This window comes from Nuphar pumila, chromosome 3 (genome assembly GCF_984573655.1).
Source record: "Nuphar pumila chromosome 3, dmNupPumi1.hap1.1, whole genome shotgun sequence".
Classification (NCBI taxonomy): Eukaryota; Viridiplantae; Streptophyta; class Magnoliopsida; order Nymphaeales; family Nymphaeaceae; genus Nuphar; species Nuphar pumila.
Genome location: NC_143251.1, coordinates 21,089,230 through 21,161,318, shown reverse-complemented (window position 1 = coordinate 21,161,318; position 72,089 = coordinate 21,089,230). Strand labels below are relative to the sequence as shown.

Sequence of the window (72,089 nt, the reverse complement as noted above, 5' to 3'; positions counted from 1 at the left end):
CCTGCCTGCAATAGAGAGAGGCAGCGTACCTGAGGGGGGGGAGCAAGGCCTCCATGCGCTGGCAAGAGGGAGAAGAAGATGAGAGGATCGAGGTTCGAGCATAGTCAAGTGAGAGGGGAGGGGGTTTCTTGTTTCAAAAAAAAAGAAACTCCCTTTGGGGATTTTAAGTAGACAACGGGGGGGGGGGGGGGATCTGTGACCCGAATCGGGGTTGGATCCAACCCGGATCCAAAATATATATTTTTTTAAAAACCATGAGTATTATATTCTACTCCTCTTAAAATAATTTTGTCCTCAAAATTTCCTTCGAAGATTATCTGCAAATATTATAGTCTAAGTTAATCAGGGTTAACGTGGATGCATAACCCATGTGTATAAATCCAAACATATAAGCTCTTAAAATTATGGAGACAACTCATAATGAGTTCCTAAGAAAAGTTTTGTGCTAATCATTCGGTTGAACAACATTTATACATGATTTCATTGATTAACTTTTGCCTGGAAAAAGTCACAAATTTATTGAATCACAAAAAGTCTTAACCTACAACTATTAGATTGCCTGTTCGTTATTCTTTAGTTGTTCGGTCATGGTGGCATAGACATGGCCAAACACTTCTCTTTGTGGTTGTTGTTATTATTGCTGCTGACCTTTAATTGAGGTTCGTCTCTACCAATCTATCACTTTCTTTCGACATTCTCGAACGTAATATCCCATCTTCCCGTAGTATAAATAGCCTCTAGTATCTCGAGCGCACTATTGTCCAGGATGAAAATAATTGCACTTTGGGCATGATTGATTTGGTTGTTGTTGTGGCTCAATTCTTCTATTTTGATTTTGCTTCTTGAATAGGGGTCTCTGCATTTTTTCATCAGCAAGTTGTCGTTTGTTGCCTCCATCATTTTCAGCAGACTTTTTATGTTATTCACTCTTAACTGGCTCTCAATCATCATTTAAAAGGGTGGTTGCCGCAACTACTGTAGAGAAAGTTGAGGGCATACTGGTCAGAACCCGATGACAGAGTCCTTCCTTTAGTCCTCGAATAAATTTTTTGGCCCTCTCACAATCATTTTCGAACAGGCTGGGGCAATATCGTTCCAAATTTTGAAACCTTGTGATGTATTCCACCAGACTTGAGTTGCCTTAGCATAACTCCAAAAATTCTATCTTCTTCTTGTTTTGCGCATGTGGGAAAAATAATTTGCCAGAAAGGCAAAAGCTTTTCACAGAATAACTTTCGCTCTTGGGAAATGAATACCACAGGTTGCGTCCCACTATTTTTGCGCATTATCTTTAAACCGGTAAGTACAAAAAATTATTTTCTTTTCCTTGGGTACCTACAGTACCTGAAAAGCTCACTCTGTCTCCTCAACCCAGTTTTCGGTCAGCTTTGGATTGGCCTTGCCAACGAAGGTTGGGGGATCCAGTTTCAAATTTTTTTTATAAGTAATTATGCCTTGATGATGGTTCGCCTGTAGTTGTAGCCTGATTCCTCTAAAAATGAACTTTACTTTGAATTGCGTTGGCAAGGGTGTTGAGGGAGTCTACGACGAATCTTCGTTGTTCAGATCATTCATTAGGCGATTCACCATTTGTACTTTGTGTCATCCTTTATTCGTACCAAAGGACATGTAAGTCAAGATTTAAAATAATTGTGGTAAACAAGTACGATAATATTTCTTCACGAAGCATTTTACAAAAAAACTAGCATTGCTGATTGATTTTACAAAAGGTTAAAACATGTCGGATAAGAGTTCAACGACTCTACAAAAAGTATCAAAATCCTAGCATTCTCTACTTTCCTCCCTCAAGAATGATTCAGGCACTTCTTAACAGTTAACACTGCTCCTTGCAATACTCATGCGCCTAACTTTGGGGGTTTGGGGGGGGGTTACCTGACCCCTGCTGTCTTTTCAGAAACAGGAGGTGCCTGCCCTTCATTTCGTCTAAGGGATAGGATAGGAGGGAGAGGCATCAAGCCCTCCCTCCGGCTGCCACTTCTCGAAAAAATGGTATCTGCCAGAGGCTGCTGCCGGTCTCGCCTGAGAGGAGGACAGGAGGGAGAGGCATCAAGCCCTCCCTCCGGTTGCCCCTTCCCGGAAAAACGGCAGCAGCCAGAGGCTGGTGCTAGTCTCGGCACCCTCTTTCCTGGTTGGGTTGCCGATGAGAGAAGAACACATGGCAGAGGGTGGGTTGCAGCTTCAACCGCCCCACCTGATCGGCAGGAGGATAAAAAGAGCAGAGGCGGGGTGCTCGGCAGTGTGGGCTGGACTGTGCTGGCCTAATTTTCCCAACTATTTAGTTAATGGGCTGAGCCCAAGCCTAGGTTGTTAAGCATGAAGGCCCGGCATTTCTGATTTAGCTCAAGACCCTGACCAGCCTGGAGATGGTTGGATGGATCCATTCTCGATAAGGATGGGGGAATCTAGTGGGGTCTTTTCTAAGTGAGTTTCTGCCTACAATTTGAGTTTTGCAAGTTAGTTTCCAGGGTCCTGTTCCTCTATCCGAGAACATGGACCGGCGTCAGGATGGAAGATATCTCGATATGTTCCAAAATATCATGAAAAGAATGCGAATACTTTGTAAAAGTTTAATAATTAACGATTTTTTGAATATTATCTGTGAAATAAGTGTCACAATTTCATTTGTGTTTTATCTGCAACGAAAGGATCTCTTTTCGTGCTTTAAAATTTTATTCTACTTTCTTGCATTTTTCAATTATTTTTCCAAGAATAAAAATGTGTGCAAAACGAAAATTTAGTGAGAGAGAGAGTTTTGTGGAGTTTTTTTGGGTGAAGGGCGTGAGTGGGAAGCGATACAAAGCGGTTAGTTTGGGGAACCGAACCGCAAAAAATGGGAGGACGGTGACGAGGATCACCGCTATCATCCTTTGCCGTTTTGTCCCCCCTTGGCTTTTGAGCGGTTCTTGGTTGTGTTGCACGGTTTCCCATTCTTATCGCAAAAAACTCTAAAACCGAAACGGTTTCCAGAAACCCCTCGTCGGTTTTTGCGTTCTTCCACTTTTTTTTTATAGGCAAGATGGGGATAGGCAGACCCACCGACAGTTAAACAACCATACCATTGGGATTTGAACTTGCAACGTCTCAACACAAAGTGACGTGCACTCACGTCTCCTACCAGACTTGCACTCTTCTTCCACTTTTGTTAAAGAAAAGGTACGCTTCTTCGCCCATACACACCTTCAACTTCAATTCCACGATCTCGAGAGTTGCGTGTGTGTTGGTTAGCCCCCTCCCCTGTTTGGATAACGTTGGCGATTTGAATCATCTATCAACGGTATCTTTCATATCTTTTATTTTTATTTTTTTTGAGAATATATCTATAAACATAAATTGACAAAGGGCATCGATTTTTTTTTTTCAGAAAAGATTACTCATTTAGAAATAACCAAGCCATGCACGTTAGGAATGGATGTTACCAGTTTCTTCATAGGGTAGAATTAAGAAGCAAGTTCTCTTATTGGTCTAGAATCCTATGGTTGATCTGGCAAAGAAACTCCGGTGTTTTGCAGTAAGAGACTGGGTATGGGTGGGAACGAATATTTTGTTTTTGTTTTTTTAAGAAAATCACCTCAATCAATCAGTAGAGAATTTCCAAGTCCCATCTTTACGGGACCTTTTTTTTCCATTAGTAAAAGAAAAGAAAAATTATGAGCCTGGTTGCGCTTTTTCCACAGTGCAAATTTCTCACTGCGAAATCATGAGAAACTGAAATTGTTAGAGAGATTTTTTACTATATTAATTATTAAACAGTGGTACGACCCTGGCATTGGACAACACTTGATGATGAAACACGATTGTGACAAGTGTTCTACTATGCAATTTGATGGTTAATCCTTCCGAGAAAGGCGAGAAAGGTTGTGACAGTTTTCTTCAACTTGACCGTCGTGTTCAGCTTGTTTGACAGGAGCTAGGGATGGCAGTGGGGTGGGGACGGGGCGGGGGACAAGGTCTCCACCCCCGCCCCGCCTCAAGATTTTATCCTCCACCCCCGCCTCCCCGGCGGGGATGGATTTTATCCTCCACCCCCGCCTTCATCCCCGTTTCATGTCCTCCATCCCCGGTTCAAACGGGGATGAGGCGGGGCGGGGATATTGCGGGGAAAAGTGGTTGGGGGCGGGGGACAAGGTCTCCACCCCCACCCTGCCTCAAGATTTTATCCTCCACCCCCACCCCCGCCTTCATCCCCGTTTCATCTCTTCCATCCCCGGTTCAAACGGGAATGAGGCGGGGCGGGGATATTGCGGGGAAAAGTGGTTGGGGGCGGGGATGAGGCAGGGATCATGGCGGGGACGGGGCAGGGATCATGGCAGGGACAGGGCAGGGCGGGGAAAAGTGCACGTCCATACCCGCCTCCACCCCCAGATGGTGATGGATTTTAACCTTCGTCCCCGCCTCCATCCCCGTTTCATACCCTTCATCCCTGGTCCAAACGGGGCGAGGCGGGGCCCGTGCCATCCCTAACAGGAGCTGTTAGTGCACTTCACCTTGTGTTGGGACATTGCAAGTTCAAATCCCAATGATATGATGTATAACTGATGGGTGTCTGCCTAACCCCAACCCCAGCTTACCTAAAAAAAAGTATTTTTCAACTTGATAAATTCTCAGTCTTTTTTTGAAAGGAAGTTGGGGTTAGTCAGACCCCACCAGTTATACATCATATCATTGGGACAGTTATTATTCAAAGTATCATTGGGTTTTGAACCTGCAATGTCCCACCACTAGGAGACGAGCACTGACAGCTCCTACCAACCACACTTAGCCCCCGGTGGTCCTTCACGGGTCTACAGTCAATAACAATGAGTATGCTTAGTCAATAATCCCTAAAAAACACATGAAAAAGATATCAAACCAACTTTCATTGAAAAGAGAGAGTAAAACCAACCATGGTAAAGGAGTTTTTAATGAGGCATCCGTTTTTCAGTGTACCCAATAAACACTTGGACTTAGACCGATTGAAGCTTCTTCTCCTTGTAGGCATTACTACTCTATTAGTTATGAAATTCTAGTCAGTATTGTGACCTGCAATTTGTCTTGTACTCTGGGGAGGAACTCAAACCTAACAGTCTAGACTTTTCAATAAGACATGCCAGAGACCACTTTACACGTTTGAAATTACATGGCACTTGACTCATGGATGGCATTGTACTAATAAACTCAATCAACAAAATAAAACCGTAGACACCCATTTGAGCTAAATAAATCTTTCAATTCTAGGAAGAAAAGAAGTTTGGTTCAGATACCCCAACTCCAAGCAGCTCTCTTGGTCTGTCACGTCTCTAAGCTGGGTTGGGATTCTTTATAAAGCCTGTCAAAACAATCAGTTTGAGTGTGCACTGGACGAGTTGGATCCTGGTCAAGCATCGATTTCGAATCCGATATATACTGTTCTAGTAACTTTCCTTAAAAATAAATGAAGAATATATATATATATATATATATATATATATATATATATATATATATATATATATATATATATATTAACCTTTCAATGGCTTTTAAGGCAATTCTTAATTTACAAGGTACCCAACAGATCTTTTTTTTCTTTTACTTTTATTAGGTACTTATTTAATAATATGAATACATGACATTTTTAAAATTATGAACTTAATTGTCATTTGACATGAAATATATTGCCCAAATCCGGCTTGCTTTTAAGATTTTTGGGTGAGTCAAAAACCAACCATTGACAACATCAATCATATTTTTCGTTGGAAAAATATAATCTAAAGGTTGATTCTTATTAAATCGATCATTGAATTTCTATAAGGTCAGATTTGATAAAAACAACTTACATCATAAAATTTAAGAGTGGTGTGAAGATGGTGATGAGAGAGGGAATGAATGAAACTCAACTTCAACGAGTGGGGTTTAATTATTTAAAGCTATGTTTGGGAGCCTGCCATTGGAGGAGTCCAGGTGTAACCGGAGACAATTATATGACGTGGTACAAAATATGAGCAATTGGCTCACATTTGAGAGGAGATGGAGGGAGGCTAGTTTTTCGGCAGACTCTACTCCTCCAAAATACCCATTTGAATTCCTCTTAAAAAGAGGAGGTATGATTTACAACTCCTTGAATCACAAGGATGTCGATGGGTTCTTAAATTTCTTATGGTTAGAAAATTTTACTCCATTTATCTTAGTAAATCTTATATTTTTATGTTATATATATATATATATATATATATATATATATATATATATATATATATATATATATATATATATATATATATATATATATATGGAGAGAGAGAGAGAGATGGGCCAAGCCGGCCGCAGTCCAACCCGTTTCGATCAAGTTTAGACCTAATTTATAGGCTCTAGCAGAATACAATGGTACTGGTGCTCAAACATGCTAAAAAATCGGGAGTAGTTGCAAGCCTCAATACTTAGAGTCCATAACTCCATCCAAATTTATTTTCCTTTCTACTTTCCGACTCTTTGCAACTTTCTCCAACACGGCCTAAAGCAAATTGACACAGGAAACATGTGAACGACACGATTTTACTGCTTACGCTCTCCCTTACGTGAACGCCGTACAAAGCCTTCATTCGTGACGAAGCTCTTGTGTTGTTTCCACGTGGGCGTCGATTCAGCCACCACCTGGCTCCTTGCATGCAATGTTTGGCTTCCCCGAACGCCGTACAAAGCCTTCATTCGTGACGAAGCTCTTGTCTTATTCCCACTTGGGCGTCGCTCCTTGCATTCCTTATATTTGGCTTCCCCTTCCCTTTCCCACAAGAGCTCACCTTCTAGGATGGTGTCCCTTTGAATTATGTGTTCCTCTTTTTGTATTAGTTCTTCATTTTCAGATGCTTACCACTTGAATCCTTCTCTCTTTTGGCTTAGGGGAAACGCTTCAGCATCCATCATGACAATACCACTGAATCTGCTTCCTCGTTCTGGAAAATAAGGTTGCTCGTTTTCCATTTTGTTATGACGATGCTCGTTTCCATTTTATTTTATTTTATGACGATGCCCGTTTTCCATTTTATTTTATGACGATGCTCGTTTTCCTTTTTATGGATCTTGGGGATTGCATGTGGTGATTCTTTTGATTGCAATCATTATTTTGATTTTTTTCCTTGTAATGTAGTAACAGTGGGGCATCATGTTGAGGATGGGTTCGAGATCTTGGGTGTTTGTTCAACATCTATTTCAAGCTTCTTTAAAAAAAACATCGATTTCAAGCGTTTTTTTTTTCAAATTAGCACTTACCATTTTCCTTTGATTTTGGGAAACTTTCTATGGGGTTTCAATTTAACTGTTCGGTTATAAGTTTCTGATGTTTGTTGTTTTGTTTACCGAATAGTTTTTCTGCAATATGGTGAATTATAACTTTTTTCTCCAATGATTTTCATCTTGTAATGGTTTTCTTTTTTAAAATTTAGTTGTTGGTTTTGCTTTAGCAATTGTTTCCAGGAAAATTTGGGGTCAGAACACCTGTTCCTTTCTTTACCAAAAAACTCTAATATGCCATGAACTTTGTGGGAATTTGAACAGGAACTCCTGTTTGTCTGTAAAATGGAGTATGTTCATCCCTCATCTCTACTCCTTGCTTGTCACACACACACTATTTGATCTATTTGGACCAACGAGTTTTTCTTCTGACGTTGCTTATCATGAAAACATGATTAAGTTCAAGAACATATCACCTTTTCATACACCATAACATTCACTTTCATGATAATACAGACGTGCTTCTCAGTTGTTACTCTTTTTTCTCAATAACCCATTGTTTCTTTGTCACTAATATTTGTGATCCTGATATTGGCGCAGTGATTGGAGGAGAGAGAAAGAGAACAGAGCAGAGAGAGAGAGAGATCATGGAAGGGAGTGAGTGTTCAAGCTCGTATCATTTTCCGGCGAGAAAATCCGGCGTGCCGGAACCCCCAACGCTGCCAAGAAGCCACAAGCTTCTTGTTCGGGCCAGGAGTAGTACTGGAAGTCGATGCGAGAGAGTGCCGGGGTACACATGCGTGCCCACGGCAACGAAGGGCGCGTGGGACAGGCTCTTCACCGAAGGGCACCGAGCCGATGTGCGCATCAGAACCGAATCTGGGGGAACCATCCCTGCCCACTCATGCATCCTGGTCAGACCTCTCTCTCTCTCTATTTAGTTAGAGATACATATTAGTGATTAGTGTCATACAAACCTTGACCCAGTGGTGAGCTTCAAAACAAGCCCACATAATTCTCCACCGCCACCTGTAAATTATAAAGATCTCTCTCCAAATGGTCCTTCTCGAATGCAAGCATTATGACGGAAGTTTTTTGGCAAGAAAGGGCAGCCATTTTTCCATGAGAAATTCAACGTTTTTATACTTATTATGTTTTTATCGGCAAAGTATCTGCAGGAATAACCTTTTTTTTAATGATATCAGTAGGAATAACTAAATCTACAAATTAGGCAAAGTATGTGACAAGAAGAAAAAGTGCTTAACAGATTTAAAAAACCTCTTTTATTATGATATGGTGAATAAAAACATAAATATCATGTTAATTTCTTGGTATTTATTTCAACATTTTAAACAACTGATAAAATACAGTGATATTTATCACAGTAAGTGCAACTGGACAAGTACACCTCTGAGTTGTACAAGTGGGTTGTGTCAGTGAATCATTACTAGTTAGAATTTATCCTCATTCATATACAGATGATCATCATCTGTCTCTCCTTTTCCTTTTCTTTTTTAATTTTTCCTTGATATAGTTATCCTTAACCATCACCATCTTGTGGTGCAGTGGTGTCCTTAGATAATAGTGGTGTACGGTTAACCAGAGTGGGTCCCCTGAGTAATGGTATAAGTGGGTCCAGCTCCTTGTAGGGTTTATTTTGCTGTTAAATAGAACTTAATCCTTCAAGGGCAGTGTTTCTGTGAGTGACAGAGATTACAACTTAATGTAACACTGCATTTTATTTTCAGGGCTCAGAAATGTGTACCAACACCACCAGTTTTTTAGGCAACACAAAGCTGTTGGTGCACAAGTTCTCCAGTATATTTAGTGGCCCCATATTATTTGGTCACATATCTTTGCTAGACAAGGCAAATTTGTTTGGTGTAGGAGATCCTAGTGATCTTAGTGGGTCCACTATATGGATGCAAAAGAAAGCAAAGGTCATGTTGATGTTCATGAGAGGCTCTTACATCTGTCTAGAGCATGAATCTCAGAAGAAAAGAGAGAATTTTGCCTATAGAATGCAAGGACAGCAGATCCAGTAATCCGGGCTCAGTACTTTTTAGAGTACTCGACCATTCAAAAGACAAAACTCGAACCCTTGCTCGTTCATGCATGCTCCGTTTTTGTTAGTGGCATCTTTTAAAAAAATAGCTAAGAAGACTAACAAATTTTTAGTTTTTTACTAATTACTTTTTATTTGACGTTTTTTTTTCCGCAAAAAATGCTTGTTAATCCAGTGATTTTTAGAAGAAAACTGCTATTACGTTCTTGTCTGCAACATTGATTTTTGTGAAATATGTCAATAAAAATTATGAGGAGCAGTGAGTGATAGAAGGACAAGTGTCACATTTTTGGTGGCTCAGTACCTTGTTTAACTGTGAAATTGTATTGATAGACCTATCACTTTCATCGTCGGGACATTACAAGGTTACACTCAACTTTTTGTTTCTTGGAGGGTAGTTGCAACTACATTTCAGGGGAAATGGAGTTTTAGTTAGCAATGGCAACTAGAGGTTTTGTTGATCACTGGAGACTTCCTAAGTTGGTGGCTCTTATGAGTTGTTTGACTGGAAGTTCAAGGAATCTAAGAAGGAGCAATCTTCATTTGATCTTTTACCTTCTAATTCATTATAATAATCATATCTTTGTGTTAATCCTGCATCTTGATTAGCACAAAGGTGAAAAAAAAATCCATAAAAATCGAGTCTCTCTCAAAGGTACTGTAGAGGAGATCTTGTTTGGATGTGTACGTATCCACAATATTATGAATAATGAGACATCTTTTGGCCGAGCCCATGTGAGCAACTCGGAAGGAATTGGATACGTGAACATGACTAAGTTTACGGATTCTTATGTTTCAATAAAAGGGGTGATATTTTTTAGCATCCTTGAATCATGACAAAGTTGATCACATCAATGTGTTGTTACTGTAGTGAACTGGCACACACTGAGGATGTCTAGCTTGGTAATTTGGTAAAGATTAAGACTAATAGAAATGGTGGTTTTCCTTCACTTTCTCAGGGTTGCTGTAGGGGAAAGAGAGATGAATAGGTTGCATTGTTTAAAGGACCCTGTTAAATGCACTGGGCCAACAAGAGAATTTCCACAACCATGATATGATTTCAGAACTTGAGTTTGTGAACTTGGTCATATTTCAAGCAACACCAAACTCACGGGGCTTCATGTAATGCGAAAAGGTTACACCTCAAGCAATGTGCAACATACTCTACACAGAGGAGAAGAGAGAAACTGGTGGATTATTGAAAATCTTCTGTTGAGAGAGGAAACAATGTGAGCTAATGGATTAGAAAAACTTTTGTTGAGCGTGTGCTAGGGGAAGAAAACATGTTTGCACGCTTTAAATCTTGCAAAATATCTTAAGTTAGTCATTAATGATGTATGATGGTGATTGAAGGTATAGGAAGCATTCTACAAGATATGTACTGATCACAAAACTATTAAAGAAGAGCGTGACAGCAGTACCTGAGCAGTTTTTCTCCACACATTTAGGTATGGTTGAAACGTTCCCCTAGGACATGGTGACCTCGACCCATAGATGTGTAGGGTCACTTTCCAACTTGCTTTTGGTTTTTCTTGCACAAGTATGGACCACCTCTTCACAGCCTGGTTGTTAATGTCCAGTAGCGAGACACCACTGCCTTGATAATGCTATGATAACTTTGAACTGGTTTGAGTAGTTGAACTGTAGCATACCTCATATTTTTCACTGTAGCAGTACAATTTACAAACTAAAAAAAGTTCTCTTTGGCTGCTGAAAAAGATAACCTTATTTTCTAGATTTTCAAAATTCTTACTTCTGCCACAAATGCCGACTCTAGTGTGTTTTGGTTTTTTCGGGTGACCCCACTAGTAGCAGGAATTTGGAAACTCTAGGACAATCTACCTACCAGGTTACCACATGTTAGTTCATGAACTTGGATGCATTTGGCATGATGCCAAACATGCTGCATTATGTTCATTGAATGTTAGGTCCTAGCCAAAGCTGGGGTCCCATATCTAGTCAGGTTTGGGACAGGTCCAGACTTTTCTAAGGCTGAACAGGGTCAAGTTTGATGATGTGGACCCCAGTGGCATTACTCCTGTCCTGTGCAATTTCACAATCTCGTTCTTGGAAAATCTCTGCAAGGGAAAGTCTTGAATATTTTTTTTTTCTCAAGAAATCTCAAGAAATCTCAAGAAAATATCAGTATATATAATCATAAGAATATAAGTAATATAAAAATACTAAAAATATATTTTTATAAGAAGGACATGATATTCTTAGAAAAGGGGTTATTTTGAAAATATTGCAAAATTTTGGTACTATATCAGCCTTTGAAAATATCAAAATGGTGTTTTTTCTAAATACTGTCGATATCTGTGACACAGGTCCTACACAAGGTCCTTCAGACCCTACAGAGGCATTGGCTCTGGATTATTGGATCCAGGTCCATATTTGATCAGATCCAACAAACTAGGCCTATATATAGCGAGTATAGTGAGAGAGTATCTGTGTGCATTGAGTTGTTTTAGCTAGATATTGATCAAACTTATCCAATTGTTGATGGTCTTTACCAAGCACGCATCTCTCTTTTCATTATGTCTTTTTCACTGTTTTTTTTTCTTTCATATAACAGGGTGTAGCTTCTCCAGTGATGAACAATATACTGAAACAGTCAAAGGGTCGACATCGCAGGAGATCCATATCAATCTGTGGTGTTCCCCATCAAGCTGTACAAGTTTTCATCCGCTTCCTCTATTCTTCCTGGTATAAAATGTTCAATCACTGTCATATGCATGTCCAAGGTTATTGGCCGTTTGACCTAAAATCTATGGTCTAGATTAGGTTGGACCCTTACAATTTAAAGTTAACGCCTGAGGATCAGTAATTTCTTGTAGGGGCTGCACTGGATCTAGCCCTTGGTTCATGTTGATGCTTATGTGTGTGAACTGGTCCATCTTGACTAGGACTTGTTGAAAGCCTTTACTTCCCATAGTCAAGTATTCTGAAAGCCCTAACTAAGCATGTTTATGAGGGAATCAATTTCCACTCTTTGGCATAAAAGCTTTTGGATCCCTTTCGCATTTTCTTAACAAGCAGGTTTACTGGTTTAGGTCTGTCAATGAGTTGGACCTAAATGGATCCAGATCCATTCATTCACAGAGCCCTTTACTTGTCCATATCCATACCTGATTGGCTGATACATCATGTGGCTCCTCTCTTATGGTTAAACCACATTGGTTTGTTCTATATAAGGTTTGTCCAATCCAAGTCTAAGTTGGGTAGCCCTTTTTGAGGTTCAAATCCTTATACAATGAGGACTCAATGGGCAACCTTATTTGCTCTAGCATGGACAACAACCTTTCAAGTGTTATATGGCCTGTAGGCAAAACCAGTTTTAGTTTTACGCGGTGCATAGAATTCGTCAATCTGAGCCTGAGATGGGTCTGATTAAGTTTATCTCACAGGGTCCAGCACATCACAAGTAGGGGCTGGACCGAGGTTGAGTCCAGATTATGTCTGGTGCTTCATGGAAAGTAAAGTGGATGTTAAAAATGGTCAAGTTCATGAACTTTGTAGTATTTGTTACAAGTTCAAGAACTTGGCAATGAGATTGTTGTGATCTTAAATGCCGATTGTATCTTTTTTTCTTTTTCCAAAATTGATACAAATATGACTTTGATTTGCAGCCATGAGGAGGAAGAAATGAACAAATGTGCACTGCATTTGTTGGTGCTGTCCCATGTGTTTGCAGTTCCAGCACTGAAGCAGCTTTGTATTTGGCATCTAGAGTCCGGCACTCTAACGAACGATAATGTGGTTGATATCTACCAGTTATCTCGACTCTGCGACGCACCAAGACTAACTCTCCTTTGCCATCGTCTCATCTTAAAGAGTTTCAGAATCGTTTCTGCGACTGAAGGTTGGAAAGTGATGAAGCAAAGCAATCCAAAACTTGAGCAGGAGCTCTTGGAGTCGTTGGTTGAAGCAGACACTGTAAGTTTCTGTTCAGTATATCCACATATAGGTGCAGAGAAAGTCATGTTTGGATGTCATTTGAAACTTGACCACGTGTTATGAACTAATTGACATTACAATTACGTGAAACATGACTGAGTCTATTCAAAGGTCATGATTTGCATGGTGACCAATGGTGATTCTCAAGTTCATGAACTTGGTCATATTTCTTCGGATGCCATGTGTAGCCTAAAATCAATCCCTTGGCACAAGTTATTCTAATTGAGTGGTAACTCATAATGTTATATGAATCCTTAGCACTCTAAGGCCACGTTTGTTAGTGGGAAAAAATGGAAACATTCTGTATGAAATGTGAGAAAGTAAAATCTTCCCATGCTATTCCAAATGGGTAATATTTTTGTAAGGCTTTCCTGTTTGTGTGAAAATGCTCTCCGCTTAAAGTGCTGGAGAATTGTTGCTGAGATGTTCCTCAACCATATGATTTGTGCTTTTTATATGAAAAGTTTTCATACAAAGATTGAATTTTAGTAGGAAAATTTTTGCCAGTTTGAAAGTGCCCTAAACAACTTGAACCCTGTCCAACTTTTATATAGATAAAACTATGGACACCACATTCAAGAGATGCCAATTCATGAGCACATAAGAACACCACTTCCTGATTGGGTATGACTGTGTCCTCTTCAGCTAGAACCTGATCCATTTCCCAGTACATATGTTTGACACATTAGTCATATTCCAAGGACATAAGGTGGTCAATATGGTCTGGGCATCGCATTGATTTTCATCTTGGATATGTTGGGTAATGTCATCAAGCTCTATAGAACCTTATGTTTTGGTTTATCTTTTTTCAGAGGAAGAAAGAAAGGATGAAGAAAATAGAGGAGAAGAAGATATATTTGCAGTTGTATGAAGCAATGGAGGCCGTGATTCACATTTGCAGAGATGGGTGCCGTACTATCGGGCCACATGACAAGGTTCTCAATGGAAGCAAATCCCCCTGCAATTTCCCAGCATGCAAGGGGCTTGAATCACTTATTCGGCATTTTGCTGGCTGTAAATCCAGAATCCCTGGTGGGTGTGTTCACTGCAAGAGGATGTGGCAGCTCTTGGAACTTCACTCACGTATGTGCTCCGAGCCCGACTTATGCAAGGTTCCTCTATGCAGGTGCGTAAGCATGCTCTCACATGCCATTCATACAAAGCATGCATCCATGTGTGTGTGTGTGTGTGTGTGTGTGCACGTGCATGCACGTGCACATGCATGCACACAGAGAACTAGGACTTGGATGTGAACTGGTACTTTCTGAGCTTAAATCTAAAGGCCTTGAGTAGCTTAGAAGGGACTTTGCGATGCTGGTATCACATAAGGAGTAGGCATGATATCAATTTATCATGATATATAAACCACAGTAATGCTTGATTAGTATGATTTCACTGTTTCCATGTTAGAAACTTCGTCATCTCAAATTGGTCCTATCAGAAAAAATCAAGTTAATGAAGCTGGACATGTCCCATGTGATTCAAAAAATAAATACCATCACTTTATTTTCATTTGCTAGGCAGGTCAGTTCTACTGATTAACAGAGAGCCAGGATTAGTTAATTTGATTCAGAACATTTGAGGCAGTAATGGCTTCAACTATCTTAGGTTAACAAAGTCGGTGCACAAAAACTGAACCCTGCCCCTGATACCACCTTGCAGAACATAGTTAACCCAAGTTAGAGTCCTATTATGTTATCTCATCATCTGATGTTATAGGATATAAATGAAGAAAAAAAATTGCCAAAGCCAGATTCGACTAGCTATGAATTTGAACCTGTGAAGGAATGGCACAGTTCTGATATGGATCCATATCCAAATCCAGCTGGGCAGCATGTCAAAGTTCCTTCTCTGACCCATTGTTTCAAGTGGTGTGATCTAGGTCTGATATAGTTGGATTGGGATGTCATTTTTTTGGGTTCAAACCCCATCAAAAACCTTAGCCTAATGGTCTTTAGCTTGTAAAGTACTTGCTATTATTCAGACGGATTCAAGATATTCAACATTTTCAGTTGGGTCATTGGTTGAGGGTCCCTGCACAAGCCAAAACAGGTTTAAGCCCATGGAATATCTGAACCTTATTGAATTCACTTGTCTGTGTAGGCAGGCATTTTAAGGAAAAAATGCAGCAACAAAACAAAAAGGATGAGATAAAATGGAATCTCTTGGTGACCAAAGTGTTGGGTGCAAAGAATACCACGTTGGTCAACACCTTTTCGCCGTCTGCTGTCGCTGTGTACACGTAGAAGATGCTCAAGGGCGCACCCGGAATCCAGACTGGGCCAAAAAGGCATTACAATGCTATCGAAGGAAAGATTTGGACCCCAAAGAGGTCAAAAGCTCATCTTATCACTGGATCTGAAACTCAGTAGTGCCTGCATATCAATATGATCCAATGTTTGTGCTTGTCTGTAAATAATTAATACAAATAGGAATGTGTAAATAAAGCGTCTATAGTAGTTTGATAAAGTTGTATCTTCCTTTAGGATTTGGTGCAAGAGTTGGGAGAACAGAAGGGGGTCTTGTCACGAAGGGTGGATGACAGAAGGTTTGTTGATACTAGTTGGTGTTGTAAATAATAATATAGCGATGTTGATGCTTTGCTTTCTCTTCTCTTTTGGTTTGCTATTGCTCCATTTTCTGAATCTTTGATGCTTCCCATGGGCTTGTTACGTTTATTATGTGTGTTGGGTCTGGTTAGGAACAAATCCATCTGTAGATTCTGTAATTTGTACATCTTGCTGCCCATGAAAGTTCTAATTTTCTACTGGTTTGGGTCACTTGGTGAAATGCTGAATTTCTTGAAGTACGAAGAAGCTGATTTATATTAAAAAAGGACAGCAAAAACTGCATTTGGATCATGCTTACCATGATTTATTTAGTATTTTGATATTTTAAAGCTGACGCCTTAAGGGCCCATTTGTTTCCTTTCCATGGAAGGGAAGGCCCTTTCATGGAGACACAGGTTTCTAAAAACTCTTGCCAGCTTATCTTGCTCGTGAAAGTTCTTTCATGTGGAGAGTGGTGTGAAAGGATTTTCACACGGAAAGAGGTGGGAAACGTAAGGGTCACATGCTAGGATGACACTTTGCCATCTGTCTGCTGTGTGATTTTCTGATGGGAAATACCTACCAGCGCTTCCCTCTTCCATGAAAACCGCCTGAAACGAACTGGCTCTAAGGATTAGCAAAGAAAAGAGTCTAAGCTTACTCCCACCCCTAGAACGGTGGATCGATCAAGGAAAGTTGAACATGACAATGTGGCCAAGGAAGAAGCAAATAGACAATCTAAAGAAGTATGGCTGCACCAAAGGCAGGTTGGGCTGGCCTGGCCCGGTTAGTTGACAGGCTTGATCAGGCTCAAGCATGTTGACTAATCGGGCTGGGCTGAGCCTTGTCAAGCCTGTTGAAAAATCGAGCAGGGCCTAAGCCTGGTTCGGGCTTTGATATAATGCCCACAGCTCACCCGTTAGGCCCATGGGCCTAATTTGGACCCGGGCTGCAAGTTGTCTTATATTCCATAGTTGCATTGGTACTTTTTATAACCTTGGCATATCATGTATCAAGCATACAATTACCAGATATCGATACAAAGCTCAGATTGAAAACCAAACAAAAGTATCAAATGGTTAAGAAACTCGTCTCAATTGCTTGAGAAGCACATAGCAGCTTAAGTAAAAACTTGTTTCTATTACATTATAATTGAATATCAAGGTCGTTTCTATCGACATTTTTGCATACAAACAATTTATTTTATAATGATACTATTTTTATTGACTTTAAATATTATAATTTACAATAGTGATTGATTATATACGTATGTTTAACTATTTTATTTTGTAGGTACCTTTATAAAAATATATACTTTGCATCAATCTTTGAGAAACTGGAAACTATTTTTGTAAAAACCATATCAATGCTTATTAAAAACTTGTATCAAAATTTTTTCAAATCGTATCAATATGGAGAGCATTTTCTGCCTTGAATGGGAAGAAAACTCTATTAATGTGGTTACAACTTACATTATAGGTGAGAGGAGGTCTTATCACCTGCTCCACTCCAGATCCATTTGACGATGGGCTACAAATTCGCTTTGCAACCTAGCAACTTTGTGATGGAGCATGAGTAGCTTTTTCTATACGAAGATCTAGTGAGCTCTTATTGTTGATAGGTTCTTATCTTGCTCAAGATTGTCTATTTCCAAGTATTGGTTGCCCTGAAGCCGGTTAATAATGAGGTAAAAGCTCTCATAGTAAACACCAACAAGAGATGATGGGCTAAGAGAGAGGCAAGTTAGAAAAAATTGATGAGCTTCCAAGCTCCATTCACTTGTTTTTTACTGTAAAATTGAATTTTAATGACTTTATGGTCAGTTCTGTAAACCTCTCGTGGCTTCTTACAGATATCTATATGTTAATAGAATCACTAGAATATGAGAACTAGAAGGGCATTTCCAACACTATTTTCTTTTGCAAATCCAACAATGTGGATGTGCTTGGCATGGTGAATTTGTTAGTTATCAACCATTGGATCGTGCATTTTCAATAAAAAAATATGATTATTGAATGTTTGAATATTTATGAAGATTATGAGTCATTGATTTTAAAACCTTAAAAAAATCTCATTTATGCATCAAAATCGGATGATTCAAGAGCGGGTTCTTATAAAATCAAGCATGTAGATCACATCCTTACGGTTAGATTGAAGAGAAAATAACAGAAAATCCATGAAAATTGTGATTCACACATTAGTTCTCATATTTCTAGTTCTCATATTCTAGTGACTCCATAAATAACAAAATATATCTCCCATTGTTCCTTCACAATAAAGCGATCAGCTGTTAACTGATTGGTCATAGGATTCAAAGAAGAAGCAACAGCAGAGGAAGGATGGTATTGGTGGGGACTAGGGAGGAGAAAGAAAGAAGACAGAACTTTCATATGAATCACCTTGACGACGAAGGAGTTCAGCAGCAGGGAGTCATCGATGGTGGTGGATGTGAGCCCCAACAGCACTGCCTTTGGACATCATCCGTAATATCTTGGGATGACTTCCCTTGAAATCGATCGGAAGGTATTGCTGTGTCAGCGCACTTAAATTCATGTCCAAGAATGTTGCAGAAGCCAACAATAAAATGATGTCCATGTTGGATTTTGTATGGCCTTGCATAATTTTTCTAATGAAATCCATGTATATTCAAATCAATAAATTTATGTTTTATTCATGAACAATTTCATATCATTGCATGCAATTGTAGCTTGTACATGTTTATATTGTGGTACTAGCCGATTATTTGCAGGATGAGCTCATTTAAAATTTAAACATGACATGTCATTTTGACATGAGAAAACCCAGCCTTAAGACTGCTAGATGCACTGCCTTTGATGTCTCACATTGATGTCTCACATATTAGGTTAGGGATAAATCTTGAGTGAGTTGTGGTGATGCAGTGTGTCTTCTTCTGTTTTTCTGCAGTAGGGTCTTCTGAAAAAGAGTCCTTCAGGAGATGAACCTGCTCACGGTGTCAGTACGGGAAAATCACCCAAGGACCTGACAAAAAATCGTGGATCATGCAATACACATGCTTGCAAGAGACTCCTTGTTACGGGCTTAGAAGCGAAGGCCCCTACGACATAGCTTCGGGTAATCGCAAACATCGAAAGCAGGCCTTTTTAGAGCACAAGCAACTCACAACACGCGTGCATGAGCGAAAGTAAGAGTACGCGTATACACAATCATAAAGACAACAAAGAGGCAAGGATGTAAAAAGCTTCTTTATAGATACTTAAAAGTAAAGTACATCAAGAGAAGAAGAGAGGGTCCAAATACACAGGGTTCTTAAGTCGTAAGGCTTTTTGGGGTACTCGAGAGTGCCAAAGAGGTACATACATTATAAACAAAAAGATTAAAAACACGGCAGTCCGGAACATGCTCCCCCGCCTAAGTTGGTGTCATTCTCGATGCCAATTGTTCATGGTAGTCCACTACAAGTTGTCGATGTTGAAACATGTTGGTAGCCTTTTCCCAGGTAGCTTCACATTCTGGCAATCCCTTCCACTGCACTAAGTACTTTTTGACTTTCCCAAGGTAATTATTGGAATGGTTGATGATGACTTCAGGTTCTTTGCCTGGGACATTGACCATTGATGGTGTGCGCTGCAGAATGAGATCACGTTGAGGCATACATCGTTGAGGGTCTCCTTCGTCTTCGTGGAACGACTTCAGGTTGCATATGTGTAATACTTGATGTACTTGAAAGTTTGCTAGCAAGTTCAGCCAATATGCCAAGTTTCCCACGCGCTTGGTAATGGTGAAGGAGCCGTCATACTTGCGAATAAGGTCTTGGTAGTGGCCCCAAAAGATAGTTGTGTGATCTGGAAAGAGCTTCGCCAACACTTTGTCCCCAACACAAAATTTTGTTGGTCGATGCTTTTCATCTGCCCATTTCTTCATGTGCTTGATCGCCTTGTTCAAATACGCATTTGTTAACTCTGTCTAATCTAGCCAGTTCCTGACGAACTGGTATGCATAAGGCGCTTTGTCACGTCCTCGCGCAGCAAGAGAGTGCGGAGTCTGCGGCTGTTGTCTGGTTGCAACCTTGAATGAACTATGACTGGATGACTCACTCTTTTAGAAGTTGTAGCAGATGTGAGTTGCATCAAGTAAATCAACCCAATCTCTTTGATTGGCACTGACAAAGTGCCACAGATATTCCTCCAACATGCCATTGATCATATTTGTCTATCCAATGATTTTGGGGTGAAAACTTGTGCTGAAGTGCAAATTTGTCCAAATCAAGTGAAACACTTCTCACCAAAACTTGCTAGTGAAGCGAGCATCACGATCACTGACAATGCTCTATAGGATTCTCAATGATTGACTACATTACACACGAATAACTTAATAGTATCGATAGTTGAGCAAGTGACAGGGACATGCATAAAGATAGCATACTTCAAAAACTTGTCCACAACCACATAGATAGAACTGCAACCTTAAACTTTTGGCAAGCTCACGATGAAGTCCATGGTTATGCACTCCCACGGATGACTCAACACTGGTAGGAGATCTAGTAGTCCACCGGGTCACTTATTGATGGGCTTGTCTTGTTGGCAAATCAAGCAAGTCTGCACATACGCATCTACATCATCGCGCATATGCGGCCAATAGAATATGTGCTCCAACAACGCCAATATTTTCGGTTGTCCTGGGTGACCCGCCCAAGTGGTATCATGGCACTCGTGCATCAAGCGCCTTCGTAGAGTATCATATCGCGGGATATATAGACGGTTGCCCACTGAGCGGAGCAAATCATCCTCCAACCAAAATCTTTGTGTCTTTCCTTCCTTTGCTAATGTGATCAGTTGTTGAGCCATTGGGTCACTCTTTAAAGCTTCTCGAACCTGCTTAAGAAGATCGCTTGTCAATTGGCTCACACTGCCATTCCAAGTGAGCAAAGCTGCAAGTTTCACCTTCTTACTCAAGGCATCGGCAACAACATTGGTCCTACCAGGCTTGTGCTCGAGGACCATATCAAATTATGCCAAAAAATCCTGCCAGCGCGCTTGCCTTGGACTCACCTTCTTCTGAGTTTGAAAGTAGCTTATCTCAATGTTGTCAGTGCGCACAACGAACTGCGACCCCAAAAGATAGGGTCTTCATGTGCGGAGACAATGCACGACCACCAACATCTCGCGCTCATGCACAGTGTATCGATGCTCAACATTGTTCAACTTTCGACTTTCAAATGCAATGGGATGTCCTTCTTGGAGCAACACCCCTCCGATAGCAAAGTCAGACGCATCGGTCTGCATCTCAAACGGTTGCCGACAATCAGGCAACTTTAGCACTGGTTCCTCTGTCAGGGTGCGCTTCAACCCGTCAAAAGCCTTCTGGCATGCATCAGACCATAGCCATGGTCAGTCTTTCTTTAACAAATCTATGAGCACGGCAACGATCTATAAATATCCCTTGATGAAGCGCTGATAGTAATTTGCAAGCCCCAAGAAAGAGCATAATTCGCGAACCTTAGTAGGCGGCTCCCAAGCTTGAATAGCCTCAATCTTCTTATGGCCCATCTTCAATGTGCCTCCTCCCACAATATGGCGAAGGAAGTGAACTTCTTTCTGACCAAATAGGCACTTCTCCCACTTGACATACAACTCATGGTCCTTCATAGTCTGAAACACAATCCGAAGGCATCAAACATGTTGCTCGATAGAATTGTTGTATACCACTATGTCGTTCAAGTACACAACAACAAACTTATCAAGGTGCGGGTAGAAAATCTTGTTCATCAGGGTTGAGAAGGTGGCAGACGCTTTCGTCAAGCCAAATGGCATCACAAGGAATTCGAACGCCCCATATCCCGTCACACAAGTAGTTTTTGGCCCGTCCCCTTCCGCAATCCTGACTTGCCAGTAACCAGATCTCAAGTCTAACTTAGAGAAGACCTTCACCTTTTCAAGCTGATCAAACAAGTTTGTGATCAAAGGAAGCAAGTACTTGTTCTTCGCAGTCATTTTATTCAGTGCCCTATAGTCGACACATAGACGCTTCCACCCATCGTGCTTTGCCTGAAACAGCATGGGCGCTCCAAAAGGAGCTTTCAATGGTTGAATAATTCCTACTTTGAGCATGTCATCCAATTGCTTGCGTAATTCCTACAGCTCAGAAATTACCATACGATAAGGAGCCATTGTAGGTGGTCGTGCACCCAGCACTAGCTTAATCTGGTGGTCTACCTCGCACATCAGAGGTAGCTTTTTTGGCAGTTTGACAATCATAACGTCACTGAACTCCTTCAATACGGGCACTAAGGCCCCTGAGACATTAGCGACTTCTCCTGCTTTATCTGTGGCACTGATTGTGATAAGAAAATTCTCATCACCACTTTTCATGCCTCTCTTCAACTAGAACACAGACACCAAGAGCTCTCAAGGCTTCACTAGTATCACAGTCACCATGCAGAGCTGATTCTCACTCACAAAGTTGACAACGTTGAGGTGAGGCATCAACACTGCCTTGTTACTTCTCAAGAATTTCATTCTGAGGATGACTTTGAAATCATCCATAGACTCGACTGATAGTGTGTTCCTTCCTGACCAGTTGTGGATCCGCACTGACGCATCACGAATAACACCGTAGATGGCTCTGGTTTTTTAGTTAACCGCTTTCATGCAGCTCTCATTTTCCTATTGCAGTCCCAACCATTATGTCTCTTCTCGCGAGATAAAATTATGTGTGGCACTTGTGTCTACCAATGTCTTGGTGAGTCTTCCATTGAATAGAAGCTCCAAGTATATCAGTTCTTTGCATACGATCAATTCTGTAGTAGCCATCACCTTCACTACATTCATCATCTGCATTGCACCAATTGTTGGCACCTATGCATGTTGATGAACTTTCTCACTCTGAACAACATTCACAGCTCGGGGTGCGTGGTTATCCCCATTTCTGTTGGGACATATACTGGCCTAGTGATCATCGTGGCAGATACGATAATCATGGTGACGATAGTTGCCACCCTAAAAGTTATTTCGATTCTGATTATTATTTTGTCCATCTTGTCGGCCTTGATTCTACTAGTTTCCATGGCCAGCATTCTGCGCATGATCATTCCTTCGATTGTTATGATCATCTCCCTATTGTCTACCTTGAAATGCCATGTTGTTCCTATCAAGCTTGACAAGTTTCTCTACAACCATAAGTGCCTTAGCTAGCGTTGCAGGGTCATGCCGAATGAGTTTTATGTTTTCCCATCCTTGTAGCCCGTTACTGAAGTAGAACAACTGATCCTGATCATCCATTCTCTCGACTTCCATCATTATCGAAGAGAATGCCTTCACATAGTCATGCACTGACTCTGTCTATTTCAATGCCAGCAACCTTTTGCAGATCATTTTCTCTTGATTTTTAGGCAAAAAATAGTCTCGTAATTCCTTGTGTAGGTCCTCCCATGAGACTATAGCAACCAACCCAAGTCAAACATCACCCAAGCGACGTCTCCACCAAAGATTCGCTTCATCTGTAAAGTACATTTTTGCGGACTGCAGCCTATCTGCGTCTTCCTCTATTCTTGCAGCTTCCAAGAACTGACCCATTTTGTAGATAAAGTTCTTGAGGTCTTTTGAGTCCTGTGTGCCCTTATACTTTGTTGGCTCAAGGAGCCTATAACGTGGCATATTCACATGCGCCGCAACACCGCCAGCTGGGGCAATCCTCAACTACTGCTCCAACTGATCATTCTTTCATCAAGCAATATCCAATTCAGCAGCCATGATATTGAACCGACCCAGCAGATCATCAAATTTGGTGGCAAGGTCCTCCACTGAATAATCAAATCTAGTGGCAAGACTTTCCACAGAGTCTTCCACCCCCTCTACCATCGTCTTGATCTCTGTGTTGAGATCCTTAAAAGCAGCACAAGTCCCATTGACCAACTTCTCCATATTGGTCACTTTCCCAGTCAGCTCAGCAACATCACGCAAAATGGTTGACACCCGATCATTGACCATGAAGTCTTCTTCCGGAGGAACCATACTGCCTGAAGAAGTCATGACATTCTTCTTCAGCGCCATTGTTAATCCCAATGTCGACAAGGCTCTGGTATCAACTTGTCATGGGCTTAGAAGCGAAGGCCCCCGCGACGTAGCTTCGGGTAATCGCAAACACCGAAAGCAGACCTTTTTAGCGCACAAGCAACTCATAACACGTGCGCATGAGCGAAAGTAAGAGTATGTGCATGCACAATCATAAAGAGAGCAAAGAGGCAAGGATACAAAAAGCTTCTTTATAGATACTTGAAAGCAAAGTACATCAAGAGGAGAAGAGAGGGTCTGAATACATGGGGTTCTTAAGCCGTAAGGCCTTTTGGGGCACTCGAGAGTGCCAAAGAGGTATATACATCAGAAACAAAAAAATGAAAAACATGGTGGTATATGGAATACTTCTGTTGTCTTTCTATGTTGGCCAAACATTTTTTGGTGTGCGAAAGGCAGGTAGCCCTATGGAGAGACAATGGTTAACAACCACACTCATTGGTGACCTTCGAGTTGGAATTAGCTAAGCAATCTTTGGTCTTGGATAATTAACATGTCAATTATTAGTTCACATGTTCATGTACTAGATAATCATGACTTTTTTAATACTCGTTACGGTACCCATCGTGAGCACGCCATGCAAGCCTCTAGTACGTCTTTCAATTTGAGCTATATTAATATATAATAATAATTAAGTTTATTGAGTCAAATTTATGATTAGTCAAACAAGTTTTCATAAATCAAGTTTTTGGAGACATGCTTGTAAAAACCAAAATTATTGGATATTATTTTGGTATCCCTAAAATCTCTACAACCTTCTTTTCGAAGAGTCTTAATTTATTAATTAAAATTAATTAGTGAGTGTTTTACTTGGTTTAGGAAAGTGTGGTTGGAGATAAGGCCAACCGGGACTCTTGTCTTAATGGGAGAAGGGGTCCCCAATACTATAAATAGGGGTCTCACCCTTAGGGGGAGCATTAGAAAATCTTTCTAGGTAGCCTAGTGCAATTGAGCTAAGAGGCAAGCCCAAGGTCCGCCCCCATTCAGTTTGCTCTCAAACCAAGGGTGGACACAAAACCTTGAGTCTGGTTCAATTTTTTATAGTGGCTCAAGGAAAAAGTAAGTTGGTTTTATCTTGTACTTCCTTCTTTCTTCAATGTGTGTAGTCAAGCTTTGGTCAGGTGAAAGTTATGTCTCATCATCTTTATTCAGTTTATTTATTTTAGATAGCCATTTTTTTAATTTTATGATTATCGACCAAACAGTTTGACCAACAAATTGGTTATGCATGTAATCGGGTAAGCTATATGCTCACCCTAATTCAGGGTCTTGGTGAAATCAGCAACACATGCATGTGCGTCTTGCTAATTATTTACCCATGCATACAATAACCAAATCATATTTTTTTGTCCTTAAATAGTTATATTCATGGCAATATTTTTTTTATTAAGGCATGGTGTAATAATTAATGTTATTTTGTCTTGTTTTCCATGGTACTATTTTGTCTTGTAGTTGTATATACCTTCGTTAAGTTGTTACAATGCATCAACATGAATATGTGGGACATGATTTACAACATCCTCCCATGGTTGTCGATCATGTTATACCCATCCATGCATCATGTGAATAAGTGGAACATGGTATTTTGTTTTAGTACATGTTGAGTTTTGATTAAAACTAAAAGGGAATATTGTCATCATGTCATTATATCATTGTTTTTTTTTATACTAACAATTGTACATGTGACTTCATTAAAATATACTAAGAAATTTTTATTATATATGGTGTCTTGGTTCAATGCATGAGGTTGGGACATTTGCATCACTTGCAATGTTAATATTATGTATTATTTAAATATATTGATTTTTAATGACATGTATATTGTTCAAATATGCCAATATAATCACTATATTTAAGTTCTATAGGTTATTTATTGATCCTACCCTACTATATTTTCCAACCGTGGAAGATAACATATTATTGTTTATCATGTAAATCAAAACATAGAAACCAATTGAGCAAAAGATAGCCCAGGTAAAAAAAACATAAATGTAAACATATATGGACTGTTTCCCACCAACACTACAAGAAAAACGTGGATTGGCGATGGACGATATCCGTCGCTAAACATTTTAGCGATGGATATCATCCGTTGCAATTTCTTGGTCGCTAATTAGCGACATAACTTAGTTGTCGCTACTTCCATCACTAATTTGTGATGGATTAGCAGAATGTCATGTTCTGTCGTGAGTCCATCGCTAAATAAGCATTGATTTGGTTTTGCGACAGATTATATTTCGTTGCTAATTTCATCGCTAAAATAGCGACAAAATTAGCAACGAAATATAATCCATCGCAAAATATAAAAAATCCATCGCTAAATATTAGCGACAGATAATATCCATCACTAATCCATCACAAAATTTAAAAAAAAATTAAAAAAAGAAAATAATGAACTCAAACAGACTTGAATGTTGTCTGTCAGTGTTATTAAAAACGCGCCTGATGGCGCAAAAAGCACGCCTCGCCTCAAGGCGAGGGGATTTATGCGTTGAGGCGCATGTACAAAGCACAACAGCCCCAAGGCGAGCGCCTCATACGCCTTGAGGCGAGGCGCGCCTCAAGTTGAGGCCTACACGCCTTGAATTTTTTAGTCAAATGAGGGTCAAAGTCCTCATTTGACCAAAAAATAAGTTTTTTATACAGTTTTAACTAAACTGCTATTAAAAAATTGGGTATGATCCATAAGACACCGGGTCTCAAACATGATCCCAAAAAAAAAATCTTAGGGACCCATGCCAGGGGGGGAGCCCTCGAACCCCCCTTACTGCAAGGGTAAAAACTCTGAATCAGGCTCCACAACTCATCAGTTAGACCTATGTTAAAATGAGTGGGTCTAAACCTGAATCCGACTAAGTAATGTAGGTATCAGTTCAAGATTCGGCTTTAACTGGATTTTTATAAGAAAAAACTATACCCAAATCCGATAAAATGAAAACATGCATTTTCTAATATATATATATATTAACATTTGGTTGTTAATGCTAAAATGCATTTTCTAATTATGACATGATATTGTTAATGCTAATATGCATTTTGTTGTTAATGTTAATTTTTTATTTAATGAATGCTCATGTTTTATTTCTTAGATACTTGCATTAGTGGCAAGACCAACTAAGTTGGCAATTCCAAGTCTATTACATCTAAGAAATGCAAAAAGCAAATATGACCCATGTCAAGAGGAGAATCAGGCTAACATGTACTCTTTTATGTGCTAATAGAGAACCATGTGCAACAAAACAAAGCAATAGAAGGGCTTTAGAAGCATCCAATATTTATTTAACAGGAATCAAATGCTCAATAGAAAATAAAGCACGGTTAATGAATTACCATCACTAACAAACCCATAATATGAAACAGTCATGCCAAAGTGTATTGCACCAGTCTCTATCCACTTTACAGCAAAAACATCTATAGCTGTCAGCCCCCCCTTACATAGCGAAGAAAGAGAAGTAAAAAAATCAATTTGAGGAAAGCATACTGATCAGTTTTGAAGAGAAACAATCTAATGGGACACTTCAGGATAGGCAGATAAACAATAATATGGAAAAGGATAGTTCCCTATTTTTCAAGTGTTTCTCACAATGGTAAGAACCATCAGAATCGATGGCACACCAACTAACTGTATGGGTTTGAAGGAGATGAGTTTTTCAAATGGCAGTTGAATTATAACCTTAATGGTTATTCTTATATGGTCAATAAACCAAACAATGTTAAAGAATCTATAAAAGTCATGTTTAGTGATTACAAGCAATAATGAAGATAATAGTCAAACAATCTGGTGGTAAAAATGTATGCTTAAGGAAATAAGCAAATGCAAAAGCATGACAAAAGGAGGGCAGAAACCCCAAATCAATAATAGCAATTAATATATAGAAAAAAATGTATTTACTGGTCTCCTTTTCACACTTCCTCAAACATGTACTATGTCCCCCTTTTTTATCATTATTGTTCAAGGTCTAAAAGTGACCAGCACAAACCATCTCAGACAACATTTCTTGATTATCTCTCTCTTCTTCACTTTTTCATTTTGAAAAGCAAAGGAAACTTTGAATCAAAATGAATTGGATAGATTTTCAAGGTGCAACTCAGACATCTATCTTCACATATGCATTTCTACCACAAATTGTATATCTAGTAATTTCTTTCTTACTTGCCACTACACAGTATAGCAATATACTTCAAATTCCCATATTATAGAAAACACCCAGTTAATTGAAGTAGCCAATTGACGTACGACATGCATTAACAAAATTATTACTGAATGCATTGTTTTCATCATCTAATACTTTTAAAATCATAGTCGCCAATGTCACTCTCGACAAGGTTTTTCTTGGAAGTTTTGTTTTAAAAAAAAAATCTCAGAAAATTCTCAGGAAAATATCAGAAGTCTTAAATTTTGAACTACCAAAAAATTCTCATAAAAATGCTCAACCCTTGTCGACCCATCGAAAGAACTCAGTCAGTAGAGGATCAGTCCCTGCCGATCTGCCAGAGAGCAAGTGGCAGGGGCAAAGCCCTCTGCCGGAAGGGGGTGCATGGCAGAGGCCGAGGGGTACGGAGGTCATCGGGGGTGCACGGAGGTCGTCGGTGGCTTCGATTGCGAGCGACTGCTCAGAAGAGGAAGAAGACGAGAGGCAAAGAGGAGATCAAAAGTGGTCGGCTGTTACACAGAGGGAGAGCTCACCAAAGGTGGCCGGACGGCGGTCGATCGCTCAGCGAGGAGGTGCCGACGAAGCTTCCTGAGCAGTGACAGTGGCGGTCGGGGTGACGAGAGGATGCCAGGCATCGCCGGCACATGTAGGGAGATGAGGAAGAAAGGCGAGAGAGAGAGAGAGACGACGACGGGGAGGTCGTCGGCGACTCTGGCCATCGACGGTCGCAGGGGGAGTAGTAGAAGCCAGAGAGGAGGAGAGGGGCGAGTAGAGGAGGAGAGCGAGCACAGAGAGAGGGAGATGGGGTGCAGGGAGAGACAAAGAGCACGAGAAAGAGAGGGATCTAGGGGGTTACCTGAATAACTATGGTGTTGGGGCTTCGACGATGCTGCGAGGACCGGTGGTAGAGGGAGGTCACCAGCATAGAAGGGGAGATGGGTCATGTGGAATAGAGGAGAGGGAGAGACAAGGGAGAAAAGCAGGAGAGGAGGAGAGAGGCGCGACGCTGAGAGCCCACCCTCACCTCCAGCGATGCTCTTAAAGGGCTCAAGGTGACGATATTTGGGGAAAGCGAGATGGGAATTTTGCACCCTAAATGGGCAGTTTTAAATCGAAAAATAGCGACGAAAAAATTCTGTCTCAAAATCCATCGCTAATTAGCGACAAAAAAAAAATCGCTCATCCGTCGCTAATTAGCAACGGATTTTGAGACAGAAATTTTCCGTAGCTAATTTCAAATTTAGGAACGACTAGTTTTCTCTAGCTAATCCATCACAAATTTGTGACAGAAATAATCTGTTGCAAATTGTTGTCGCTAATTAACATTTTTCTTGTAGTGCAAATTATAGCTTTGTGCAGGTCGCTAGATGTCAATGATCTCATATGCAGGTCATGGTTTGTGACCAGAAGTAGAGAAGCCATCAAAACAGTTCAAACATCTAAGCATAATGAATGGAGCTAGGACCAGGTTCCAAGGCCCATCCACTAAATATCCAGGAGAAGATTTAGTCAGCTTCTCACAGACTCATTACATCCTTAGGAGACATTAAACTACATTTGGCAGGACACACTAATGTCCACAAATGGGCTTTCTCCTAAATCTCGAGGGTAATTGGTGGATCATTGCTAAGCCAGAATATGGCAACCTGATGGGTGCCAAAGGGGCCAAACTCCTATTTACAATAGTAAGATCAACACCAAAAAAGAAAATTGAGACCAAAAATATCATGGGACAACATATCTCTACAAAAGGGACACAATGGCCAAGGCTTGTTTAGGGTCTACATGCTCATATCATGTGCTGGCAACCATGAATCATGCATAAGGTGTTGGCGTTCATGTAAAATCATAATCGGAATGTAAAAACAAACATACATATCGATAGACGCCATAGATGAAACAAGCATTGGTATAGGTGCACAACGTTCTCCTCATCCTATCAACACCCATGATGAGCCCAGGTCGTCAAGTCGATGGTGAGCGGGACCTTAAACCCAATAAGAAAAGTGGACACCTTGGTTGTTCTCATCAAGCAGCCATGCCTCAATTTATAGGGTGAGGAGAGTGGGGGGTTACAGACATGGCATTCATGTATGTGAACCCTTCACATGCCATATTGAATGTAAACATTTCATATTCATGTAACCCCTTCCCCACTAATTCCTTATTAATACCTCACTAAAGCCTTCATTAGTGTTAAATCGGGTCATACTTAGGGTTGGACTCGATCTAAAATATCCAACATTCTCTCACTTGGCCCATTGACACGGAAAGGCACAAAATTGAGGTTCATACTGTTATCTCAACTTAATTTTTCATGTGGGTTCACATGCTATTCGGTATCACAAGAATAAATCATGAGTCATGGAGATGAACACCTCTTTATGAAATGTCATATTTTCATATACTACAATATAATTCATTTTCAGTGTTTTAAAATGTTAAGATTACTTTTATGAATAGGTTGGTCTTTAACCCATTCTATTGGTCCTTTAATATTGTCATTTTGTTATTCTCTCTAACCAAATGAGAGATCCTTTATGCAAAATTAATAATACACAAAGTCATAGAGAATCAATTCAGTTTTATAAATATGATCACATATAATCATAATGTATTGTCATACATCAGAAGGAATCAAACATACACATCCCCTTTATATGTTGGAAATATAATCCTGGTGCTAGCCCTTTAGTAAGGGAATCCGCAGTCATTTCCTTCATACTGATTATATCAATACATATCAGATGATTATCAGTCATTTCTTTAACAACAAAATACTTTAACTCCATGTGTCAATACAAGGTTGAGCTCTTATTGTTATTTGAGAATGACATAACTGCTTCATTATCACAAAAAATCTTTAGTAGTCACTCAATAGAGTCAACAATCCCAAGACCAATAATGAAGTTTCTTATCCAAATGGTCTGAGATAAAATCTTATATAGATCAATAATTTCTGCCTCAATGGCTTTCAGAATTTTTTTCATTGTCCTACAGTGAGAGATGTCACATCAAATATTTTTAGTCACTCGCAATTACAAAAGCAACATGTTAAGATTATTTGAACACTCTCACTTCTCATAGACATCATTTTAAGCGCTTTTACTTCTCAAAGACAACCTTCAAAGAAGTTGTTTTATTCTCTATATGAGATTCATATTAAAAAGGTAAATGTGGGACCCTTTATTATTCACCTTTTCTGAGACAAGCATAATTGAGTCATTATCGTTTCACTTTAGTGGAAACCATAATACTCATAGTTGTTTCGTCTCCTTAATTCATAAGAAATTGACTCAATTGGTGAAACTAGCATATCATGTAACTAGATGCAATTCAGCATTGTACATTTGGGTTAGAACATGCTTCCTGGGCTGATATACATATCTACTATTACACCCTGTGTAAATTTGGAACACAATGACTTACCTTTGGGTAGAATCATTATTTTATAAAGTCACACACAATCATAATATTGAATCTTAACACGGTCCAAAGAATCCTCAATCAATATAACTCAAATCACTTAAGTGATTGCATGAGTCAGTTGATCGAAATTTTTTACTGCAAACATATTGGTATTATGAAGCATGCCCATGCACACATGATAATGCATGTATATTCATGACAAAATATGCATTATATCATCAAAAAATATAAATTCATGCTTCAACTTATATGCACAAATATATTTTGATGAAAATATATCATAAATGTCATGAATTTAGTCATAATTCATGCTTAAAATATTATGCATAACTTAAATAACATAGAAGGCATGTATTAGACATGCATAAGTAATGCTTTCTTAACAACACGTATAAAGCATAAAAAGGTGACAAAAATATACTCTTATGGGTAAAACCCAAGGTCCTCAACCTGGAACCGATCTAAAAGTGCTCAAAACTGGTCTGAAACGGCCCTGAACCGGTCAACCAAGGTCTTTAACCAATTTTTGAACAGTGGAACCGGTTCGAAACATGTATAAAGACTCATAAACCCCTAAAACCAAATGAGAAAATTCTTTTTCCTTCGTAGATTCATGAAAATAAGATTTCTACATTCAGGAACCGGTGAAAAAACAATAGAAACTGGTCAAAACGACTTTGAACCGGTCTTAGAACTCTCTGTATCAGTCACAAAACCGATTCAATTTTAAATGGGTTTAAATAGTATATGGACCTTATTTCGGACCTCATCCGATTCAATTTGGATCCAAATCTAGTTTTAATGGATCTCGGGTAGGATCCCTCTGGTCTCGATCCAAACCCATGTATAATCGGGTCCCGGGTTGGATCCAATGATCCACACCCGATCTATATCCAGATCTGTAAAGAAACTGAGTCAGATCTAGATCCTGGATTTGGTCTGTCTGGATCAAACCCAAAACTACAAATGGGTCTGGATCAGATCCAGGAACTTGACTCGATCCAAACCCAAACGTGGTCTAAATAACACCACGGTTGAATCGTGACTATGGCCTGATCCGTCCCAGATCTGAAACCCAATTGGATTTGGCTCTGAGCGAATCAGATCAAACCCAGACCCAGAATCACAAATGGGTTTGGTTCAAATCTGATTCTTTGGGTACGGGTTTGACCCACACAACGGGTCTAGACCCGATCCACCTGGTCCGTAATGGATCTGAGTCTTGCATCGTGTTCAGCCCAGGATGTGGATCTGATACCAGATCCACCAAACGGGGTCGAATCGGGAAAGCCATAGGGTCGACTAGATCGGGTCCAGTCGAAATAGTTATTCAATGTAGCTTAAAAGCTACAATGAAAACCCGACAAAAAAAAATGAATACATTCGGTTTTTTAGAAACTGAAGTGGTTTCTTAAGCGCCTGGTGTAAGTTTTATGAAATAGATTTTTAAAGCAATATTTTTGATAAAAATGTTTTATGAAAGCCATACACCAAATAATAAAAACTGGCTCACACTAGGGTGAGATCAGAGTCGAACTCAGGGAACAGGAGAAGAACTTTGTATTTCACAGAATGGCAAGCTTTATTGCCTTTAAAATAAAAATAAATGAAAATAACTAACTATTACAATGTGTTACTTTCTTGCAGAGGGCTCAAAAAGAATAATAAATGGCCTTTCTACAAACCCAAATTAATGAATTAAATAAACCTAATCTAAAAGAAAATAAAAAGGGGTCTTCAGTTGCTTGAGCTTTAGTTCCTTTTAATCTTCCCTTTGAATGCTTTAGTTGAACTAGCAGGCAACTAGTATTTCCCTGAGGGCTCTTCTAAGGGCTTGAAGGGCCTTTTGGGGACCTCAGAGGGCTCTTTAGAGACACTTTTGAGGGTTATCGCATGTTCAACCGCTTCCCTGCAAAACAAAAACACAAACCGAGTAGAACCAAGCAAAGAAACACTACCAAAATCGAATCTTTCAAGCAAGAAAAGCAATAAACTAATCTAACAAACTATAACAAACTTGCAACAAATAATTAACTAAAAACAAACTAAGTAACTAACATGTAACAAATAACTAACTAAATAACAAACTAATTAACAAACTATGTAATCTTGAAATGAATCAAAACAAACTAACTAAGAAAGCAAGAAAACAAGCTAACCGAATTCAAGAAACTCAACTAATTAATTAACTAACAAACAAGAAAAAAATAAAGACTAATTAAATTTACTTTCAAAAAGTCAAACTAACAAACAACTAACTAATGCAAGAAATTTAATTTATTAAACAATAAACACTCTAACCGGCTAACTACTAATCTAAGAATTTGATAAAATAACTAAGTAACAACCTAATCTAACTAAGCTATTGTACGGATTGTAGAACTAACTTTAACAAATATGAAGCTAAAGAATAATATAAAATAACCTATGCTAGCTATTCTAATTAACTAATCAATAAACAAAATAAATAATTGGCTATGCTAATTGACTAACCTACCCGATTTACATGCAAGATTGAAATCAAAAGCTGAAGTAAACTAATGAATTAAATCTAAATCTAACTACTAATGAATGCTGGAAATAATAACAAACTAAATTAAAATATCTAACTAATTAATTATCAATGCACATAAATGAATAAAAAAATTGGCTATTATGTATTTAATAAAACTAAAGCTATTGTTACTACCAAATTGAAATTAGAGCTAAACAAACCAATGTGCATTAAACTACTACTAACTAATGAATTGAATGAAAATAAACCGCAGAACACTACGATTTATGAAGAAAATGACTACTACTTTATTGTTTAAAAGGAAAATGATAAAAACATAAATCGACTAACTAATTCTATTGATTAAAAATGATAATTAAGAAATAATGTGATTAAATATCTAAGTGCTAAAATCAAAGATTCTGGAATTAAAGTTAACATTAACTAACTGATAAATAGAACTAATTTATTTGGCTGAATTAAAAAAAACTAAATAACTAATCCATTTTCCATTGATTTATCTAATTTAACTAATAATAAAAACTAACTAAAACAATTAATGAAAGTCATGAACATGAATTAAAAATTAAATAAACTAACTTAATACTATAAATAAACAAGAACTAATCAGATCTAATTGACAAAAATTAAAAAGAATAAAAAATTTATCAAAACCCTAAATCGGCTAAGTTATTTTTCTAAATAATTTAATCTAATAAATACTGAAAGTAAGGACCTATTCTAAATTAAATATGCACTAATTCTAAACCTAAACTATCTTAAAATCATGAAAATTATAAAAAAAAAACTATTTTAAACCTAACGATCTATGTTAGTTTGCATGCAATGACACAACAAAAACTAAACTACGCTATATGCAATGCTAGATATGAGATCTATATTTTTTTCTTTTTGCAATGAATAAAAGCAAGCAATGTAAACTAAATGCAATGAATATACGAAGATTAACCTATGCTATATGCCATGATGAAATATAATGTATGTATTCTATGGGATAAATAAAAGTTAATCTAAATAATAATCTATGAAGAGATAGGGAAGAAGAAGCAAACCTCATGATTTGCCTCCGATAGAAGGGTTGAGAAGAAAAAATGATCATTCTTCTGAGTTGCACGTACCTTCGATGATTGGGATAAGAAGAACCGACACCAGAAGAGATTAGAAGCAAGAAGAGAACGGGGGACAAAGAAGAAGAAAATTAGGGAGAACTGGTTGGGAACGAAAAGGAGGAGGAAGGCAGAGGGCATGTTTTCTCAAGAGGGAGACGGGGCATCCCCTCTCCTGAAAAAGTTGTTTTTATACTAAAAAAATTAGATCACAAAATTTTTCTTGAAAGCCCCAATTAATTTTTTAAAATTTCAAATGAGCACTTCTAGAAAAATATGTTTTCAGAAAAGAACACTTCTAAACCAACTAAGATATCATTTGACAATTCTTAAACTAATTAAACTACGAATTAAAAAGTTCTAAACTAATCAAAACACTGAAAAACACAGGGAAGGATTTAAATATATGATTTTATCTTTATTTTGAATTTCAAAGCAGTTTCTTAAAAACATTGATAAGAAGGAGTTTTTAATGCATTTTTTTGATGGATCATGCATAAAAAATATATGTATAAGATGAAAAATATATGCATGATCAATGCCTCATGATACGTCAGACTTCAGGCAGCCACCGGCACAGGTGGTTCTGCCGGTGAAGCCCACCCCACGGCGACAGGATGTCGCTGACAAGACCTCCCCACTAGCACTGGTAAAATGGAAGGTAAAGGGTTTTTTTTATACAGGTATGGACCAGGGCTGCTGTCGCCATAGGCGGCCAGCCAAAGTAGCCGGCGGTGACAGTCGATGGATGGCGACCAGTCACTATTGTCCACTATCGTCCACCGGCAGTTGCAATGGTCGGAAGCCTACAAAATCCATAATCCATGTTTTCCCCCCCTTTTGTATATGTGTCATCGATTTCGTCTACCTGCGGTCACCGGCACCGATGGTCGGCCGAAATGCCGTTGACGACAATGACCCTCACCCTCAGCCGACGATCGATGACCAGCTGACCTTGTAGACCACGAGACGGACGTGGGTCACCATGCCCCACACTGTCTCACTCGCGTACCCCAGCAGGCTAGTGTTCGCCACCCGTGACCCCGTCGTCGTCGATGTTGTGTGTGGTCAGGTACCCATTGAAGAAGCAACGAGCGTCGATCACCATGTCCTGGATCGACTCCGAGTCAAAACCCGCCAGTGGGGCGCGACCATCTTAGAGGCTCTGATCCCGGTCGAGACTTAGGAATTGTGACGTCTGAGTCGTGTGCAAGTGGTAGATGACATCCCTCCACCAGCGACAGTGTCTGCTCAAAGTTCGATGTTTATAGCTTCTGCAGTAATGCCTCCAACCATTGGCTCACTGTGACGGTCGGTTCAGGATGCCGCCAGCAACACACGTCTTAATGTCAGCGATGACCTGTACCCTGGTGGAGGCGTCCACTGTCGGCCCACGACCTCAGGCAGACAGCTGTGGACAACCACAATCCACAGCCCAGTTTTGATGTAAGGTGGGTCCAGATGGGGTTGACCCCCTCCCGCATGAAACCAAAACATCGGTAGTTGCATGGCGGGCGGCCTGCTTAGGCGATGGGGGATTTCGATGAGTTCCCCCTGACACGCCCACACATGTAGTGAATGTGAGGTGTGAGCCCATAACCCATTGTTGGCGCTCATGTAAAATCATAACTGGAATGTAAAAACAAACATGCATATCGATAGATGCCATAGATGAGACGAGCATTGGTGTAGGTGCATGGCGTTCTCCTCAGCCTATCAATACCCACGATGAGCTCAGGCCGTCAAGACGATGGTGAGCAGGACCCTGAACCCAATAAGAAAAGAGGACACCTTAGTTGCTCTCATCAAGCAGTCATGTCTTGATTTATAGGGGGAGGAGAGTGGGGGTTAGAGACATGTCATTCATGTATGTGAACCCTTCACATGCCATATTGAATGTAAACATTTCACATTCACGGAACCCCCTCCTCACTAATACCTCACTAAAGTCTTCATTAGTGTCAAATCGGGTCACACTTAGGGTTGAACCCCATCCAAAATGTCCAACATAAGGAGCCATGAAAGAATCTTAGCTTGAAAATGTCTCAAATATGTCTAACAAATATAGGCACGGATGACTATTAGAAACTTAGTTTGGAAGTATCGTATGGTGCACAGTGCTGACTAAATATGAATTACCTGTAGAGGCACACTACTATACAGCCTCAACACTTCCTATACTCGTAAAATACGCAATTTCAAGAACTCACTTAAGTATGATTATGAACATACTTCAGAAAGTTGGGCACATCAGGGTAACGACAATGGTTGTCACCATCGATAAGAGGAGATTGCTGATAACAGATCAAGTTCCCATCTTCAAGATACAAAAGAATAGGATCAAGATACCCCTTCTTCACGATTGTTTGCCTCCCTTTCAGTTGACAAGAGTACTTTGAACAAAGGTCCTATAAGATACTACAATAACCTATCCTGCATAACAGGGAAGCTGGGGGAAGTGGAATAAAAAATACACAAGGAAACTACAGAAAATAGATGTCTTCAAGAGACTAATAGCCATAAACAAGAAAAAGATAAATTTTGCGGCCCTGTAGAACTAAGATAGGACTACAATATGATGAATGAAATAAGTTGGAAAAAATGGGGGAAATTCTCATCAAGGCATAAACTTTATAGGGCGAGTTTCTAATCCTATAAACACTACATAGGCATGCAAATCTTTCCCTAAACCATGAATTAATATTTTTATCCAAAAACAAACAAACCACTTTCTCTGTTACCAACATACTGTAAATTTCATACAATTAGCACATCTGGAGCATTAAGAATCATTACCTCTTTAAACCAAACTATATTGGGGTGCTTCAAAGACCTGTGGTTCATGATCTCTCTCTGAACATTTTCATCAATCTGCCAAACAACATTTCTTTAAAAAAAACAGAGCACCCACAAAACCCAATTCTCCAAATTGAACCATAAATAAAATTTCTTCACATACCAACAAAAGAAGACAAGTTGTCACCTTTTGGCCTCTCTCAATGTACTTTACATCGAAAAACTCCTTTGTTCGCTTAACTCTAAGCAACTTGGCAACCCCAAAATTTCTGGCACCAATATCCTTCACTAATTCACAACGCTCCATTTTTCCTCTGCACCAATAGAAAACAGTGATGAATTGAGCAAAGGAAGAGCACTACTTGATTCTCAACGATGGATAAATTTAGAGCGCAAGTTTTGTGTTGGAGATAAAGCGGAAATAAACTGACGGATCAAGTCTTCCCCACAAGTGTGAATCGATGGCAACAATGCGACGATGACAGTGGAAGAAATAAAAACAAAACCAGCGAAAACAAAACACACAATGATTTACGTGGTTCCCTCTCAACTGAGGTACGTCCACGGCGACCGATAGGTCAGCACCTTCCACTATCTTTAAACAAATATTACAAAAGGCATAAGCCTTACAAACACACGAGGTGTAACAAATGAACAAGAGGATATATCTCACTGAAGAACAAGAAACAAATGATCTGAAGAACCAGCTTGACGAAGTTGTCCAGAAAGAAGTGTAGCAGCACTTCTTACCCCTGTTCTCTCTGCGCCCTTTCGGTGCCCTAAAAGTGTTTCTCACACTCTCTCACAGATGTTCTGTGTGCACCCAACGACGTTTCGATGACGCACTATTTTCCCGCTCATCCATCCTTTAAGTAGATGATGAGACTCATAATAAATGCGAAAAGTCTAAACGTCTTGCACAATTTACGAAGCTTCAGAAGCACTAATTGCTATTCCAGCAATACCCGCAAATCACCATGCTGCGATGCCACAAATCGCTATCTAGCGATGACCACAAATCGCCATGCGGTGATGTCACGAACTAGCTTCCTGCAGAAGCCACAAATCGCTATCCAGCGAAGTTCACAAATCGTTGTCCTGCTGACAACACAAATCGCTATCCCGCGATAACCAAATCGCTATCCAGTGATACCACAAATCGTTGTTTTGGCATACAGCACAAATCGTTATTCCAGCGATAACCACAAATCGTTATTTCGGCAGACAACATAAATCGCTATTCCAGCGATAACCACAAATCACTGTTTCGGCAGACAACACAAATCGCTATTCCAGCGATAACCACAAATTGCTTTCCAGCGAATACAAAGTCGACTTACGCAGCTCCAAAACCAAACCACAAATCGCTGATCTACAAAGCTCTGAACAGCTAAATCGTCATTCAGCTGAGGAGGACTTCTACAAATCGCTGCCCAGCAAATACGAAAGACATCCTTGACAAGATCAGGCGACGTGCTTGGAGTGCGGCGAAGAGAATAATGAGAGAAACCCAACATTTTGTTGGATTCTTCCGTTTGAATTAGAAACAGGGAGATGGTAACACTCCAAAAGAATACAAACAATTCTTACAAGAATGACAAAGAATGCATGATTTCCCAGATAGACTCAAGCTGAACAAAGAAGGCATGATTTTCCGACACTAGAGGACTAATAACTATACTGATCAAAACAGAATAAATTAGGACTCCTGAAGAAGTTCACAGGATAGTATGCGTTACCCGTAAGAGATTCCAATGCACTACTTTTCCTTCTTCAGAGAAAACATGTTACTAAAATGGTGCATGTACAGTTTGTCCATTGCATATGGCAGCGACATATTCATGAATAATGAGCAAACAAGTATAATACAAATAAATGGCTTAAATTGTGATACCTGTGTAGGAGGTACATGCAGTAATACCCCCCTTCAAATGGTAGCTGTGCTGTATTTTATACAAACCTTTAGTACAACACCCGCACCTATGTGACATAAGTTCTCACTTTTTTCCTATTCTCAGGGGTAGCTCAAAATCTCACTAGCCACATGGACAATATACAGGTATAGGCGCAATAGTATCTGTACTTGTCCATAAAATATATGCTTAAACAAGTTTCAGTTAGCAGGCAGTTAAGCTTCAAATAATCATGACCATGTTAGCAGTTTCTAGCATGTCATAATGTCTAAAAATATTTGCAATAAGTTATAATAATCAGGTGCACCTAAATAAGGTTGTGAACAGTAAAGCTGCCAGATAATTGTTATATCAGAAGTGTTTAATTCAAAAAGGAGAAAAGAGGGAAGGGGGAAATCATACCTTGTTATATATTTCCTTTAGTTTTGGAAGAGGTTTTGCTGAAATAATTGACAAAGAAACAAGACTATGTAGAAATATAGAATTTATATTAGACAAAAACCTACACCCAATATAAACAGGAAATTGCTAGGCAAGAAAGCAAATGGGGAAACAAGACAAAAAGTAAAAAAATGTAAAAAGTAAATGCTGGATCTATACTTAGGAGAGAACTCATAATAAACAATCCTTCTTCCTGTAAAGATCCAAGAGATGATCTCTTTAATGTTTGCACCAAATATTTCTAGTTACACCAATGTCTAACAGAATGAAAATATTTATTTAAATCAAAATCCAAGCAGTTTTTTTTAACAAAAAATCCACAATATAGTTTCTCGAGCTATTAATAACACAGCTCATGAAAAAATGGACCAATCTTGACAATAACTTTTCAATTAAGAAAATCAAAATGTTTATCATAAATCATGTAACATGTGTCACAAATTAAACAAAAGGTGGAAAAACAAAATGCAACATATGAGATCCATATACATGGCCAATATGTAAAAGAACTATTTTTCAAAAATGACTTTTATGAGAGAAATGAATCTCCACTAAAACATAGCATGACACTTAACAATAAGTAGAAGCTTTAAGAAAATATTCATTCACAACAAGAGTGAATATTTTGCAAAATTGAATCTACAATTATTATCAAGGTTTCTATAGAAAGTCTTTTCTCATGCCTCCATACAACCAAATAAATAATAGAAATATTCCTTTTGCATTGCAATTAACTCAAAATCATGACCGAGTACTTCAAAATGCATTTAGTCATGAATCATGTGCATCATATGCAACTGTATATGTGTGTGTAATGTCACAAAACATTAAAGTGTGATACTAGAGGGTAGATGAATAAACAAAAAATAAAAAGTTCTAAATAGTAACATTCCTCCTATACATGAAATTAGAGAAAAAATAGCAATTTGCTGACACATCAACTCCAAAATACTCATATTATTGATTTCATCAAAGAACCCAACTTGCCCTTCCTAACACATCCAATGCTCCCGTTCACCCATGTGCTCTAGCTTTTGTACTTCATCAATGCCTACAAGCTATGAGAAGGGAATGCAACTGTTTCAGTTATATTGATAAACAAACTAGCATTAAACTAAAAAAGGAAATAGAAAGAAAATCAAATATCATGTACATTATCTAAGATTGTGCACCAACTAGTACAAGGTCATTCACATAGGCATGAATATAGAACACATATACTCCTGTATATGCATCTACAACTATGATATATTAACGCACATCCAACACATGTTATACCTAAAAAGATTAGGGCTTGCTTGTTTCATTTCCATCATGTTTTGCATGTCTTGTTTTATCTTTTGATTTTCCTCATTTAGTTGAGTTTCTTGCTGCATTTGTTGTTTTTGTTGTTGATTTTTTCCCTTAATTGTTGAGTTTTTTGCCACAATTGTTGGTTTTGTTGTTGATTTTTTTCCCTTAATTGTCGAGTTTCTTGCCACAATTGTTGGTTTTGTTGTTGGAGCTTTTCCACTTATCTTTGGGATGGTGAATTTTCCTTTTGATTCCATGGCCTTATGTGGCATACTCAGCTAGACTAGGGTTGCCAAAGAAGTCAAGAGTGAGACCTAGCCCATATGTGTGCATTCTCCTCGGTCTCTCAACCCCTACAACTTGTAAATATAATCGGGCGCCATGCTATCCAATAGACCATCTAATTGAGAAGCTCTTTCCAAACACTTGGCCTAAAAACATAATTCAATTTTTAAGGAATACAATCTTAAATATAAATAAAAACTTTGAATTTAAATCGTCATACTTGCAGCTATCTTGGTGGCATGGGCATTCACATATCTTTCATCCTTCTTGTGTGACCTTATAAAAATATCAACCTGAGTTGGCTCGCATTCAAATCGAGTGCAATCAGTGCCTCCGCATGTGTAAGTGTAAAAAGATTTAAAGGATTTGTCGTAATGGGTTTAGATTTCACACATAAGATAGATGATGAGTGTACCTTCACATGTGTGAAGTTGGTGCCTGCAGGAAGGAGATCACTCTCATCTAACTTATATTGTTGGTTGGCTATAGCTTTAATATGAGCAATGATTTGTTGACTGAAGCAAAAGAACAGCACTCTAAGTGGTAGTGAGAATCGGCAGGGGGTCGCACCCCTGCCGACGACAGCGAATCGGCAGGGGCCGAGCCCCTGCCGTCCGGCGAAAGGACGATGGCAGGGGGACAAACCCCTACCGAAGAGAGACAGAGAGAGAGATCGGGCCGAAGGGGTGTCGCAGGGGCCCTTGGCCCCCTGTCGGCACTCCGGCGAACCCCCAAAAGAGGGAAGGGGACGACAAGGGCCCTGTAGGCCCCCTGTCGGGTCTCCAAAGGCAAGGAGGAAGGTGGGAGGGCACGGCAGGGGCCGTGCGCCGCCTGCCGGCGTCCTGGCGAGGTGACAGAGAGGGAGATGGGAGGGGGAGAAGAGGGAGGAGGAGACTGAGGTAGAGGGCGTACCTGGAAGGGGAGGAGGCGAGGTGGCTGGCGATCGACGGCGTGCGCAGGGAAGGAGGAGGCGTCGGTCGTGGTTGCCGCCTGCAGGGAACGAGAAGGGGGGCGGGGCATCGTTCCTCCCCTCCCGCAATGCTCTTAAAGAGCTCGGGGAGGGGCGACAAAAGGGGAAACCCCGATGGGTTTCCCTATCGGGACGAAGGCGCGGTAGGGGGGGGGGGGGCGCTCGGGAAGAGGATTTAAAATCCTCTTCCTGCGTCGGGTTATCTTAAAACCCTATCACAGGCGGGCCCGGGTCGGGTCCGGACCCGACCCGGCCCGGGTCCGATAAAATAAAATTTTTTTTTATGAAAAACGTGGGTTTTACAATAGTTCTAGAGCAAAGTGAATACATCATAATGTGGGTCTCATATAATTATGGGGTTCTTATGACTCTTCCATGACCATATCGTAAGACATCATCATGTCAACATGCACCCTAGTGGAGTACTATAAATTTTCATCAATTCATGGATCCATGATAAAATACGATTTGCCAAACACAGTAATTCATACTTCCACTATCCATGTGCATTATCACATGCAACCTGTTTAAATTTTTATCAGGTTAATAACCATCTGAAAATCTTGAATCAGTATATTTAGATCCAAATAATCATATAATATGAATATCACCATGTTGCATTTCATGCATAAGTTTCTAATGCATAAAAAATATCCTTTCATGCATTCATACAAGCATATCAGAGGGATCATGACTATTTATCATCATATACAAATAAATATCTACACATGCATATGTCAAATTATAATTCAGCTCACACTTTTTCAATGTATTGCATTTAAGCAATATACACATTAAGTCATCACAAACTTACATCCTTATATCCAAATCTAATTTGGATATTCACCATATCCATATCCAATAAAAGTTATCACATTACTATTTGGCAATATGCCAAATATGATAAGTGAATTCCAAGGCGTTAATCAAACCATAAGATTGTGAACATATAAATTTATATCCATTACTGGATCCACTGGAAAAATTTAGATCCAAGTCTATTTGGATTTGTATGAGTCTATATCTAAATCTGGTTTGAGATATTATCCATCAAGTCCAACATGATCCATATTAAAATTCAATTAAATCCGTACCTCACGTCCACCATTTATAGTTATTGGATCTATCCGGGTCAAACCAGAACCCATACAAAATATGTTATTATTAGGTCTAAAAAATTGGTTTGATACTATGCAAATCTACCAAAAACTATGGATCAAATCTGAATACATATCCCATATCTAGGCATTATACTTTTTTGGATCTATTATAAAACCTGGATCAAGTCTATATCCATATCTCATATCTCCTAATATATTTTCATATCTATCTCTAGATCAAATCTGGATCCATATCCCATATCAAGGCATTATACCAATTGGATCTAACATAAAACTTGGATCAAACCTAGATCCATATTTCATATCTCAAAATTGTACTTATTCGGATACAATATTAGATTTGTTTAATAAGAAGACCCAATAATAAATTATCCAAATAATTATATGCATCAATCATAACTGAGCTCATATCATACTATAAGCTTTGAGTAAAAAACAATTCTAAACTAGATGTTTACGCTTGATGCATATTGAGTTATTTGCTCAACATCCAAATAACCTTAAAACACTCATAAAACATTGTATTCATGTATAGTAATAATTCAAGTATGTTCAATAACATTTTTTGGATCCAAAACTTATTAACTAGATATATTTAGATCCATTAAAGTTCAACAAGATTCAATAGCATTGCCTAGGTCTAAACTAATTCACCTGGATCTAAACTCATTTAAATGAATTTATCCAAATTCATACAGGTTTAACCAGATCCAAAATATTTTATCGGATCAAACCAAGGTCGATGTCACCTTACTAGATAAAAAACATTTGATCCAATACTGATCATATCCAATCTTGATCAAAATATCAGATTTAATGGATCCTAATCCATTTAAACTTTATCCATAAAAACTTAATCAATACTAAGTCATACCATATCCATATATAATAGGATCCAAACATGAACAAAATACATAGCATATATAAAACATATGTACACACAATATTTTAGGATAAAGAATATATATATATATATATTGTTTGTGTGTGCATGCTAAAAATTCCTCTCTCATACTAGGGTAAAGATCAAAAGCCGATCATAATTAGGTTCAAAAAAATTTTACCAGATCCAACAAAGTTCATAAGAAACTATCTGTTTTGACTTGATCCAAACCTATCTGAATAAAAATTTTAGAGCTATTCCGCTAACCAAAAGCATTTTTTTGTAAAATCAAAAAAGTTAAAAGGTAGTTATCGATAAAAAAATAAACTTGAAGCCCGAAACAGAATATTCAAAAAAAATTGAATTAAACAAAAAAAATTAGATGGTTTTCTATAATTTCAGAAAAGTTTGAAGACCATTATGAAGAAAACCAAAAAATATAACCATGTTTGTTATTTTTCAGAGAGCGCTTCTGAAATTTTCCAAAAATAGAGGTCCGTATTCTAAAAATGATGGAGGAGACATACAATAAATCAAAAAGAACAAGAGCAACAAGTAATCTTACTTTAAGAGGATATAATCAAAATTAATAAAAAAAGTAGTGGGTAGAATGGTAAATAAACTTTAAAGGTGTATTAACCATAAAAATCAAGGGTTCTCAGTTTTCTTCAAACCCTACCCTTTCATCTTTCTTCTCTTTCTCTTTTTTTGTCATTTTCTTCTTTCGTTGCTTCCTCCATGGCTACCACCGTGGATTTCGACAACCATCTGATGGAGAGGACCACTACCTCCTCTGCAACTCTACTAACTCCTCCACTCATCGGTACTCCGTCGTTCATTGGCAACTCCGCTTCTCCTCAATCGAGCACCAACACTGGCGTTGTCTTCGCCCTACACAGCTGTCTGGCAAAGGTGTCTGCTCTGCGTCCTCTACTTCCCACCCCTCATCAAAAAGTTATAGGGGCGCCTCCCTATCGTCTTCATTGTCCACAGTGGAGGCTTCTGCATCGAGTCAGGCTTCTTTAATGGCTACCGGTGATCGTTGCAAAAATTTTCTCTTTCTTTTCCTTTTAAGAGAAAAAAAGAGAAGAAAACTCTTAGCAAGGTCTACTTGACCTTTTTGAAAAAGATAGATTTGATTTTAAAATAATTCACTGTCGTTTTGAAATTCGCGAGAAAATGGGGAGATTGGATTCGCTCATCGGTACGAGGTTCAACCGTTCCTGGCGCCCTTACCAAGGGTAATTGAAGCAATGATCGAATTTATGCCTTTGCTTTGCCTAAATTTATCTAAGAAATTATTCTAAGTCCTAAATGTACATTGAATCATGCTTGTGCTATGAATTTGAACTTTTAAAAAAATATGTATGCCCTTTGAAAATGTTTTAGAAATTTAGATTTTTCCAAGTGATTCTGAAATGGATTTGAAAACATCCTTTTAAGAAGTAAACTTTGAGGTTCAGAAATCGATTTTTGAATTGAAATGTTGGAATTTGAAATGAACTTTAATTGAAAGCTTGAAATTGAATTCAAAGTTAAGAACTTTGAAGTTTGATTGAAAATCGATTTTTTTGAGTTTGATTTTGAATTGAGAATTGAACTTAGAAATTGAATTTTTGGGTTTGAAATCAAAATTGAATTTACAATTTGAACTTTAAACCGGAAATTAGAATTGAAATTTGGAATTTGAATTTAAAATCGAATTTGAATTTGAAAATTGAAATGGAAATTGTAGTCAAAATTGAAATTATTTTTTTAGATTTTGAAAATGATTCTGAAAATACTTTGAATTTATAAATTTGAAATTGAATTTCATTTTCAGAAATAGTTTTGAACTTAATTCTTGAAAATAAAATTAAATAGAAAATAAATTTCAAAAATCACTTGGAAAATATTTTGAATTTGAAAATGTTTTGAATTTGGAAAATAATGATATAATTCTATCTTAAATGATGAATGTATTTAAAAAAAATTATTTGAAATTGGAATCAAAACCAAATTTTATTCTTTAATAGAATTAAAATAAGATTAAATTTTAATATATCCATGACTATGATCACAAACATATTCTAATTTAATCTTTATCTAAATTCCAAGAAAGAATAAAATAATTTTTTTTGCCTTTATAGAATTAAGACAAGATTAAATTTTCATATATTTATGACTATGATCTTGAATATAGTTTGATTTAATCGTTATTTTATATTCTAATAAAGGAAGAAAATGTATTTGAAAATATAATAATTTTTTAAAATGAATTGTATTTTAATAAAGAATAATAATTCTAAGTATTATTCGTATTTCGACTATGGCCGTAAATACGAACTTTACTTAGTTTTATTTATCCTCTGTTAAAGGGTGCATGTGTCATTCGTGTTTTCCCATTGTATCCTTTTTAAAAGAAAATAAAAATAACATGCCCAAATTAAAATTAAATATTGAAATTATTACATCCCCAAATTAAAATTGAATATTGAAATTTTCTAATCTAAAAGATAAACCAATATCTTCCGCATTTCCTGCAAAACACAAGATGATACAAAGCAACAAAGACAAGGGATACAATAAATGAAATGTTGAAAAAAGATGAAAATTATGATTAATAACTACTAAATAGCAGGAAAAAGATTGAATATAACAAATGAAATTACAAAGTAAAATGAAAGAAATATAACATAGATGATATGCAAAATGCATAGGATGAAATGCATATGTATATGCAGCATGCTGAGAATGAAATGCATATACTTATGTTGAGAATGAAATGCATATGCTTATGTTGAAATGAAGTGCATATGCATATGCTAAGATGAAATGCATATGTTAAGATGAAATGCACATGCATATACTAAAATGCACATGCATATGCTAAAATGCAATGCATATGCATATACTAAAATGAAAATGCACATGTTTATGTTAAAATAAAAATGCATATACTATGCTAAAATGAAAATGCATATGCTATGATAAAATGAAAATGTATATGCTATGCTGAAACTGAAAGGCATGTGCATATGCTGAGAATGAAATGCATATACTCATGTTAAAATGAAAATGCATATACTATGATAGAATGAAAATGCATATGCTATGCTGGAATGGAAATGCATATGGGTATGCAAAGTGCATGAATAAAACATAAGCGTATGCTAAAATGAAATGCTGGAATGAAGCATAAGCATATGCTAAAATGAAATGCAGGAAATAAAGCATAAGCATATGCTAAAATGAAACACAGGAAATGAGAGGCAATATGGATAAAACGGAAAATGGAACAGAAAATGATGCAGAAATATGATATGCAGATGATGTAAAGAAAACAACATACTCACACGCCTACTCATTCAGATAAACGATACAGCTGCCATAAGATGCTTGTAAATATAGGATGATGTGTTGAATCAATGTTATGAAACACACTGGCATAGAAGCAGATTCACGAATGAAGCTAACGAGATGCCATTGAATATGACAAACAGACTGCCGAGTCACAAAACCAGGCGACATTATACAAAAATTTGCATATGATGCTTTGGTGTTGAGATGCATAATGGAACTCAACTAGATGGAAATGAAATGCAACTGGAACATGATGAGAATGCGAGCTTCGATGCAAGTGAAACATGAGCTTTGTATTAAGTGCAATGAAAATTGGTGTTGTGTTGTAAAGAGAATGCCGATACATAAGTGATATCATGCAATGAATGAAAGAAAGAAAAGCTAAGGCCTAATGAATAGACGCTGCAGAAATGACTAAATGATAGATGATATGATGTTGAATCAGGTGCTAATATACGTGGAATGTAGCAACTCTAAAGTGAAAAAGAGGGTACAATGCATATATAATGCTACAGATCTGATAGAATGTTGATGAACAGATAAATACATGATAATGTGAAAAGCTTTATTAAGATGCTGTAATGAAATGTTGATAAAAGAAATTGATGATACAAGTAAAATGAGATGTTAAATGAGTATAATGAAATGCTAAACTATAATGGAAGGTAAATGAAATGTAGATATTGTTGTAATGAAAATGAACAAGGGGCAGATGCTTGATGCTATTATGCATAAAATATGATTGATGCAGCAGAATCAATTGACGTGAACGCTGAAGATGAAGATGCATTGAATGGAAATGACGCAGTGGGCGATGTGATCAAATGAGAGCAGGTCTCATGGTAATTCAGAAGTGGATTTTCACTATAAGTCAAATGCAAATCCGACTTTAAGTCAGAGTAAAGCATTTTCATGATAAATTGAATGCAAACTCTCCCAACAAATTGAAACAGATGGAATTCACAATGAAATCGAACCAGAGGCATCAGACGTTGTCGCTGGATGCTGGATTTCACGATGAATCATACGAGAGTTTTACAGCAGATCAGGGCGATTTGATTTCAGAGTAAAACACTTCGCAGCAAACCAAATATGAATCCGGTTTCAGATTAGCAGAGCAAAGCATCTCATGGCAGGTACCGAAATCTACGAAATGCTGATGCATACTGAAGAATGCAGATGATTCTGTGTAGAGCATACATAAACCGATGCAGCAAAGCAATATGTGAAGTGCGATATGCAATGCAGATGAGATGATGTTGTGCTGAAACAGAGGCTAGATCGAAGAAGGTATGCAATGTATATGAATGCAATTGCTATGAATGCACAGGAATCACAATCGATGAACAACGTATGCAATGAAACAAAGTGAAACAAAAATGAAACAGAGTGAAAATCAGAGTAGAGAATGAAAGCGCAGAGTGAAATGCAATGCTGACCAGATGCAGGGGAAATGAAATGCCAATGAAAAGGAAAATAATGAACAGGAGATAAAATGAGATGATGATGAAGATGATGAAATGCAAGGGAGCGCCAGATCTGAGATGCAAAAGCATAAACAAAGATCGAATGTGCATAAGCAATGAAAATTTAGTGATGAGTTGCAAAGGAAACTGCTAGAGCATAAACAACATGAAGATGAAATGGAAAGAAATGAATCAACACCCTGTTGCAATATGCAGATCGATGCTGCTATAGGTAAATCGATACTGCAACATATGCTTTCGATGGACAGTGGAGAATGAAAGAAAAGAAAACACTGGTGCAGTGCTTGTGAGATGTTGGTCGATGCAACATGTATTGCAGTAATGAAATCAAAGCAATGGTGAAAACAAAAATCACAAAAACGGAATGAATTGAAACTCGCTGAAGCATAATCTTGAATAGGAAAAACGAAATATAAAACTTACCACAGTTGAGGAGCAATTGAGGAATGAGCAGGCCAGCTTCTCAGCGTTCTCCGGTGAAGAGGGCCAAACTTGAAGCTTCTGGTGAAAGGGGGGAAGAGAGAGAAAGAGAGAAAGAGAGGGGAAATCAGAATGGAAGAGGGAAAGAGGGAGAAGAGAGGAATTCAGTTTTCCTCCTCCTCTTCTAAAAACTTGATGCCTCTTCCCTCTCCTTTACGTGAGTTTACAAAGGAGAGGGTGGTTACAAAATTTTTAAAAATGCTCATTTCAAGTTTTAAAATTTTTAAAAAGGGGTTAGTTGCGAGAATTTTTCAAAAATCCTTTCTTATTTAACCTAAAACCACTTTCTAAAATTTTACCTTCTTTTTTTTTATTTTTTGAAAGAAAATCTAAAATGCAAGTGGCTCAGGAGACGAGATCCAAAAAGGGGTTTTGAAAGATTTTACAAAATATTGATTTTGAAATTTTTCATATCGCTGACCCCAATTGTTTTGGGATGAAGGCGTAGTTGTTGTTGTTGTTGTTGTATTGATTTTGAAATTTGAGAATTTCGCAAAGGAGAGCTTTTGAACTAGAAGAATTAATTTTGAATTTTAAAAACGGATCTCAATATAAGATTTTGAGTAAATATCGAGTTTGGATCTCGAACTGAGAAAAAATGAGAGAAATGGATTCAAATAGAGATTGGATTTGGATTTGGATAAAATACCTGAGCCATACAAAAAATTGATTTTGATTTTTTAGATTTAGAGTGAAAAATAGAAGATCCGAGCTCAGAATTGGATTGTGATGTCTAATCTGGATCCGATGTTGGGTCAAAAAAATGAAATTGAATTTTGAATCTTCGACAAAAAAGTGAATCCCAGAAATGATTAAAAATTGACCCAATTACGGTTCTGACTGACAGTGGTATGGGGCAAAAAGAAAATTTTAAAACTTTGTAAAATTTATGGTGTTTACCTACCGTGCCTTCCGCAACTCGCGCTCCACCGAGTCCGGCACCCTCATCGTCTCAGTGGAATACCAGCTGCCGCCAGAGCACCCCATCGCCAAGCTAAGTCGAGGCTGACAGTGTGACTTAGATAAGGTCATCCTGGCCAGAGAGTGCCAACGTCAACATCATCCGTCACCTCGCCATGGCCACCGGCAGCGCCCCTGCGTCCGAGCCGACGACTAGCGGTGAACTGCCGGTCAAGGTCTCAAGGGTCACCTTGATCCACCCATACTTCTTCGGGCATGATCCTGGTAGGGACCTATTGTCTGAGACTCTGAGCTAGTCCATCCCACCACTCCCAGCGCTCATGACCCCTTCATGAATTTCACGTGCAGGCGATCGGAGGGCCAAATATCTCATTTCTCGGTTGCGGGCGCATGCTGGTGGTGTTGGTCGAGCACGATTTTCCTTTTTTTTTCAACAACTTCCTATGCAACCCATCTCTTGGTGGCTCTGTCGGACCCAACCAGCTGCCGCAGGGGGTCTTCTCTACGTCTAACGTCAGTAGCGATGCTGCTGCAGGGAGGGTTCTTTTTCCCCTTCTTTTTTTTTTTTCCACCGCCTCACGTCGGCAGTGCTATCCACCAGACATGGCCGTTCGACTGATAAGCCCTTCGGAGGTTGTGCTCCCCTCTCTCATCTGCTCCCGATTTTTGCAGGTCAGCATCGCCTGCTGAGCCCAACTGACGTCCTGGGTTTTCTGGCGATCTTTGATGTGTGATCCACTATTTTTTTTTTCATACACGGAAACTGACTGAACTGTGATACCACTATTGGAATTTGGGACCGATGCACAATGAGAGTGAGGGACTGAGTCGATAGAGGAGAAAAGAATGAGATTGAATTTAACAGGCCCCCTTTAAATAAGATTTTTTGGATTCACATCCATATTTTCTGCACAGGCATGAGTTGGGTTAAGTAGCTTGCCTTGAGTAGCTGGTTCTCCTTAACAGGATCCTAAGATTCCTAGCCTACTACTCCGAGTCATTGGATTCTCAATAAAATCTTTTATGAGAATCCAATGATATATTCTAGATCCCTACTTTGGATCAAATACTTAACTTACATATGAATCATGGTTCTATGTGTGAGGCCCAATGCCCACATTAAATCCGTACTAAGATAAAGTTAATGTGTTGAAAGGCTTAAAAGGAGTTCCAGATATATTTTTTTATTAGATCATTTCAATTTTTATAACGATGAGAAATGCATTTTGAAATCCATGTTTCTGATACACTTGTGGAAACAAGTTTATTTGCAAGTTCTCCTTTAAATTAAAAGAAAATTTACCAAATGCATTATTTTACCTGGAATATGAAAACATACACTTGATTGAATTAAAGTACACCATATATTGCAAATACTGATCCTGTTTTCCATTTTTTCATGATTAGTTTCATGTTCCTCGTTTCTTTCGTTTCTTTGCCATCCACTGGACCTGTAGGCTCCCATCTTCGGTTTCTATTTTCCTACTGTATGTCCTATTATAAATAGGTCATTCAAAAGCCGTTAGAGAATCCAAGGAAGCAAAATAGGACATGAACACGGGGAACAAGAACAGGGAGAATCCAAGATTTGATATTTTTATGATAAACTTTCATAATTAGATGTAATATGACACTGATTAAATCATTTATAAAAAATATCAATTCTTATTTTTCTTCAAAATACTCAAATTTTAAAGTTTTTTCAGTTTTTAAATCCAATATGAGATTTTAGATTTTAAACATTTTTTTATGTTATGGTATTTGGATCCAATTCGAGATCCATATTTGAGAAAAAAATCCATGATTTTACGTGAATAATTGGATCCATAGTCGATACCAATTATAAGGTTGTGCTGTCAAAAAATAAAATTGTTGTGTATTTGTTTTACATATATTTTTTTTAGTTTTTGGTATTTGGATTCAATTCGATATCTATATTCGAGGAAAAAATCTATGATTTTAAACATATGTTTGTAATTCGATCCATATCAAGAGCAAAAATCCATAATAAAATTGTTAAAACATGTAAAATGATGTGCAGATCGGGTCATACTATCCAAAATGAAGTAATCTTACCCATTATCCATGTTTATCCAAGTTGTTCCCACATCATCATGAAACAACAGACATTTAGAACACATCTATGTACAGTTGAAACAAACATTCGACTTGGTACAGTTGTTTACGGACCCAATCCTGGACAAGCCTTGAAACAACCCCTTGAGTTTGTATGGTGTCTGAAATTTCCTTCATGACAGAAAATGGTCTTAACATTCAAGCTTCCAATTTGATCTATTCATGCTGTCCTAAAAATCAGTCTTTCAATTTGATCCAATTGAATGGATTGTAAATTGGTAGGTATAGTGCTAGTTAATCATTGTGGTGATAAACTTCCATCAACTGAACTTTCCTGCCTTCTTTCGAACCTTGGGAAAACTGGTACTGAAATGCCAGATGAAATTCGAAATGATCGAGCTGAGCCCATATCGTTCTCTCCTGTATTGTCCCTACTTCTTTACAAACTTTATCCAAAATTGAGAGGAAATTCCTTACATTCATAAATATTCTGAAAGGACGAGCTTCTTCCTTTGTTGTATTTCCATGAAAGTATTCTGTGATCTCTTTGACCAATGATAGTGCCACACTTTCCTCAGCCTTTAATCGAAGGGTCTCTGATTCAGCTTTGATAAGGAATTGCTTCATTGACTCAGAGAATTTCCTGCTGTCACTGTCTTTGTTTCTTTGTGCATCTTCCAGTTGCAAGACCAAGTTTATCTTTTCCAATCCAATGGTGAGCTTGGACACGTAACTTCTTAGGATATCTGAATCCATTCCAGCTGCCTTCTTTACATTACCGAGTTCATTGCTTAGTCCAGAAACAACCTGCAACCCTTGCTTCTTGAGATTGTCCTCAATAACATTTGGGTGCATTTTATTGAGTGCATTTTCATGCTTAAGTTCACGAATTTGGACCTCTTCATTTCTGCAAATTCCTTGACCTTCACCTTCTGATCTGATGATCTCTTGAACAACAAAGTGGAGCAATGTTGTTTTACCATCTCTTCCTTTGATATCTACTAGTGTCAGAAGTGTATCAAGCTTAAACGCTTCTGCATCACCTCGGTTTGTCCCAATGTTCATCCTATTTCCTGTTTTAAGTACAGCTTCAAGCAATCTAAGGAATAGTCGACTGCTTCTCAATTTTTCGCATGCTGCCTGATCATGTTTTGCAGGTAAATATAAAAATGTTAACTTAAAGGGTCCTGTTTAACTTTACTATTTATGATATATTCCATCTTTCTTCCACTTCAGAAATCCTTTCTTTTGGGTTACACATGCTAAGCACCTACATTGCTTTTGCTACCATTCTAATGGAAATGGACAATATGAGAAAAAAGTGGATACCATAGGCTGGACTGACATCTCTTTCTTTCTTTTCTTTCTTTCCTTTATTTTTAGAACTAAACCTTTGTGAAAGTTTTAACATTCCTGGGTTCTCTGTTAAGATATGATAAATTATAACTTTTAGCCTACTAATTTTTTTAAGATCTATATGCATAAGAAAGTACATGCAGGAGAGAATTAGTATGATCAGCACAAATTACCTCCAAGGTTTGAAAGGAGTTTCTGAGGTATCTTACTTCTGCTTCAAAATTGAATATGTAAAGCAATGCATCAGCCCTTTTGAAGGCAAATGGAATATCCAAGATAGCCTTGAGAAAGCGCTCTGCAGGGCCAAGTTTTGATATATCTCCACTGTACTCCTTAAGTTTTATTTCCTCCTCTTTGGTTGGAGCCATCTTTAACATGGTTTCCAAAAATTCTGCATCTAACCCTTCAGGATTACCTGTTGCAATGGAGATATAAAAAATTAGAAATATAGTAGACCAAGACAGACTAGGAAGCAGAAGCGGGAAATGATATGGGAAGCGGAAGCGAGGCTTTTTAAAATTTATAGGAAGCGAGAAACGAGGTATCAATTTGAAAGTGAAACAGGAATAAAAAAGAAATCAATATGGAAACTGAATAGGAATCAGATGAAACAAATAAAAACTAAAATAAAACTGAGTATTCTTATATTTCGTGATTTTTTAGTGTGAGGGAGAACTAATTTTTTTGTTAAAATCTAACAATGATGGTTGCTAATTTAAAGAAATCACATGAGAAGTGCGAAAGTGTGAGAGGAGAAACATGAAAAATATGAAAAGAAGCGTATGAAAAGCATATATAGGAAGCATGTAGGAAAGCATGGACAATGCTTGTGGGAGCATAGGAGAAGCATGAGAGAGTATCATGCTTCCGAAGCGAGTTTTTGGGGAAGTGTGCTTCCCACCTACCTAAGAAGCTTCCAATAACTTTGTAGTAGACCCATTCCATAACAGGATTATCACATAATGAGAACCCATATTCATTGATTGTGAACAAAAGAGTTTGAAGTTCAAAGCCCTGTGTGTGTGTGTGTGTGTGTGTGTGTGTGTGTGTGTGAAAAAAAGCTGTAATAAAGAATTGGTAGTAGACTTTCTCAGAGAAGCATATATTGGCTACATACATGAGGTTCCCTGCTTTTAACATAATTGGGTTCTTGGGCATGTCTAACATCAGCTCTCAATTACTTCATACTATTATGGTTGTATGAACACACTACCCGTTTTCACTATTAAATCCTGACTGTACATTAGCCACAAGTATTTTCAGTTATTCTGAAATCATTTGGTTGCATCCATGTTTTTTTATTAGAAATATTAATGCACTATAGCAATCAAATTTGGATTGCTGGCTTTTTGCATGAGATTGTCACCTTTTGGGAGACTGATTTTTCAAATGAATCAAGCATTAAATGCATGCCATCACCATAAAATTTATGGTGCTTCTCTACTGATATGTGTGTATGTGGGTGTGTGCTTTTAGGTTTTATTTTTAGATTGTATCATTAATTTCTTTTAATATCAGGCCAGAACAGAAAGATTGGATCTTCAGAACTTTATATTGAAAATTCTTGGTTGTTTTAAGCTGATTAAGGTTTAAAGTTCACACCAAATACACCATGTCTATCTTCGTATCATTCTAGCATCTTTGTTTATATTAGCTGTGGTTGGAGGAACTTTTGAGCTGGTACTCTGCTTAAATTATTTGAGGAGATGAGGTGTATTATGAAAAAAAAGAGAGAACTGAAATTCTCAATGATTGTGATTATAAACTGCCATATATAAATGCATAAGAAAATGTACCAATGAACAAATATCTTTCCTGAAAATACGGAATAATGTGAATTGCTATAACTACCCTTAAATAAATGAGGTGTAGATTTTCCCAAACTCAAATTCTTAGTCACATACTCTAGACGACAACAATTTAGCATTTATGAAGAATATTCCAATATCTACCTAGTGTTTGGGACTTTCTTAATAGATTACAACTTATTGAGAGCATAAAACAAGGAACCATTTCACCTGAAGACAACTATGACACATGATGAATATCAATCTCAACTTGCTTCTAAAAAGATCCATTTGCTTAGCAAGGTGCATGACACTTCTATTGATTCCAAAGACAATTCCCCATTGTAACCTTCTCCTATAGTATGATGTGAGACAATGGCTGCAGTCTACCTTTATATTCAATTTCAAATATGCACTTCGTGTTTTAAATTTCCTATGAATAAAACTAAGAGAACTCAGGAATCTTTGGAAGACATTTGGAAAAATTACTACAGTTTTCATCTAAATGTGCATAAAATCTTATCTCTGTGAGAAATGATCCAGTGAGTGTGCAGCACTAATTGAAAGGTAACTAGCTATCCTTTGTGTGTGTGTATATCCTTGGAAGGTTCTCCATTTGTTACTGCTTTTAACTGATTTCAAAATTTTATTGTTATTGTTTGTCTTGAATATGCTATTGGGGGCAATTTTTTAATGGGACTAGGGTTACCTGATGGAATCGGGATTCACATGATTAATAAGAACCGGGATTTCATGTCATGAGAATCAGGATTCCTAGGCATGAGAATCAGGTTCTCGATCACAAGAATCATGATTTCTATGTTTGGGTATTGCGATTCCTGATGAATTCTGGTTCTTGCTTACAAATCCTAATTCCCATGTAGCGCATGTGATTCCGGTTACTATGTTCCCAAACTTTACCAATTTGCAGCCTTAAAAGAAAGGAAAGGATATATATAGCATTAATATGGTATGCTTATGGTGATACACGGAATATTCAGCATTGAAGTTTTATCATTATTTACCAAACCTGAATTAATATTTTAAGACTGGTAAGATCTCAATACTACATTTCTGCTGTTCAATGCTTCATTTCCATTTCTATCATTCTATCAGTACTTGGATCCTCTGTAACACTTAGAAGATTGATTACTGAAGATCCAACACTTGTTGCATGGAACTTGCCAAACGGCTTACATTTCATCTATTTAAAGACCAGCCTTAAAAGCTTAGCTTCTGTCACCTCTCCGCATGGCATGTGATAGTTCCAAGTACACTAGGCTTACCTGTTGCTTCAACTTTAGATATTTTGACTCTATAGGTTGGAAGTGCTTTTATGCTTCAAATGTGCACCTATCATGTTGCTATACCACGTTGATTTTAATTTAGGAAAGGGCGTTTGCTATTCTTAGTGGCAAAAATGTAGGAATGACCAAAATTATAACTCACTAAAAAAGTCGATGCAAAATATAAACTAAATTATGAAACTTGTATTGGGAAGAGGGAGGACGCTGGAGCTTACTCACCTCAGGCATGAACCTATTTCTGCAACCATATCATTTTCATGATCTCTGCTGCATCAGCAAGGATAAAATTATACATAGGAGGCCGTAATGAAGTGCAACAAGTGTGTAGGCAGAGCTTCATTACCATTTCATTTCAATGAAGTAGAGGGATCAACATCGATAATTTCACAGAAACTAGCAAATATGCATGACAAACCTGGGGCATCTTGTTTTGAATTTTGAGGACAAAAGCAACCGCAATATTCATCCATGCTGGGAGCACATGGATCCATATGTTTCCATGTTGAATAAAACTGACCATTCTACAGAATCAAACAGAGGAATGACATCTCAAAGCAAAATGGGTTTGGAAGAACCCAAGATTGTTTTACAATCAAATATTAGAAGTTCTGCAATTCAATTTGGTGGCTCTTTACTGCAGAGATTTCAGTGAGAAGACCAACAGTTGGTGGACTAGCCTCATTGGAAGCCAAATGGTGGTCGTAGTATTTTTTTTTTCTAGTGCAAAATGGTTACCCTTTTACCCTTTTTGTTTATTAACTGTCTATGATCCTCCACTGTCAATGGTCATTTGCCACATAATTTGCCTATTTTCTTGAAACAAAACATATAATTAAAAAATTGCCACCAATGTAAGCTTGCTTCCTTTAGCTCTAACTAATTGAACTGAACTGCCTAGTGAATTAACTCAAAACACATGCATCATGCAATTCCTGTTATGTACTTAAGGACATAGAGACTTATCTAATAGGGCATGAATCTGCTAAAATTATCGGGATATGCAAGTAGAAAATATTTTATTTTTTCTATTTATCATCATCGTCTTTCTGCATTCTTTTAGATGTTACAGTGTTGTTTGATATGGTGACTAGCATGTACATAGAGGAATATATCCATTCCGGTCTTCCTGATGCTTCTATTCATGAGTTCATGAACTCTCATTATTATGTTCTAGTCTTCTAGATGTCCAACAAAACTAAATTTTCAATAAATTTCTTGCTGTTATGGAGTTTAGCATGGCATTAACACTCAATTCAAGATGCTTTTAACCAACCATAAAAATGATAATATTGGCTATATGCTTTCCACACATTTCAGGCAAATTTTACAGTTAACAGTAGGTAAAAAAGACTGGACCCAGTTCCAGGACAAGAGTTGAGGCCCAACCACTGCCCCTGATTCTATTCCTTGGTACTTCACAAAAATGATATATGCATCAGGTTTCATGCATTAATTGACTAACAATTGAAATTGAAACCACAAAATCGTATAGAAAGAAATAGAAAAACATGATTCTCACCTTCCAAGAGTGCTTCAGACACTTCATCTCGTCACATTCAATGCTCTTAGGAGTACGGCTATATTTTGGGATTTTTTGGGGTCAAGTACCCTGGTCTCCCGCGCAACAGCAGGAGAGAAAGGTTTCTTTAATGCCTCCTTTTGATCAGGATTTGAAGGGTTTCTAACAAACAAAGTCTCGATCATGTCCTCATCCAGTCTGCAAACAAGTAGAAAAAATCTAATACAGTTTCATAACTAAAACCAGGCATAAGATATCCAGATCCTACATTTTAGGAATGGGTCACCCAACTCAGCTCTCGGCAGGTCAACCAGAAGCACTGGACACTATGGACTTCACCTGAGAGATCCAGCCAAAGACTTTGGATCTTGGATGGCTCATCAATACCAAGCTAATAGTCGTGATCAAGTTCATGATAGTAGCATTTTGGTTTTTAATAGCGATGTTCCGGTAAGCTAACAATTCAGGATTCATCCTAGTTTCATGCAGTTTTAAATATGAAGTGTTCTTTTGAAGGGCCCCTGTGCTTGAACTTGATCTTTTGATAGGATAGTCGATAAACTGGAAGTTTGAAGTTCCAATTCTTACTTGAATGAACTTGATTTCAGTCTGTCCCAGACCATGGCACGGTCTGAACTGGCTCGGACTTTGTCCCAGTGCAGAGGCTTCAATCTGGGTCTTGAATTATCAGCTTCCGTTTCATTGAACTGCTTTGAAGATGAATCCTGATTGACATTTTCGGCAGGTGCTGGACTTGTGGGCTCAGTATTGCCGTTCTTTGGAGTTCGAGATGTTGGAGTTTGAGCTCGATCCTGTAGGCAAACTGCCATGGGTGGAGGGCATGATTCAGGCAGCCTGTCCTTGTTTAGTATTGGGTATTGTGGCTGTGATAGTTGCGGTGGTGGTGGTGACAGCGATAGCCGTGATGGTGGTGGTGAGCGGGATTTCTGAGCCACGTTTGATGGAAGAGTTTGCGTTGGAGGAAGAATTGGTAAACTTTCTGGAGAAGATGGCGGCGGTGAAAATTTCACTCTCCTCTTGGGTGGATATGGTGTTTCAGCTCGAGGACAGGACGATTGGAGTGGTACAGTCATTGGCTGCAGCTGTGGTGATGGCGCAGTGCCCATCATGATGGTAGTCATTGGGCTTTCGGCAAGGGGTCCTGTTGTTGAATATCTATCTGATGTTGTGCTCAAATTCTGCACCTCACCTTTGCCACTACTGGTGCTAGTGTTGGTGCTGATATTTGTGCTTGTGCTGCTCCTGGTGGTGGCGGTGCTGGTATTGCTCACGGTGGAAGTAGCAAAATTTAGCTGCAAAGCCAGTCTGTGAGGGCTCAAATTGCTTCCAGTTGAGGCTTTAGCTGTGTAATAGGACTCATCCTTATCCGGAGGACTCCACTGCTGCGGTCCAGTAAGCGGCGGAAGCCTCTGAAGCTCTGGGCTTGGCTGGTGCAAATCTAGCCTGATGTGTCTCTCACTCAACCTGTGATATGGAGAATTATTGATCTCCCCACTTCTGCCCCGTGAAGGCTCCACTCTTCCAATGTAGAGGAAACGGGATTCAGCTGACATCTCCGGTGGCGGAATCCTTTTAGGTGCATCGGATCGGTGGCTGATCACAGCTCCTTGTCCGACTAACTTTTCCGAGTCCGCCGAATTCTGCATCCGGCGATAGTGCAAGAAGCAAGCCAGCGCAAGAACTAAAAACAGTGCTACAATTGAGACTGAAACTGCAATGAAGATCTTCCCGGCGGGATTTATCAATTGGTTTTGCGGGCAGATGTGATCAGAAACATTGGCAGGGGCAGACAGGTTCGGGGACGGTGGTCCCGGCGAAGCCGCCGGGAGGAAGAATGAAGCAGGGGTGGCGGGAGTTGCAGGGGGGTCTGTGGGGTACAATGGGTGGTGCAGTTTCCGCCTGAACTGGTGGTTTCTGGAATTCTCAATTCCATCTCTAGAGAAAGCAGCATAAGAGGTTGAGAGGGTCATCACCAGAAGGATGAAGAACTTGAGAGGAAATTTCATGGCAGAATTCATATATGGGTGATCACTGATTCAACACCTCTCTCTCTCTCTGCTACTGGTTCAGGTCTCTTCCGATGGAGCAGGATCAAACAGTAAAGATTCCAAAAGGATGAAGAGCATGAGAGAAGCACTCTTGGCTTGACCAATTCCCTCTCTCTCTCTCTTCTTTTAAATTTCCCTGTTTGACTTCTTCCCAGAGAATTCCAATTACTGGGGCGAGGGAAAGGAAGCCTCTCAGGGAAGCAAGGTCTGGACTCTGGTCCGTCTGGATTCTCTGCTGACGTCAGCAATTTCCCCTCCGTCTATCAGGGCCGCCATTCATCCCCGTACGGGCGCAGAATCTGTTTTCTTTTTGAGTTTTTTTTTCCCCCGTTTTTTGGAACTTTTGGACGAGAATCCTCATTCTGTCCGTTACTGCAATTGGTTCTGATGCCACACGTAGAGGTACAGATCTAACCAAACTAGGGATGGCAGTGGGGCGGGGCGGGGGACAAGGTTTCCACCCCCACCCCGCCTCAAAATTTTATCCTCCACCCCCGCCCCGCCTCCGCGGCGGGGATGAATTTTATCCTCCACCCCCGCCTCCATCCACGTTTCATACCCTTCATCCCCGGTCCAAACGGGGATGAGGCGGGGCGGGGATATTGCGGGGAAAAGTGGTCGGGGTGGGGTTGGGGTTGGGGCGGGGACGGGGCGGGGCGGGGAAAAGTGCACGTCCACCCCCGCCCCGCCTCCGCGGCGGGGATGGATTTTATCCTCCACCCCCGCCTCATACCCTTCATCCCCGGTCCAAACGGGGCGAGGCGGGGCGGGGCCCCGCTTTCCCCCGGTCCACTGCCATCCCTAAACCAGACGAACCCAAAATGGAATCAATCAAGCTTCGCAGCCTCCACCCGCGCGAGCCAACCGAGTCCAGTACATGCGGCGATTGGCAGCCGCTACTGGACCTTTCTGTTGGTTTGAAACTAGCTTGGTTCTAGCTTGGGCTGTTTGAGCTTAGTTTCAAGTAGTTCGTTTGTGCTGTAGTTTGAATCTCGAGTTTGACCCGAGTTCTATCCGGCTTCAACTCAGGTCTGATTGAACCCAGTTTAAATTTAAAATACCATTCACGAAAAGAGGAGACAAGATCAAACCAATCTTAACCACTAGAGCAACAACCCCCTCCCCCCCCTTTTTTTTTTCCTCTGCACTAAGTACAAAAACAAATTATTAAGCATGTTACTTGCATATGATTATATAAATCACGTTAAAATATTTAATAAGTATTATCAAGTTTGTTAAATGAATTTTCTGCTGATACCGTACCATGCTTGGCCCAGCATGCTATTGTCAGGATATGATTAAGAAATATGTAACTGACAAAATTTTCCCTGTTTTTTGTGCTTCATCTGTAGGGCATTTTGGTCATGAAGGGGACTAGCTAGGGATGCCCACTAGCCAAGTTTGAGCCAAGTTTAGGCTGGCTCAGCTTAACTGAAGCCAAATATTTTTTATTAAAATTTTTTGAACTGCACTGAAAACAGTGAGTTTCAAACTACCCACGTTCTCCTTTTTAAGTAAAAAGCTAACACCTTACTCATGTAACCAAGGCCATTTGATGCCTTAAATTTGCATAACATAAATTGTACGTGTACTATACTCCATACACTACAAGAAAAATGTTAATTAGCGACGAAAATTTGCGACGGATTTTTTCCGTCGCAAATTAACGACGGATTAGCTAGAGAAAACTTTCTTCATGAATCCGTCGCTAAGTAGCGACGGATTAGCGATGAAAGTTTTCTCTAGCTAATCCGTCGCTAATTAGCGACGGATTAAAGACAACAATTGTTTCGTCGCTAATTCTCAATACCGAAAAAACATTTTAGCGAGGGATTTAGCGACGGAATTTTTCCGTCACTAATCCGTCGCTAATTAGCGACGGATTAGCGACGGAAAAATTCCGTCGCTAAATCCCTCGCTAATTTTCGATTTAAACCGAGCGCGAAATTTTCCCTCTCTCCCTTTCGAAATTTAAATCGATCACACTCGATTTAAATCGATCGCACTCGATCTCTTTCTTTATTATTATTATTCAACAGATCGCTTTCCTTTTTGTGAAGTGAACGAGGGCGGACTCATCGGCGTGTTGCATTCAACGAAGCAGGCCGCGGTGTTGAAAAGCAGGAAAGGGAAGGAAATCGTGCTTGACGCCCACGAGCTTCTCCATGAGCTCAACACCACGCAAAATTGCCTCGTCACGACCGAGGCCCATCTCTCCGAGGTGCAGAACCAGCTTCACTCCTCCAACACCCTCCTCGAGAACCTGCTCACGGAGCTGGCTCGGCTGAAGGAGTCGCTGCCGGAACGGGAGAGCAATAGCGGCCAGAACGACCCCGTGGTCCTTGAACAATATGATGGTGCCAAGACAGATCACCTGGCTGGTTGGGGCCCCGATGTCCCCGACGAGGTGAGGAACGTGGTGGGTCCGCACAAGCTGCCGCTGGGTTTCTCGCCCACCTTCGGCTCCGAGGAGATCTACCCACCGGTGGGTCACGCCTGCCGACGGTTCCAGGAGGAGCTGAAGCAGTACATGTCGTACGACATCGGGGGGACGTGCCCGGCGGACGACATCTTTGCGCAGCGGCTGATGATCAAGGGGTGCGAGCCCTTGCCCCCGAAGGCGGTGCCACGCAAGGTCTGCCTTCGGCGTCGTCGTCCTCCGGTTCACGGAGGACGACGACGCTGGTTCACAGAGGACGACGATGCCTGTCGGGTGCGGTATAAGTCCGGCTTATTGCTGCCGGAATACCGCCCGGCAGGGATCATTTTTTTTTATTTTTTTTTTTAAATTTAGCGACGGATTAGCGACGGATAATGTCCGTCGCTAATCTGTCGCAAATTAGCGACGGAATTAACGACAAATAAGTTTTTTCGCTAATTAGCGAGCAAAAATTCGCGATGGCCTCTATCCATCGCTAATCCGTAGCTAAACTGTTTAGCGACGGCTTAGCGATGGATTAACGATGGATATAAGCTGTCGCTAATCCATGATTTTCTTGTAGTGATACTTTATATAACTACGCAAACCGAACTTAATCGAGCTCATCCGAGCTTGATTGTCAGATCAAGCTCGATTCGTTTATTTACTCGCACAAGTTCGAGCCCAACTTAAACGAGAGCTCGGCTTGTTGTGCATCCCTAAGCCTGACCACTAAAATATTTGACGGATGGGGGAACGTATTAAAAACCGACGTGCATTGAAGTGGCAGAGTTTTTTTTTACACCATTAATTCAGGGGAGGAGCCCTTTTGAAGCGGGACATGTCAAGGTCCTCTCATTTTAATGCCACAAGCCCTGTTACATGCTCTCTGCACCCAGTCTGGATCGGGTGCAATATGATTGCACAAAATTTTGTGAGTCAAGCACCCGATAGCCCTCCATCAGGTATTGGGTCTCAGCGGGGTGGCAATCGGGTCGGGTTCGCGGGTCAACCCGGTGGGTTGGCGGGTCAGCATACCTCAACCCGAACCCGACCCGTTTATTAAACGGGTCGGCTGTGGCTAGGGGTGGCAATCATGTCGGGTCTCGAACCTGACCCGTTTATTAAACGGGTCAGCTGTGGCAAACACGAACCCGGCCCGTTTAATAAACGGGTAACCCGACACGACCCACCAACCCATTTAATAAATGGGTTGGGTCGGGTAAACGGGTTCTTAGGTTGACGGGTCAACGGGTTGGCAGGTTGGCGGGTTGACCCGCCCGCCTAACCTGTTTATTAAACGGGTCAGCCGGGTTGGCGGGTTGGCATACCCCCAACCCGAACCTGAGGGTCGACCCGTTTATTAAACAGGTTGGCTTAAGCCCAACCCGAACCCGCCTAAGAGGCGGGTTGGCGGGTCGGGTTGGCGGGTCGTGTCAGGTTTTGCCACCCCTAGCTTTGGCAAACATCAACCCGACCCGTTTATTAAACGGGTAACCCGCCATGATCCGCCAACCCATTTAATAAACGGGTTGGGTCGGGTTGGCGGGTTAGCGGGCGGGTTGACCCGCCCGCCTAACCCGTTTATTAAAGGGGTCATCCGGGTTGGCATACCCCTAACATGAACCCGACCCTTTTAATAAATGGGTTAGGCGAGTTGACCTGTTTATTAAACGGGTTAGTTTAAGCCAAACCCGAACCCGCCTAAGAGGGGTCGCGTCAGGTTTTGCCACCCGTAGGTCTCACGGGGTGATTAGGTGTTTAATGCACAAATATTTGTGCAATCATATTGCACCTGATCTTTTCACCTGGGCACCGGTTTTCTACTTTTCTACTGGCATGTACGGTATCGGTTCAGGATCTGGACTTTGATCTTGAACTTCAAATCCTCACAATGATTATTTTAAAATGGCTTGAGCTGGTGTCTCTGTCTTCATACTGTTGCATTTTCTGTCAGTGCAAATAAGTGTTCATCAACGCATCATTTAAGTATCTAATTAAGAAATATAAGTCATTATATATTATTGAGTGTGCCCACTTAATATTTAATTAAGTTTTGCTCATGCTTCTTGTTGGAAGTACCTCGTAAAGGCAGATACAACATCAATAATATCATCATTATTATATATTTTATCAATTTTCTTTTGGCAACGTCAAGGGAAAAAACCACCACATCGCATGTTGGCAAGTCTCCAGTTGGTGAAATCCAAGTGGTCTTTTAATTGGTTGACTGGTTCATGAAGATGTACGCTATGATTTACCATCTACACTATCAAGTACGAAAAAAGAGAGTAAGGAATAGGGCTCAGAGAAAAAAAGAAAGAAAAAACCAAACTTAGAACAATTAATCAATTAAGTTAATTACAAAACAAACTCTAAAAATAACGTATTTATACTTGAAAAAGAAAACCCTAACCCTACATCAGATCTTGAATAAATCTAAAAATCTAAATACAACTCAAAAATAAATAAACTTAAATTGAATAAAAAATAGATAATAAAACTACTAGTCTTTCAGCTTTTTCTTGCATCTCTTCTTTTTTAGATCGATCTTAGATCCGGCTCTGCCTATACATCATTCTCTTCGCCTTCGGCTTGAGAAGAGTTTGAGTCCAACAAATAATGGAGATCTGTGTCAAGACAACCAAGCATCAAGTGGTAAATATCATCTCCACTAATAACAACAACATCCTCTCTGTCATAAGCATCATCACTTTCATCTGGCCCTTTATGTTCTTCTTGCTCTGCGAGATGGGTGTTTTTGTTGAGAGTAAGGCACCGGAAAGTGATATGCCCAACACCATCACACCTAAAGCAACATTGTTCGTTCTTGATTGCTTGTGCTTGAGACCCAGTGTTGTATGCAAGACATGATCCTTCAACTCGGGGCATTTGTTTCGGTTCTGCTTGTCCATAAGCTTTCTCATCATAGGAACTCAATCTTGTTTGCTAACTTTTGGGAAACTCTACCTTCACTCTATAGTGGTGTTCCTGCTCTTGGGGACCTGGTGGAATTTGACACATATGTGGGAGGTCTATATCCTAACCAAGTTGTTTGCCTCAAGTCTTTGGACGATGCTCAATATATCATGTAGGATCAGGGGTGTAGCTAGGATTCATGTGAGGGAGGGACAAACAGGGGTGTAGCAAAAAAAAAATTGGTGTGATAGTCTGGGGTTCGGGGGCAGCTCCCCCGAAAAAAAAAATTGAGATAAAATAAAAAATGGCTACAATTATTAATAAAAATCTATTTCATATGGACAAATCAAAATATTTGCTGCAGTCAGGGCTGGGCTAGGACTGGGCTACAAAAATGGATAAAAATCTACTTCATATGGAATCAGGGCTGGGCTTTAAAAAAAAAAAAATTAACTGGGACCGGAGTTAGGACTGGGTTACAGCCCAGTTCTGCCCCCCCCAGCTCCGCCTATGTGTAGGATGCATGAGCCAAACATTATCTTCATCGTCAGGCTCTTCAAACTTATTTGTTGCTTATGCAGGAACATGTTGCCCTAGTTGGACTCCATGTTGTAGGGGTCGCGGGTAGCAGTGACGAAGCGAACCTTGACTTCTCGTAGATCCAAAATTTAGGTTTGGGTCATTATGAGGTGGTCTGGGTATGGGATTCAAACAAGTATGGGGTTATATTGGGTTGGGGACAGTTTAGGTTCAGATTAATTTGATTTTGGGTCTAGTTTAGGTTCGGGTTAAGATTTTGGATTGGGTTATGGGTTTGGTTAAGATCACGATTGAATTGAGATTCACATGATTTGTTGGACCTAGATTTGATTGGGATGGGTTATGAATTGAGTTTGAGGGATTTAAGATTTGGTTTAGACTCGATCCATAACCAAAATGATTTTGGGTCTAGCCTTGACCTGGTCTAAATACAAATTGGGAGTCCGTCAAACTTGTTTAGAATCGACCCGTTTTGGGATTGAAATAAATCCAAACCCATTAAAGAAAGGGTCGGGTTCCCTAAATCGGTTCCTGGCTGAATAGTTGAGAACTGGTTATGCCATGAACCAGTAACCGCAATTTAAGGGCCGCCTGACCCCAGGGCATGAGGGAGAGAACCCCAGCCCACCACCTGCCATGGCGGTGGACCAAGGGCCCCTCCCACCGGCGGGGAGGAGTCTGACCAGCCAAACCCAACCTGCTCTTGAATCATCCGATTTTGATGCATAAATGAGATTTTTTTTTAGGCTCTAAAAGCAATGTCTCATAATCTTCTAAATATTCAAGCATTAAAAAATCATATTTTTTCATCGAAAATACATGATCCAATGGTTGATTCCTAGCAAATTCACTATGTCAAGCACATCCAGACGGTTGGATTTGCAAAAAAAGAAGTGTTGGAAATGTCAATATTTCTAGTTCTCATATTCTAGTGACTATATATATATATATATATATATATATATATATATATATATATATATATATATATATATATATATATATATATATATATATATATATATATAGAGAGAGAGAGAGAGAGAGAGAGAGAGAGAGAGGTGGGGGGGGGGGGGGTTAATTAAATTAGTAAATTTATGTTCAAAACTCAACTTGGCTTAATGTTAACCCAAATTAAACAAACAAAACAAAGATATATTAAAGGAACATAAACTAAGGTGTGTGAACGTTTTTCAAAACTTAGGTGTGTTTTTTATTAACATTAACAACTTAGTTGTGTTTTTGAAAATTTCCGTGATAAAAAATTGTTTGCACTATTATTTGGTTATAAATTTTCTATTTGACCATAGACATAGTCATACGTGGAGAAAAGGACATACCCTCTGCATTTTATTCCAAATGGTGAATATTAAACTTTATTAATGGAAAAGGAAAAAGAGTAGGTAGGAAGATGTTTGTAAGGAATAATGAAAAACTTGTGTTAGCTTAACGGCTAAGGCTTTAAACCAAAAATATCCACAACTATATGGAATCTTGTAGGAAACTTCTTGATTGATGGTTTCTTTAGGTTACATAAACCTATTCTGGCCATATTTGGAGATGTCCAAGAATTAAAACTTATGTTTGTTCCTGCCAGTTTAGGCAGATCACCAGTACAAGAAAGCATATGGCTGACGCTCGTTTGATGAGAATATAATAGCAACCTGAGTTTAGATCAATCAATATAATATATGATTTGTGTCTCTAAAATTTATCCATTAAAAAATCAATTCATAGCAGGGATGTAGGATCTCCTAACTGATCTCTTAGGTGCCCCCAACCAATCTATTCATTATCAACCCAATTCACAGAGGGGATATAAGATCTACCAATCCCCTGTGTAACCCCAACCAATCACACGACAGCATTCCATTGGCCCCACCGCAACAGAATGTAGGTCTCATTCAAATTGCTGTCATGTGATTGGCTGGGACACATAACGGCTCCGTTAAGAGATCCCAAGTTCTCAATCCATACCAATGTTGTCAGTATTGGAATCGGAATCAGAATCGGACCTGTATCGTTTGGCCAACGATTGAATCGAGCGATACTGATTCTCAAGTGAATCGTTCTGAATCGGCCAAAAAATAATTTAAAAATATTTCAGAATGTGATACATGTTAAAGCCATTAAAATAATATGAAAATATTATTTTCAGGCTATTTTTACATCTATTAAAAAATAGCCGATTCAGGTCAATATCATATCAATTTTCTGGCAATACGATACATATCAACCTATTCGGGCGGATACACACCAATACTAACAACATTGATCCAGAATTAATGTAGTGAAACAAGCCTCAAAATGTGAACTATAATGGAAGAAAAGAACCTGTAGAACTAACCTTATTTACATGGTGATATATGGTGGTGGTTACAGATCTTGCCAACATTGATGTATTTCTTCGGGTCCTCCACCAGAATGTTGTTCCATGATCATGGCTCGTTTCATTGTTCCCGATTAGGATAAGAGAAAATTGAGATTAGTGCAATCTGATTGCACATTTTAAGTATGCTACTTCACCTGATCACCCACCTCTTGGCGTATTTGCAAAATTGAAACCGGAATACAAAATAAGCACATACCGGTAGACACCATGATCGATGTGACGTGTGGGTGCTCAGCATTCTCCTCAGCCTATCGATTCCTACAATGAGCTCAGGCCTTCAAGTCGATGGTGAGCAGGACCCTAAACCCAATGACAATTACGAACAATAAGCTAGAGGCTATGGTTTCTGGATGGTCGCATCATACAATCAAGCCCTCTATTTATAATGGAAGATAAGGAGTGGCTACAGAATGTGAACTCTTCACATTCACATAACCTCCACCCCACTAACTCCCATTAAGTGCCCACTAACCGCCCACTAACATTCTCATTAGTGTCAAACCAGGTCACACTATGGGTTGGACCCAAACCCAAATGCCCAACATTCTTTCACTTGACCCATTGACACTAAAAGGGTACTAAATCAAGGTTTATACCATTATCTCAATTTAATTCTTTATGTGGGTTCACATGCAACCCTGTATCACAAGAATTAATCATATGAGTCATGAAGATGACCATCTCTTTATGAAATGTCATATTTTCATGTACTATAATACAACTCATTTTCAGTGTTTTAGCATGTTAAGATTACCTTTATGAATAGGCTAGTCTCTAACATATTCTATTGGTCCTTTAATATTATTATTATGTTATTATCTCTAATCAAATGAGAGATTCTTTATATAAATTCAACAATACAAAAAATCATAGAAAATCAATTCATTTTCACAAATGTGATTACATAATGTATTGTCATACATCAGAAAGAATACAAAAGACCCATCCTCTTTACATGTTGGGAATACAATCCCGGTGTTATCCTTTCAGTAAGGGGATCTGCAATCATTTTCTTCATACCAATTATTTCAATACATACCAGATGATTCACAGTCTATTTTTTAATAACAAAGTATTTTAACTATATGTGTCGATACGAGGTTGAGTTCTTATTGTTATTTGAGGGCACGACTGCTTCATTATCACAAAAAATCTTTAGTGATCTATCAATAGAGAGTTCACAATCTCAAGACCCATAATGAAGTTTCTTATCCAAATGGCTTGAGACGAAGTCTCATACAGAGCAATAAATTCTGCCTTTATGGTATGAGCAGTAGTTTTAGACTGTTTTCCACTTCTCCATGAGATGACACCACCTGCTAGTAGGAAAATGCATCCAGTAGTAGACTTTATATTGTCGAGACATCCTCCTAAGTCTGCATCAGAGTATCCAATGACCTCTAGGTGGTCAACTTTTCTATAGGTCAACATGTAGTCTTTCATTCATTGTAAATATCACATGACCTTCTTCGCTGCCTTCCAGCCTGCAATGTCTGGATTTGACTGATATCTACCAAGAATTACCACAACAAATGTGATATCAGGACGTGTGTAGGTCTGCATGTACTATAAACTCCCAACTGCTGAAACATATGGGATAGTTGTCATCTGAACCTTTTCATTATCATCCTGAGGACAGTCTTTTAGGATCAATTTATTCCCTTTCACTATGGGTGTCGAACTAGGAGAAAAGTTCTCCATCCCATATCTTTTAAGAACCTTAAGGATATATGATTTCTGAGAGAGACAAAGGATATACTAAGTTCTATCACAACAAATCTTGATTCCAAGGACAAATGTGGCTTCACCCATGTCCTTTATATCTAAATGAGAGAAAAAATCTTTTGTCTCATGTAGTAAACTCAAATCATTAGTTGCAAGAAGAATGTCATAAACAAATAAAACCAAAATTATGAACTTACTCTCACTAGTCTTAATGTATATGCACTAATCAATAATGTTTTCAGTTAATTCAAAGTTCATAATTACTTGATTGAACTTTTTATGCCACTGGCGGGAGGCTTGTTTAAGTCCATAAATTGACTTCTTCAATTTGCAAACTAAATTATTCGAGTCATCTACACTGAAACGAGGAGGTTGCTGCATGTATACCTCATCTTCCAGATCTCCATTCAGGAAGACAATTTTCACATCCATTTAATGTAGCTCTAAATCAAAATGAGCTATAAGAGTTATGATTATCCTCAACAATTCCTTAGTTGAGACAAGAAAAAAAATCTCATTATAATCAATTTCCTATATCTGTATGAAACTTTTTGCAACAAGCCTAGCCATGTACCTCTTCACTTGACCTTTAGAGTCTGTCTTGATCTTAAAGACCAATTTACAATCAATAGGTCTAACTCCATCTGATCGAGGTATAAGATTTCACACTTGATTCTTTGTTATAGAGTCAAGCTCTTCTTTTATGGCATTGATCCAATGTGTTGATATTTTACTTTCAATGGCTTCTGCAAAGTTGAAGGGATCATCATCAATATCCATAAAATTATTAGACCTCTATAGTTCGGATGGATAGCAGATTTTCTCATTCTCGTAGACCTCCATACAGATGTTACAGGTGGTTCGAAATGAACTTCTGTATCATGTTGTATATACTCATCAACAACTTGCTCTATTTGGGATTAATGTTTACTGATGAGACTTTCATTGACATTATCCAAATGGACAATGACAAGAAAAACTAGGTCTTTATCCTTTGCAGGTATGGATCCTGAATC

General features: G+C 38.9%; 2 protein-coding genes and 1 pseudogene across 3 annotated transcripts; 1 reads left to right on the top strand and 2 right to left on the bottom strand.

The window, feature by feature from the left end:
• The first annotated feature begins 6,706 nt into the window (after positions 1-6,706).
• LOC149842236 (BTB/POZ and TAZ domain-containing protein 4-like) lies at positions 6,707-15,836 on the top strand. 2 transcript variants are annotated; one of them, XM_089999020.1, is made up of 6 exons: positions 6,707-6,941; positions 7,807-8,120; positions 11,847-11,977; positions 12,901-13,207; positions 14,041-14,354; positions 15,336-15,836. In XM_089999020.1, exons 2-6 carry the CDS (start codon positions 7,854-7,856, stop codon positions 15,472-15,474), a joined length of 1,158 nt encoding a protein of 385 aa, XP_089855146.1. In that variant the 5' UTR covers positions 6,707-6,941; positions 7,807-7,853; the 3' UTR covers positions 15,475-15,836. The 2 variants fall into 2 exon arrangements, with proteins under 2 accessions (XP_089855146.1, XP_089855147.1); XM_089999021.1 differs by having other exon boundaries at positions 15,332-15,836.
• A 37,417-nt stretch (positions 15,837-53,253) lies between these two features.
• On the bottom strand, positions 53,254-55,341 carry LOC149842235 (formin-like protein 1; annotated as a pseudogene).
• A 3,595-nt stretch (positions 55,342-58,936) lies between these two features.
• Positions 58,937-61,204, bottom strand: LOC149842234 (formin-like protein 6). Its single transcript, XM_090001329.1, has 2 exons — positions 59,598-61,204; positions 58,937-59,207 (listed from the first exon to the last, which is right to left on the bottom strand). Exons 1-2 carry the CDS (start codon positions 61,046-61,048, stop codon positions 59,033-59,035), a joined length of 1,626 nt encoding a protein of 541 aa, XP_089857455.1. The 5' UTR covers positions 61,049-61,204; the 3' UTR covers positions 58,937-59,032.
• Positions 61,205-72,089: the final 10,885 nt, after the last annotated feature.

Excerpts from the sequence above, each read along its gene's own strand:
- LOC149842236 (XM_089999020.1), top strand. The coding sequence starts at position 7,854 with ATGGAAGGGAGTGAGTGTTCAAGCTCGTATCATTTTCCGGCGAGAAAA. Across the intron at positions 11,978-12,900 it reads CGCTTCCTCTATTCTTCCTG|CCATGAGGAGGAAGAAATGA; the intron begins GTATAAAATGTT and ends TTTGATTTGCAG. Across the intron at positions 14,355-15,335 it reads TGCAAGGTTCCTCTATGCAG|GCATTTTAAGGAAAAAATGC; the intron begins GTGCGTAAGCAT and ends CTGTGTAGGCAG.
- LOC149842234 (XM_090001329.1), bottom strand. The coding sequence starts at position 61,048 with ATGAATTCTGCCATGAAATTTCCTCTCAAGTTCTTCATCCTTCTGGTG. Across the intron at positions 59,208-59,597 it reads CTGAAATCAAGTTCATTCAA|ACTGGATGAGGACATGATCG; the intron begins GTAAGAATTGGA and ends ACTTGTTTGCAG.